Source organism: Porites lutea, chromosome 8 (assembly GCF_958299795.1).
Source record: "Porites lutea chromosome 8, jaPorLute2.1, whole genome shotgun sequence".
In the NCBI taxonomy this organism is placed as follows: domain Eukaryota; kingdom Metazoa; phylum Cnidaria; class Anthozoa; order Scleractinia; family Poritidae; genus Porites; species Porites lutea.
Genome location: NC_133208.1, coordinates 26,804,534 through 26,876,622, shown reverse-complemented (window position 1 = coordinate 26,876,622; position 72,089 = coordinate 26,804,534). Strand labels below are relative to the sequence as shown.

Genomic DNA, 72,089 nt, shown 5'->3' with positions numbered 1-72,089 from the left:
GCATGACGATTTTTCCTCACGAACGCGAACCATTTCCCGTGGAGAGCGTAGGGAGTGTTTTTCGCTTAGCAAGATTGGAAGTGTACTGTTAGAAGACACAGATAGAAAGGGAAAGTTCAAAAGAATACTCAGTTTTCTTTTTGTGGAAAAAGAAAAGCTTTCAGCAAGGAAAATTGACTTCAATGACTTCGACCAAGTTTTCTACACGGCAGAGCGCTTGTACTGTTTTGAAATGCAACCAAGACAGTACAGTTTGTAAAGAATTTTCAGTAAGTTTTTTACATAATATCCAAAGAAATTACGCTTTCAAAAGGGAATTTTCGTATTTATAAATGTTCATAGAAGAATTTTTTTTCCCACAAATCAGTCTGCAGGATATATTTTTTTCTGAAATAACCCATACCCCCCCCCCCCCCCCTCTAAAGTCAAATTGTCGGCCCCTAAGTTAGCACCATAATATGGCTGTTAGTAATTGATGCACTTCAAGACTGTTTCACGATTGGTGGACTTCGATGTCTCAACTGGACAGACTTCACCGAAACTTGACTGGAAAGCTTTTAAAGACCCTCTTGAGAGCAGTGAGTAAATTTAAGATATCCCTTGCATTAAAGCTTATACAATTTCTGATAATGCAGGAGTCACACAAAATAAAAGTGAGATTTTGAACACTGCATTCGTATGTATTTGACATTATCCCGGCTGATAGTTGCCTTAGAGCAGTGTCATGTCCTTGTACAACGTTTTAGACTTGAATGATGTCAGTTTGGCGGCTTCAGTACCCAAAAAGTGGGATGGAATTATTCAGTACAAATTGCGACAGCTCAGTTCATTACAGAGTGCCATGGATAGTTCTACAACATTGCGAGAGCCTTTTTATTACGACACGACACGATTTATTGCAAAATGCGACAGGTATTACACGGTGCGTTGAAACGCAAACGGCCAAATGGCCACAATACATCGATTCCATATTTTGTGATTATCTCATAATCAGTCACAATTCCACGGAACCCCCCTGAAAAGTACTTATTTTTAACTAACGCTTCTACTTGTCTAGCTTTCCTGTTAACTTTTTTAACCCCTGAGAATGACAAGCATCCAATTTCTCCTGATAAATATCATTGCTCAATCAAACATATAAAACGTGAGAATAAGAAAAAATATCACCAGATATAAAGCTCTTGACTATTCAAAAAGTTCTTCGCATCAGCACCATTCGCCACTTACAAACGAGAAGGGAACTGGTGCCAAAACGCATCCAGCAGTTGTTTCTGGGATCGTTACTAGGCACGCGCCGGTCAGAAGAAAAAGACGAAGTAGTACCAGTAACAGTCCCAGAAGTCTTTGCGAAAGTTGACTTGACCCAGGTTTCTTCTCGTTCCTAAATTGGCGTATAGGTAGTGTATAGAAAACAGTGTGGAGAATACACCTGCTGATATCAGGGTTAAAACGCACTTTTGTTCACGTTCTCCTTGTCAAGGAAACTAGTTCGTGTTAATTAGTCGAGCTCGCTTTAGAAGAGCGAGACTCTAAAAATGCAGGCGTTTCTTTTTCTTTTTTTTTTTTGTGTGGGACCTAAATTGTAGGCCAGGCGTTCCTAACGGAGACCGTGGAAACTGGGGATAAGAATCGTGACGACTTTCATTGTATACAAATGAGTCTCGTGATGAGCATGCGGTTTATTTTCGGCGATGACTGAAATGACGCATGTAAGGTTGGCAATGATGTAATTTTCCCCGAATCGAGGTCCTTGATTTTCGTGTAATTATGCACGACATGCACGCGTATTAAAAAGTAATTATCCCGTGTAGGATGAGAAAATATTATAGCAGAGAAATCCTGTTTTGTGGTGTATTGAGGCGTTACGTTTCTCAGAATATTGTCGCAATTACTGGAACTCTACAGTTAAATAGATTCACTTCGTTGTATGTATTTAATTGATAGATTTTCGCAGTTGTTAAGATGTGAAGCCGCTTTGTACTTTATAAATACTTGAGATATCAAGTATTTACTACTGGAAGCAACTTCAACTACCTTTCTAAGGCTTGATTTCCACTGTCGCGTAATTTTTACGTGCGTGCGTGGGTAAAATTTACGTTCGCAAATGAAATAGAGGCAATGTATGAAAGGTCGCACGTAAGCGTAAAAGTAGAAACTCGCTCAACTTCACGTTTAATCTCAACACTTTATATCTTGCTTCTATTTTATTTACGTGATTAAAATTTACGTGCGTTAACGTGCGGAGCCAAAAACGCGTCAGTGGAAATCCACCCCAACGTTACGTATGTGTCACGCATGTGTTTGTACGGACAGCTTTCCTCGAAAGCGTTCATTACCTTGGAGCAAGTGATTACTTCAGTGGTCGGAAAAAAAAAAAAAAAAGAATAATCTTTATGATCAAAACTTCAAGGTTTACTGGAAAATCAGGATCGAGGATCGGAGATTGGTTAGAAAAAATCGTGGATCGTGGTGATATGGGCCGCAGACTGTAGATAAATTTCACAGAACATAGCCCCGTTAGCTGTACCGAACACTAAATTCAAGTAAGCTACTTCGAGTCTGTCTGAGGCAGTGATTGTTTTGACGAGAAAGTGAAATTTTCCTGGAAAATGAAACGCTTTATCCCAGTGATACTGTGATAAAATGCATGCTGTGTACAGCTCTAAACATTGTACTCTGAGACTGTACGGAAATATTAAAAGCAGATAGTGTACTAAACTATATTTTATAAAAGGGACAACAAATTCAGCAGGAATACGCGCGAACAGAATTAACTGTCTGTTGTAAAAGGTTCTGCTAAGCTTACACATTTTTCCTGTGCTGAACATATACGGTACCGAGTCATATCTTGGTCCGCTGCGAAGAAGCTATATATTTTTATCTGACAGAGTCATGGGCCCCTGATACAGGGCCGTAGCTAGGTTTTTTGTAATGGGGGGCATTATCGCGAGTGCCGAACGCAAGAGACTTGTAAGAGGGTCGGGGGGGTACCCTGCCCCAGAAAATTTTCAATTTTGGAGGCTCAGAAACGCTATTTTAAGCACTTGTCATGAGATATGTCTACGAAAAATCGACCTCGAATATGAAAATGGCAAACAATTGCAAGTCACTCTAATCAAAACAACTAAGTCTAAAGAAAACAAATCCATTAACAGACTTGAATTGTCTGACTCAACAGGTCCGGGGGGCAGCTGCCCCCCTTGCCCCCCCCCGCTAGATATGGCTCGAATGAGCATTAAAAGTGATAAAACACGGCTATGTTTTAAACTAAGTTTTTCTCTAAAAATTACTCGAAAAATAGACAAACGTAAGACAGAGGTTTTTGAAGCTGTTTAATAATTCACACTTCGTGTTTTATTACGATTAAAATACTCTAAACAGCGCTTAACATTAGGAAAGAAGACTAAAAAAGACAATAACCAAATTCAAACAGGGAACGACAACTTTTGACTTCTTCTTCTAGCAAAGCTAAGATCACCCTGCACAGCCTCCTTTTGTCTTCTTCAGGAGGAGGAGAAAAAAAAGGCTCTACCTGAATCACGTCAAACCTTTGAAGTCACCGCAGCTCAAACTTCTGACCTAATCAATCTTTTGTCAAACAGGCTTATTCGAGTGCGAGTACCCGCTATTTGATAAAGCGATGGTCACAACCGAACCCGCTGTAGCAAGTGCTTGGCTATTAGACCTAAGCTATATCCTGGCAACATGCCGTGCATGCTCATGAAAGATCTTATTTGAATCATGTACGTAGAGTCTTTCTCAAGCATCTTTTTTCTCATCCCGCGAGCAGAGCCTCCTGTTGTCTTCTTGAGTGAGGAGGAGAAAAGGAGGCTCTGCCTGAATCACATCAAACCTATGAGGTCGCCACAGCTCAACTTCTGGGCTAGTCAATCTTGTTCTCTCTCGTCAAACCGGTTTTTCGAGTGCGAGCATCCGTTTCTTGATAAACCGATGGTCATTAACCGATCCCGCTGTAGCAACATGTCGCGCATGCTCAACAAAGATCTTACTCCATTCATGAGGAGTCTTTCTCTAGTACGCCAAAATTGAGCAAGCGAGAGAAAGGCTCTGTAGGATGAGCTAAAACTAGCTAACCTTGCAGACACAGATTACTGACGATCATAGGGCAATATATTCAAACTGAAACTGAATTAAATTTGAGGAAAAGAAAAGGAAATATATAATGAAAAACTGAAAACTTTCCTGCAGGCTGTCGCACAGGCTCCTCCAAATCCTGATCTGCCTGGAAAGGCATAAAAGGTAGAAAATTATAATTACTGAATAGCATACAGACACCTTGATTGCAAATCAGGGTCAGAGAGGTTTTACGGATCCGGGTAGTGCTTCTTACTGGATGGAAATTTGCTTTAACCGATCAGAAGCACTACCCAGATCTGGGTAGAAGGGAACTTCTACACTTGTTTCTCAGACGTCATTTCGCGCGCAAAACAGTGGTTGCGTCGCGAAATGTTTTTCATTATTAATTATTAAATATTAATTAAGAGGAAAGTCTTGATTGTCTTTCAAATGGCATGATCTTAATTTTAATACCTGTAACAATTTGAGTAAACTTTTTCACTGCTTGGACAGAAAAAAGTTCTACGAGAAACAACTTACAAGTACAGTGCATCTTGAGCAACCTGCTCATTCACTCTTAAGTTGCAATACAATTAAAGGGTTGGTTATCTCAACGAACTCTAACTTAGGCCGCGGTTTAAGAAATCATAGAATCTCCAGACAAATACTTTTCTAGTCTACACTATATGCTTTCATGAAATTGTTCCCATGGACGGTGTTTAGATAATAGCGTTGGCCAAATTTAAAATGCCTTAGAACGAGGTACTGGTGGAGTTGTTAAACATTGCCTAAACTCCGTTAAATAACTGACATAAGTATAGGTAATAGCATGATTTGTGGTGATATTTGACATAAATACCACGAGTGATATTTCGAAATTGTTATACATAATTACACGAGCCGTTAGGCGAGTGAAATTTGAGACAATTTTGAAATATCGCCAGTGGTAATTATGCCAAATATCGCGTACAAATCATGCTATTATTTGTTTATACTACTACCCGCAAAAGGTTTGTAATTTTCACATGTAGGTATTTCAAATTAAGCTGAAATACCACTGCTCTAAGCCAATCAGATTGCAGAAATTTCTCATGTACTAGTATAAACTAATTTTTCAACTGGTAAGAGATTTGAACAGTCGAAATGCTCAAGCTTAAAATAATAAGTTATACTTACCGCGCGGGGCATTTTGCGGGAGGGCAAAGTTAAGTGAAATTTACACAACAAACGCGTTCTGTCAGTGTGTGTCAAGGTGTTTCGAAATTCCACTTGCGCTAGGTCTTCGCCATCAACGAGACGAACTCGCAATTCAGTATTAAACGGAATATCGCCTTCTAATAACCTGTTTAAATGTAAGAGAGAAACATGCATGATACTAGTGCCGCGTAATCCTTGTAATCTTGAAACCAGAACTGTCCAGTCACCGTGGAGAATTCAACTATTAATGATGACTGTTCAGAGCGGTCTGTTCTTAAAAAGTAAGCACAGTGATGGATGTTCCACCATTTTGTACTGCTCTACCAAAACGACTCAAACTCTCATCACTACGCTGAACTATTGACGTCATTTTCTGGATATTGTAAACATCTTCCAAATTGGTCAACGCTAGCTGGTTGTCAAGAATTAGCCGTGGGATTTTAGCCAAGCAGAAAAAGGGAAATATTTTGAATAAATAATAAATGAGCTTACCTGAGATAAATGTTATTTACGTCCTCCTCATTAAATGGGCGTATTCTTCCTGACAAAAACACAAATGCTTTGTCGCCGTCCTCTCCAGGTATCATATCTTTCATCGAAATGCCATCAGCAAACGTTACGTCTCTTTTTTCAAGATCTTGTATTACCTCTTGTTTAAGGTGAGCAGAGCAACAAATAAGGGACAAAATGTTTGGAATATCTGGACGAAAGTAAGCGACGAAACTTGCTGCTCGGGGCTGCGTTCTAGTGAAGCGGGTAAGGTAACTTAAGATCCCCAGCCAATGAGCCCTGGAGTTCTCTTCAAGCCGCTCAAAAAGACACGAATATCTAGAACGAAATAATCGAAAAAATTAATGTCAACCAGGGTGGATGGATTTTTTAGGAACCTTGAAATGGTTAAGGTCGAATCTCAGACGATTCTACGTAAATCGCCGAGCCCAAGAAAAAGTTTCCAGTAGACTGAAAAGGAAAAACGTCCTTTTCGTACTTTTTGTGTTGATATTTTTGCTACCCACCTGAAAGGCAGGCAGAATGGTGTAGCTAATATCGCCTTGCATGGGTATTGTTTTTATAATTTGACCCAGGGATGCTTTCAAAGAAGTACCGGCATTTTTGTTAATTACTTGGACGCATTTCAAGAATCTAAAGGTGCGTTTAGGCCGACCCACCAACTGGATGCAACGAAGTGATCATCCAACTTCGTTGAATAGGGGCTTGAGTAGAAAGAGTGAATTGAACAGGTATTGCTTACTAAACAATAATCATGGCCTGGAAGGGTGTATTCGGGATCCGGGATTTGACCAAAATATATTTAACTTGAGATATGGCGAGCAGTACGATGTTCCCATCTCTGTTCCCTTGAATCAGACAGTCATAGTTTGGTCAGTCCTCTATTCTTGCGGTCACAGACAACGACTCCAGTCGTTCAAAGGCCCAAAGAAAATTGAGCAGGAAAAAGAAGCGAGGGAGTCGTGGCTGGGAAAGAGAGAGGGAAGGAATCCTCCCCTCTCCCTCTTCGTTTCTAGCAGTGGGGGAAGAAGGTAAAATACGGGGTCAAATAGGAAAAATATCGGCGAGCGAAGGGAGCCGAGCGGTGGCCTGAGGAGGGAGAAAAAACGCCACCCTTTCCCTTCCCCAGACCGGCCTCTCCGCTCGCTTCGCTCGCCGATTTGTTTTCTTTTTCCCCCCAATGCGGAGCTTGGTCCCAGATTACTTGGTTTCTTCCGCTCCTGCTCTTCCTCCGCTTCGTCATACTAAGGTATAATTCAAAATATCAATCGAAAGGCCAAATCTACATCTTACATTTATTTTCTTTCCAAAAAAAAAGCAAAAACAAAAAACGGGATTCGGGAAAGCCATTAAAAAGGTGCGGGATGCCAGATTTTCGTGGAAAAAGAGAGCGAATGCGGGATCAGCACCCCTCCCCACCCCTCCTCTCCAGACCATGACTGATGCAAACAAAGTTTAATTGAGCGTTAGCCCATTCAACATTGAGGCCATTGCACACTAGACTTGCTACAAGTCGACCTCTTGGCGAGCGGAGCGAGCATTGTTTGGCCTCGAAGCGGCCGACCGCGAGCGACGAAGTCGCGAGAGGTCGTCCCGCGCCATATGAAATCCGAAGAAGGACTTTTTTGAAAGTCTAATCGCACACCTGAACAAAAGAAATGTCTGACGATGTTAAATGCTAAAGATCTAGCAACAACAGCACTGTTCAACATGTTGTTCACACGGCTCCGAAAATGTTGCATTCAATAACGTTGAATGAGGTTTAATCAACATTTTGGATTAAAAAGGGTTCAACTGTCCATCGATCTCGTAAATACTAAAGATACTAATGATTTTTCTAAGCTTCTTTACCCAGAAAATCGTTGGACCTGGATCCTAACAAAACTCCCGTCAAACTGTGCAGGCTTCACCAGATCAGTGAGTTCAGTCCATTCCCTTTTTTCCTCCTCGCAATTCAGGAACAACACTCTCACATGGCATTTAGTGGGATCTGGTTTAAAGTCTTGCTGGTCTTGAAGAGAAACTGGCAGCTGAATCGTTACGGGCCTAAAGAACTGGACAACCTCAGAGCATTTAATTCGCACAATAGGTCCAAGAAATACACCTTCCTCTCCAAATTCTTCATTTGGAACTTCTTGCACCTGTACCATTTAAAAGAGTAATCATCAGCAGTTAATTTCATGTATTCTTTTAGGCCTTAAAATTGACTTAGGTTCCCCATAAGTTAAATAAAAACGTAATTCAAGTAACAAAAAGATCTCTCCAATATTCAGAAAACGATTTTTCAGTCAAGCCCTCTAGACTGGTCATTATTAGATCGTCATTTTTTAAAAAAGCGTATCACTTTAAAAAACCTTTATGATAACACTTTCTTTATAAATGGACCTTTTGAATCACACCAACCTTTAACTCCAGGGTAAACGGTGACTCGGGAGCAACAGCATTCTCGGGGACAGTAACCGTCACGCCTGGATAATCAGGATGAATGAATAAACCGCCAGTAGATGTGATGGTGTAAGGCGGAGAAGATTTGACACGGCAAACCACTGCATATGTTGAGCACTCATTTATGTCAGCTTGACCAACGGGGAATAAAAGGTCTGGTATATCCTTGTGAGAAGGGCGCTCATCTTCGATGTCTGTTACCGACAAAAAATACAAGTAAAATGTAACTATCATAATAATTATGCTCTTTTTTTACTTCCTTTGCCATCTAAAAAAGACTGACGCTATAGAAATCAAGACTGGACATAAGATTCAGATCGAGAGCGCAATCGGCACTTGATATGAACACTATCTCAAAAGAAAACAAAACAAAACAAAACAAACCCTTCAGCAATACGGATGACGTACACCGCCTCCCGCTTAGGGAAACAGGGTCTGCCAAACGGTTCTCTATAGTTGCCATAAGTCTACTACATTACCTTGGCGACAGCGTAAGTCCTTGGTTCCACTCACGTCTTGCCATTCATTGGTCTCTTTGTTGATCTGCCGTTTTATCACCACTTCGTAGCCCCGTAGTTCCGGTGCGCTGTGAGAGAGCGACAAATTCACCATGGTATTGAATTGCAGGCGTTGGCCATCGTGGGAAGATAGTTCAATAACATTGCTGACAATGGCCTCGTGTTCCTGTAGTGGGGGTGAGCAGACACTGGATTTCCATCTGTAGACCACTATTGACGTAGACTCAGACACAGCATTTGGAGGGAATATAAGATGGACAGCCCCTAAATTGAGGGCCCAGTGGCTACCTTCACTCGACACTTTTCCTCTGCAATGAGTCAAAATTTCAAAAAGTCGGTTGCTTTCAAAACATAGCTTACCGTAGTTCAATGTTCGAGTAAAATCTACAATAAAATGGAGAATATAATATGTGATTTTTTTGGAGGCATAGGGGACAGAGACTGGACAATAATGGATTTGTTGCACGTAGTGCGCGGGTCAATGCTAGTCTTCTTCTAAATGACGAGTTCAAGGCAAAAAAATCGTCCTACCAGAATATAAATATAATGTTAACTCAGTCTATTATTCACCACCAATTCTTAGCTGCTTTAATCCTCCAAAAATTAGGATAACTTACCCTTAGCGTAGAGCAAAGAAACCGGCTAAACAAAGTCTGTCGTTTTCGAATTTCAAACAGTTCTCCTTTGTGAAAAACAGAACATTTAACAAATTTTGACTCAGCAACGTTCAGTGAGATGCTTGTCCGCCATGTATAATTATGCTTACTATTTCGGTGAAAATAAGCACACTGAAAAGATCGTAATTGTTGTCCTAACAATTTTCGCAAACGCTAGAAATTCAAAACGCCGGATAAAATATAGACTTTTTGAACCTCTACGCAAAAGGTATGTTGTAGATGTTGAGTGCACACGGTGCACCCGCCCGCGCAAAATAATAATAAAAGACATTAAAAACATTAGGCGCGTCCACACGTATCCAAGCTCAAGCTGCGAGAGCAGACGCCTTTTTCGGTTCTTTGAAAAAGCATCTTTTTTCGTGGAATTAGTCTTCCGTCTACAGATATAACCCATATCAGAATTAAACACTCGCTAATACGCGACTTTTTAAAAAACGCTCTCCAGAGAGAGAAGGTCGATTTCTCTCAGGGGAAGGGTGAAAAAGAAAAAGCTATCGAAAACGAGACGTCACTGTATCTGATCTCGCGCGGAACAAGAATGTTTCTCTCTATTGAGGTAAAATGTTCAAGCTTGTTATAGGTATAGCGCTTCTTTTATCACCAGTTTCAGAAAACTGAAGCGTTAAACGACTCAGCAGAGGTCGACAAGTAATGCCTCGGAGGCACCTTTACACAAATGTACTTTGTGGTAACTTTTCGAAGGCATGGGTCTACTCCCTTATCGTCAAACGTTACAGCGTATCAGGTTAGCAATTTTACCGAAATGCAGAAGGCGTGGTGACTTAATTGAGACCTTCAAAATCATGAAAGGCTTGGTAGATTACAGTCAAAATATATTCAGGGTTCAGGAAAAATTCAGCATACTAAACGCGTAATCTCCCAGTCATTTCGCATCATTCCTTAAGATCAGCGCATGACTTCTTTAGAAATAGATTATCAAATATTGTAACCAGCCACCATAAGCAGTCCGATGTTTAGCAAGTATCAACGCCTCTAAGGCCGGTCTCAATCGTTTTAAAATCATCGAAACCTGATTCAAATGGTTTGTGGGAACTATCGGAACAAATCTTTAATGGCATTAGCGACAAAAGTTATCACGTGAATTATTTATTAGCTAATCACGATGTTGCGATGCAGCAAAATGTCTTGTTTTAATTTTTTTTCTTTTTGATATGTACTGTACATATATATGCCTTAAGTAGTCTTAGCTTTTTGCAATATTTATTTCGCTCAATTTTATAAGTGATTATCAATAATTTTGTAAATACTTTTTTATCATTTGAGGTATCTGAGGTGATGTAATAAAGTTATCAAATCTTATCTATTCACTGCCGTTGCCGTCATCGGTGGTTCCACTGAATTTTATTCAAACGGTACTTACCTTGTAATGACACTTCTGCTTTCGCCGACATAAGTATTGTCTTCAGCTTCAGTTTCATCTTCAGGCTCTAATACAACCTCTTTTTTAGCGGCTTTCACAGGTAACACTGTCTCAACCACTTCTTCCTCTTTGCCAGCTTTCGAAAGCATTCCAGTTTTAGCAGTTTGTTCGCACAAAGGCTTTTTCCTTTTTCCTTGCGGAACATAAGATGCAATGATCAGATAAATTAGGATAAACCTGAATATGTCTGTATGTCTACGTATACAGCATACCAGAAAGCTTCAGTTTTTATGCCGATACAAAAAACTGTTCTGTTTTATTAAAATCGGAATTCGACATCAATGGAACAAATAGCCTGCGTGCCGATACACGTGTCCTATTTTCTCTGTTGCACGCGGAAAAGTAAAATAAATGCAGCGTTCACACTTGGTGCCAAAGTACGCTACTCGCTGGGCACTAACGTGAACAAACTATTTTTTAAAGCACACCCACCCTAGAATTCAGGTACGGTTTCGGTGCCCGGGTACAGGGCACAAAAGTGGGCACCGGGCCCCTGTGTGCACACGGCTTTGTAATCATTGCAAAGCTCATGTTTTTTTTTTTTAAATTACGTCTGACAGTGGAGAAATGGAGTAACTATGTACACAGTTACATATCGAGTACTCACGGTGTGAACTCGACACCAGTTTGGGCTGGTACGAAGGCACTGATTCCTGGTAAATGTGGACAGCCCCTGAGAAATGAAACATAACGTTCGCATATCACGTAAAATGCTACAAATTTTGCTTGATCGGATTACTTTGGGTTTTTCGCTGTCGATACCTTTTAAAGATTTTAAATGCTATGGAAGGAGGGGGGGCGGGGACTCCCGATTTTAGTATTTCATGAACGTGGGGATTTTTGGCACATTCCAGACAATCTAAAGTTGTCATTCTCATGTTATTGATGAAACAGAAGAAGTTCTTGGGTGTCTCGAGTGTCTCTTTTTTGGGGGGGACGTTGATTTTTGTCCCCATTCGATCATCCTGTCACTTGAAATCTGGAGTAACCAGTAATACTGGCCCCTGTAGTGCTACCCTTCACCTCAATGAATAGCTCCTTACGGCCTGTGTCTAGTACACTAACATATGGTGGTGTGAAACCATCGAGAAATAGTAATAAAGGAACAGGGGAAGTGAGTCTTTCTGTAGGGACCGTCAACACAAAATAAACAAAGGATCCAAACAACAGAGTTCCCCCGGAGGGCCTTTATTGTTTGGTTGTATTGTTTCTTTTGTTGTACGTGTTCTATGCCTCGGTAACTACAGAAGAGCAGGGGAAATAGGGCGTTTTCACTCACGTGGCGAGAATCTATGCAAATTTATTTGAAAAAAGAAAGCGTTTACTCAAGAAAAGAGTTCAACTCCCACAGGACTGGTTTGGAACACCAACATGCTCGCCGTTTCATTGTTTTGGGACACCAATATGGCCGCAGTGACGTTATGTGAAAACGCTCTATAGAGTTGGTAGCAGAGGACGAGTTTGTTCTTCGTAATAGGCCCAGTAGAATGCCAGCAAGTTAGGGCGCAGAATGTTTTGTACCTGTCCAAAAACTGCTTAAGATAACAGTTGGAAAATCTTTCTAAAAACAATGGTACGATTATTGCCGAAATGACGTGAACATCCCAAAGGTAGGCCAGAAATTTCAACTGTCCAGCCTGAAAAAACACCCAAACTTAATTTGCTAAGGCAAGATTAGAAATCTTAAACTACAGTTAAATAAGACAACCTAACCTCTTTTACGTGGAATAAGACTAACATAGTGAAGCTCGTGCACGTGACCCAGCACAAGTCGGTTGCCACCAGTAACATCATACTCTGGGCAAATCATTACGTCATCGTGATGCGGCAGACTGCTGATCACGCGGATGCACGTTGTAAAACAGTTTGCCGCAGCGTGAAGAATCACGTGATCACCCCATGTTCCATCTGCCATCATGCTTGTGAGGTAGGTATTCCAAGATGGATATCCATCAACAAAGTGGAAGAGCTCTGTTCCATCCGGCTTTAACCAAAAGATACAGTGTATGAACTTAATAAAGCCCAACGTTTTTGTTAATAACATTTTATTACTTTCTCTACTCCAAAATTCAATGGTTAACTTTTCAAACTGACTTTGACTTCCAGACTCGTTAAGTAATCGCCGATATTAATCTCTGTCTTTTTTTCAAGGGGTGACGAAAAATTTTGGGTCGGGAGCCTTGAGAGACAGTTGAGTAGTTTAGTAGGGACAGGTTGCTTCAATTTTGGAACAAGAATCTCATTAAAAAGAGGGCGCGAATACATAAACGCGATGATGTCATGACAAGCATCTCATCAAGATTACGTCATTGTTGGAAGAAAAAAAAACGATAACAGTGAGAAGGAAAATTGAGTAAACAAATTTATCAATCTCACTCTATTTTGTGTAGGATTGCCCTTATTTCCTTCATCGACATGACTCAAGCAATGGAGGCTTTTCTTATTTTAGTCAACCAATCAAAACCTACGACATATGATGGCAGATTCATATAAATTGTCTCGATAATATAATAGGCGACCTAAGTTTTTAAACATTGCATTACTTTTTTAAAAATTAGTATTACCGTGTTACTCACTTTGAAATCTTGAGAGATGCCTATTCATGACGTAATCGGCGCCAAAGGTTTCTTGCCTTCTTTAGAGGGAATTTCTGTCCAAAAAGGAAGTAACCGATCCTTGCTAGTACCACAATACGTTGTAGTAGTAGTAATAACCTTTTCTGTCAAATACGGTAGGTAAAATGGTAAAGGGTTGGACCTCGGGGCGGAGCCTCCCCGTATAAAACCTTGGTGAGTACCCCAACCCCTGGGGGTTACGCAGCCTTAAATAACTAGAATCAAGAAGACTAAAAAAACACTATAAGTTACTAATACAAATAAACTAACCAGTGTAGGGTTGTCCCTCAGATATTGTACAATGGTTCCCCTTAACTGTGAGTGGGAGAGTTTAATTCCTTTTACGTGGTCAAGCTGCTCGGAAAGTGCAAAAAACATGCAGTTTCCCTTTCCTTGATTGTCAGAAATAACCAGGCCATTTTCAAGCGCCATCCTCTTCAAATTCACCGATAACTCAGTTTTGCCGGTCTCTTCCCATACCTCCAGTTGCCTCTTTCGAAGATCACTGAACATGAGCTTCTCTGGTAGTTCTGTTATTAAGAGACGGATAACTTAATCAGTATTATTTCCTTTGATTACGTCTGAAGTTTTCGGGCTGATTAAAAAAGCGATAGATGCTAACTGACGCCCAGTTTGATATAGTCTGTTCTAGGCTCCTAGTTAGTGGGGAGTACGAGTGAACAGAAAAGCGATGCAATAGAAAAAGGCGGCCATGCATAAGCTTCTTGTTTTGCTTGTTCGCATTTATAACTGAGAGCCTGGAACAGTATGCCTGGTTCTTGTAACACCGCTTCCTTCCAATGCACAAAAAAGTCTGTCAATGTACATGAGGGTTTATTTATAGTTTTTAACCATGGTTTACCACCTAGTCCAAAATTCGTAATTAATTTCCTTTTTTGTCGTTTAATTGTTTTAACGTAAGAGTGGATTCTTTTACAACATACGCCTATTAACCTGTTGGAATTGTTTACTGTTTTTTCTTAACTTCAAAATAACAAAAAAACGAATCCCCCTAACTTTGAAAGTGTATGGGAAACTATGAGGAGAACGCGAAGGTATATATGTATAACAAAACAGTTGCTCTCCAGTCTCTCCCTGGGCAGACTATATGCAGAATAATTTTAGGTATCACGATCTATCAAAATCCTGAACTATAAATTTTCTGAGGGCTTCGTATTGGCTAATTATAACAACGTTTTCTTAACAGTATAGAAGAAAAACAACAACAATCCATGGAAAAATTAGCGACGGCAGTGTACACACTCGGCTGAGGGGCGGAGACCCAACGACTATGTTTCCAAATACGTCAGAAGTGTGTTGAATGGTTTTCTCTATGCTTAAGAAGACTATTTGGTTAATTTAAAGCAAAGTTGCCCTAATAAACTATTTATCTGTTTGGATGTCTTACTGGAACTTTGGTCGCCTCGAAAGTTTTAGGTGCCTTTTTCGTCTCTTCCGAAATTGTTAGCTACCCTGATGGGTCCGGTCGAAAGTTCGCGAACATAACAGTACTTCTTGGTTGTCATCATTTTATATGAAAGGCTTTAACGCTGACGGTCTCTGCACAGAAATTTTCAGTAGACCTTTGTTTTCACAATAATTACAACAGCTTGGTAGTAAAATGTGAAAAAATACAACCTATGTCAGAATATCGTGAGTAAGTTAAAAGGAAAACGGAACGTGTATCTAGAAATGTTTAGCCTTCCTCGAGCTTAAGAAATTCCTAGGCAATATTTGCTCCTTCAAACAAAGAATTAATTTTGAAAAAAAAGAAAAGGGCTTGGGTGCCCCTGACTTGGGACCACTTGAAAAAAGTAGTGCCGTTTCAGCAAAGAGCAAGGTAAATATCGGGCTTAACTCTTAGTTCTCTAACACGTTTGTCTAAAAAACCACGTCTCCGAATTTAACCTTTTGTTTCGTTCAGTGTCAGCCGATGTTGAAGAAAATAAGATTTTATCACTTTTGAAACTTATTCACTGCCCAAGTAGAAATGTAGTTACCTTTGAAAGAGAACCATTTTTTCAGTCCAGGTAATGTCGGCGTCTCAAGACTATTTCGGCACTGGCTAGGTGTCCCTCCTTCCAGAATGCTTAGAAGGCACAGACAGCCCTCGTGAGTACAACAGACCTGACCGTGGTTAAAACACTCTTCCCTCTCTTGCATACATTCAGGACATGCGATACTGAATTAAGTCATACGCCAGGTTATTCCAACAGGGTAGCCCCCGTATTAGTGACTGCATTGCCTCTTCCAAAAACTCTCGCACAGCCACTGCCACGTCGTTACTTTCAGGAATTGGTGCTTTGTTTGCTTCAAGATAGTCTTGCTTTTTTTGCTTCTTTAAGATGATCTTTATGACTCTTTTCTTGCACAGAAGGATTAACTGATGAAAGGGCTCCTTCTCAATAAAAAACCGAGATGCTCCATCGAAAAAATGTGGCTTCTGCTTGAATCCACTCTCAGAGCACCATCTTGTTAATCGTGACACAAGCTGACAGAAAAGACCGCGAGGGACAAACCCTCCCAAAAAACGCAGGTACAGTGGGCACGGATCTGAAGGCGATGGCTCCACTTGACAAATGCGTCCAGGTGGCGTCTTAAGTTGACAGGGTACAAATTACGTTTTATCTTTGGGTGAGGGGGCAAACTTGACGATCAATCCGAACTGCTCCATCATGTTCAGTATATCTTCCTTGACTCTGTCTTCCTCACAAAACTTGGAAAATACGTAATCAACAAGTTCCATTTTGAGAGCACCTGTTGCTTCCATTTCCTTCCACAGTTTAGAATGCTTTGGATCCTACCAATAACGAATAGACCGAATTAAAGTTATTAAAATAAAAAAACATGATAAAGAATCATTTAAAATTAAAGAATCTTTATTTCTCTTTTGGGCCTCAAGAGCACAAAAGCTATTGGCTGGGCTTAGCACTCACTGGAATTTCAAGACATTTGCATAAGAAGTCGCCATCTGAACTGGACAAAAAAGGAAAATTATTCAATACTATGTTTTCAATTTTAACTGAAACTAAGTTGTTCGTTTCAGACGCGAATATGCAGCCGTTTGGTTTGTTTGGGGAATTAGCAAAAAGCAAAACTTTGAGTGTTCATTGCACGAAGATCACCATTCAACGTACACAGCGGTGACTTCACAAGCGGGAGAGCAATTGTGGTTTCTTCAGGGCCTATCAATTGTCAATGGGTTAACCTCAATGGTTATAGATTATGACAAAGGTAAACGTGAAAGTTATGTATAAGACCAGAAATATATAGAATAAACGTTAACAAATAGATTACAGATAAAATTTAGAACCTTAAGATTGTTGCTGCCTGCAGGTCTCTAAGGGGAGCGGAAAATGCACATGCGCTGGCTTTGCTTAACAAACATGACGTTTTAGTAGTCACGTGCGACACAACTTACAGAACCGGTTTTCGCCTCGGGAAATACACAAGAATATCACATCCGTGCATGATTCTTTGTTGCAGTGATGTTGTTTCTTACATTTTCATTGCTATGCTGAGAAAAGGATATTTTTATGGCCCGATCGAAATGCAAACCTTATAAGCACGCAGATCTCAGGAAGGCCATAAAAACTGTTGGCTCAGAAATTTCAAACGCACAGTCTCAACAGGAACGCGCATTCCACATTAGAAAACCAATCAGTTTCAACCATAAATCTTGTAGGCGTGGCTACTTTAAAGAACTCGTCGGGCTCCGGAGGAGGTCTCTCTCCATGCTCTCAATTTTTTCTCCCCGTAAGAGACCCTGCTATCAGGGAACTGAAGATAATACTTTAAAATATTTCCTAAAGGGAGCTACTCCTAACATGGAAGCGCGATCATACTGGGTATGAAATTAAGGTGTTCTGAGATGGGTAGAAATGCATCTTATTAATTATGTCCTTGCTTTGTATTTAAAAAAAACTTTTAAAACAGTGGATTCACCAAGCAACCTTTGTGGCATTACTAATGTTTAAAGCATTGGATCCCTACTGAAAGGGTTCCTAAGTCTACACTGAAGCAGTGGGGAAGAGAGAAGGGAGGCAGGGTGTGTGTAAATGGGAATGTTGTAGGCATAAAAACAACTAATAACGGATAAAACATAAGTAGTTAATTGTTAGAAATAGCACCGATATTGAGCGACCAACAAACTGGAATGCAGCTACGTCCAACACAAATATACAGTGCAAAATAAAATATAAAACGTCAAAAAGCACTGATCCTGAGCGACCAACAAACTGCAATGCAGCCACTGCCAACACAAATATACATTGCAAAATAAAATATTTAAGGTTAGAAAAAGCATTGATATGTCCTGAGATAACAGTAATGCAAATTTATCTTAAAATTATTATATTACTGCTATAGATTGTAAAAGTTGGGAAGCTGAAGCTCCTTGAATTGGAAAACGTAGAAAGGTAAAATTGGTCCGTCCTAAAAATATTAAGGATGGAATAAACCGCATTTGAAATAGCTTCCGAAGCCCTCGACACGTGGCTTAGTCACTTGAGTTTCTGCTAACAGCTCAAACCTACAACAAGGCGTGGCGCAAATTTCCAAAAAAACGTTATATGACCATTTTGCGTGTTTTTACCTCAGTAATATCCGTCGGCAGGTTCCTATTCATGTTTCCGTTCTTTTTTATTTAAAATCATAACCCACTTTGCAAAAATCGTTTAACATCTTTTAACTCACCCCAACCCCACCCCAAACGTTCCACTTTAGTGAGTGTACCACGGTGGGGCTAGGGAATTGCTTGAACTTTAGAGGATTAAACTAAACAGGGCTATGATTATGGACTTGAAGTTTTTCCTCCTTACCATGTCATTAAAGGAACGAATGGTGATGAGCTGTTTAAAAACCTCAATAAGCCATTGAGCTTGAAGTACTATGGTGTTGCGATGTCTGACAATCATGCCGAGGTCATGATAGAAATCCAACATCGTGCCAGCTTCATCCTCTTTTTCAATGAAACACACTTCCTGCACAATGTCTTGAAGTTGTTCGAGGTTTAAATAGTGCACTCCCTTGGAAACCAGAGTTTGGACAACTTTCTCGAAGTTGAACCACCTGGAAAGAAAATATAGACATACAGCGTAAAGTTATTGTTTAAGCCACAACTTAACTGTTTGTGAAAAAATCCAAGCTAATATAACAGGCCAAATAAGGTAGGAAGCCTATTAAGCGCATAAAGCCAAAATGAGGTTATGGATTTTGAAGTTTGGGTTAACGTAAAACATACTACGGCAAGCAGGGTAGGGTATTCCTTATTCTAGAGAATGACGTAACCTGAGCGGAAGAAAAGGAGTGGAAAACCATACTGTAAGACGGAGAATAAAAATGTCCTATTTAAAAATACCTCAGGGGGTGTTATTTCCGAATAAATGGCAAACAAGATTTCATCGGAACACAAACTCGGTTTGGATGAAAGTTTCATCTCAAAAGGTTCCTCAATCTCTTGCAAAATTAATTTTAAATGAGTGATTTCTTTTGTTGGTCTTTGAAAAAACACTGCAAATGGCAAAGAAGTTCCAATTCGTCAAGATGATCGGGTGCAGGTATGTTTGTTATCATATTTGTCGAAGGAATTACTCATTTTCTCTTAGGCAAAACATCTCGAATCTATGCCAGTCCATTTTCGTCTTCTTAACTGTGTACTACGATAAAATTTTCAAACACTGACTAGAATGCTCTTCGATGAGATTACGAGTTAGTTTCTTCATCGCGTTCGTTCACAAATAAACACAGTTTAAAATGTTGAAGGGCGAAGTCAACATCCAAGTCCTCAAGGTTGATAGACGTCTTATAACTTTATTTAAGCCTTTTTTCCGAAATGAGCATTTTCTTTGAAATTTTGGTCCGTGTAGCAAGTTGCGGACTGCAAATTGACCAATCGCATGGCGAAAACAGACTCAGCCACATGATAAGCAATAATATGCACCAAGCCCCAAACGTTGTTCAAACGCTGGATAGCACTATCCACCTAATAAAGCACTATCCAGGGATAAATATTGGGGAAAACGATTGTACTATCCAGTGGATAGCGCTATCCACCTTTTAAACAACTAGGGCCTGACCCGCAGTTACCAATTCAGCGTTTCTCTTTCAACTTACCGTACTGGTATCTCCTCACCCGTGTATGGCTCCTGCCTCAAAACTTCAATCAATCGTTTCTGAAGTGCGATTACTCCCTCATCAGATGATCCTTGAGTATTATCGACGGAGAAGAAAGGGCGAATCACGTGACAATCGAAGTCTTTCCCAACTATCTCCCCCTGAATCTGCAATTCAATCTCCTTGACATCCTGATGTGGTTCATCCGCATGTGTGCCCACAATGAATACTGGAGGGTGAACATAGGGCAGGTTTTTCCCTTCATTCCCTTCTGGTTGTAATAGATGCATATTACTGATGGAAACTAGCCACGATAATAAATTTTCCATATTCGTTTCCTTATTTGGATTAGTGAGATGAATTTTCAAAGTTCCTTGTCGGAAACACGGCTGAGCAGTTTTCTTTAATCCTTTGCTGAGATCATACACCAACATATAAACTGCTCGTGTCGATAAAAAAACTGGGTACGACGCATAGTAAAGATGTTGACCAGCGAAGTCCCAGACATCAAGGGTGATATCATGTTTAGTGGATGTGGTATCACTCTGATGATTTAAACCTTTTAGAAGTTCAACAAGATGATCTGTAAATTCCTTCGGAGGCAAAGTGGGGTCGATGTTTAATTCAGTTGGGACGCCCGTTTTTGCATCTTCTTTGTCTTTGCCGGATGTTCCCTAAAAAATTGTTTAAAGCGTTTAATAAACTGGTTAACAAGCTCTTTTTCAAATGCATTAACCCTTTCACTGCCAAATATGACCAAAGGCAAATTCGACAAAAATCCCAAATTTCATTTTGTAAAATTTTTTAAAACAAATAACACCACATGAAAGTACTTCCAAAGAGATTTCATTTGAATGGTCGCACCATTGCATTTTGTCCACAGACGTAAAAGTTAGAACCACCTCACAAACTCCATCATCCACTCTGGCAGTGAAAGAGTTAAAATATGTATGTTGGAGAGTTATGCAAGCCACTGTATTTTCATTCAATGCAGGTCTTCCAGAAGAAAAGGACCTTCCATACACGACTGATTTCAACATCGATGTCTGCACGGTTTTACCACCGGTGCCGTAACTGTATTCTCATGCGCTCTTTTTACTGATAGAAGCAATCTAACTCAGTGGTTAGAGCATCCGATTAGTGTACGTAAGGTCGTGGGTTCAATTCCCATCTAGAACTCAGATTTTTTTCTGTGTTTTTCTCTCCACACATATCATTTCATTCATTATTCAGAAGCAATCTTACCAATTTTTGTACATGACCATATAATTCGAGGTACTGCACTTCGAGGGATCGCGCGAGAAAAAGCAAGAACTGGAAGATAAAACGAGCACTGGAAATCCTAAGATTCCTTAGAACGGCAGACGAAGGGTAAAACCTAAATGAGGGTTACACAATCTAGTCTCATTGATAGTACTGAAATATATGTACAGAACATCTTGAAAAAGAATAGGGAGAATATTTTTTATAACCTGCAGATCAGGGACCATTTACAAGCAGGGAGGGCAACCCTGGTGCAAGGCATACCCAAGGAATAGGGTCAAAATACAGCTGTCTGTGGCGTAGGCTAAGCGGAACCCAGCTTAATTTCAGTTTCTTTTGTTGGCCGCCTTTTATCACTGACAAACACGTACTTCTGTATATTAACACTACCCTTCTCTTCCTAAAACCAATTAACTTAAATTATCAGTATAGATAGAACCAAATTGTCAGCTAGTCTAGTGACTTGAGACTTCAATTGAGAGGCCTTGAGATCAGATTTACAACCCGACGTGTTGCGTGAAGTCATCATCTCAGTTTAAATCCTCAAAATCTAAAAGCCGTGTAGTACGCTGTAACAGCTTGAAGAAGAAATAAACTGTTGTTACACCTTTTCCAGTCTCGTCTTTGGACCTTCAAAATCGGTCAACTGTACTGTGTGTTCTTGTTGTTGTTGCTGTTGTTGTTGTGTTTCTCTTGCCCATTTGACTGAAACGTGCTTATTCGAGTATGGTTTGAAAGATCTAATTCTCCTGCACAGATTAGGTACCACAGTTGTCTATGACCGTTAAAACGGATAACGTCACAGGTGGTATGAGGGACGTGGATCCAACCGGGCGGCTACGGGCGCTTCATGTGTGAACGGGTTAAAAACAAACAAAAAGTTGTCCCTGGTAGGCGAGTGCTTTTTTCTAGCAGAACGTTAATACCGTGAAACTAGGGCGCTCAGCTAGGGCTACCCTAGCCTTAGGCTAACCCAATCTGTATTGTAAACATGTCGTAAGAAGTAATGGGCCAGTGCTACTCTAGGATTATCCTCCCTACTTGTAAATAGGCCCTTAATAAGAACAGATCTACAATCTTGCCAAGAGGGGCGTGGAAATCTTCATCGCCCCACTGCTGTTTCGCCCTTGTGTACTGACGTGTTAGAGGGAGATCTTGATAAAAGGAAGCCTTATAACATAATTAAACCTTATCCAGAACAGGGGTAACAAGTTCATACTGTCTAGAAAATCGGATAAAAACGAAAACTGGATTAGCAAAAACGCCAAAATTTCCTTCTTTCCTCCTTCCCTCCCTAAAGACACATCTAAGTGATGTTATTTTCCTATTGATTCTGGAAAGATTGGTGAAATTAAAATTAAAACCCAATGCATCTGAATCCTTTATATTATTAGTAAGGCTACAACCAAAGAAACTCTTAAACTGACCTGATTTATTTGTGAGTTAAGCACTGCTTGTTTTAACACTTGAGGTACTCCAGGAGCGTCAAAACCAAACTACAAGGGTAGTAAATATAATAAATCAAAACAAAGTACTTTTATAACTGTAAATTTTCTTTTTTATTTACACATATAAAAGATCCAATAATAATCCAGAAGGGCTTTGATGTTTGCTGTGTTAGTTCACCGCAGCTCCTTTGCACTTGCCAGCGAATTTTGATTATGTGGTATGTTAGCCTTCTCAGCAGGCTTCACTGTCCTGTTTCAGAAAACAAGCGTGAGAATAGGGAGAGAACGCTGAGGGAACCGTTACATTAGGAGTTGCCTGAGGAGGAGGTTAGGGCTATGTTACAGTACGAGAAATTCTATTTGCATGCTTTTATTGTTTGTTTGTTTCAATTTTGGGTTGCTGTTCGATCACCTACCTGACCCATTTCAGTCTCTTTGTTTGTGTCTAGAATTTGATCCAGCTTTGCTTCTTCTTCATCGTCGTCCTTGTCCTTGTCCTCGTCATCTTCGTCTATATTGGTGTCTTCATAATCGTTTTCCTCACCTTCTTCTTTGTCCTCGTCATCTTTTTGCATGTTTCTAGCCACCATCTTTGCAAGATTGGAAGCGAACTGAGACACACCTAGCTTTTCATCCGTGCGTTTCCAGTTCTTTACTTGATCGATATAGACTTCGAATTTGGATCGGTCAACTTCAATTCCGTCAGTACTGTCTTCGCCAGGGTCAAATGGCAGACCTAAGAAGGACTTCTTCAAACTTGTCTTTCCCGCACGATCTTGACCTATCAGCATGATTCGGGCTCTGTACACATTCACTTTTCCTGTCTTCAAAGCATTTTCATAAGCAATCTGCGCTCTTGGTCCTCGTGCTATGATCTCGCTTGGAACTAAAAAATAAAACATTTTCAATACATTTTCAGTCAAAGTGATAAAAATTTATATATCCCCTACGCCTTGACCTGGATTCGTTTGGGTTGTCACAGTGACGTCATTGCGAGAAAAGGTTTAGCCAAACATAAAAGAAAGGAGGATAAAGCGATGTTCAGCGACGCTGTCTTCTTGCTATTCTATTCGATTCAATATCGAACTTCCCCAAATTAATAATCTGCAGATCTGCGAGCAAAATTCCTGAAAGCAACTGAACAGCTCTTAAATAAATAGAACAATATAGAGATAAAGTATGAAAAGGGGGTTAAGCGGAATACGACAAATATCGTGCAAGGAAAAATTTCTCGAGAAGTCTAGAGGAAAAAACCTCCAGTATTAGTATTAGTATTAATATTAGTATTAGTATTAGTATAAGTGTTAGTATTAAAATCACTTGAAAGTTGCACACAAAGGGGTATCTTAAGTGGCAAAAAAGAGAACCCAAGGTTACGCCTTTTCTCAGGAATATTTGTCAAAAATTTTCGACTGAAAGCATTCCTTGCCATTTTTTCCCTGAAGAGGGTTTCACTTCTGTCAGTCCCTTTGTCCCTGTGCACTCTCCCTAGGAGATTATTTTAGTAATTAACAAAGGTTTAAGGGTGGCTCCGTCATTAATACAGGCACATTGAGCTATGACGAACTTTTCGTAATACGTTTTTCGTTTTTAACGCGATGGCTCCGAAACTTTGCAAAAAAAAAAAAAAAAACAGATACCCTTTTGCAATGATATGATTAAGTGCTTTTTGAAGGTATTCTTTAGCCTTGGTATACTGACCAACAGATTCAAACACAGTTCCTCGTTTTACGTAAGCTGATGCTTCTCCTTGTTTCTCACCTCTTTCTTCTTTGATCGTCAGTGCTTTTTGAAAGTATTCTTCAGCCTTGGTATGTTGACCAACAGATTGAAACACAGTTCCTAGATTTCCGTAATCTGATGCTTCTCCTTCTTTGTCACCGATTTCTTTCCTGATTTCCAATGCTTTTTGAAGATATTCTTCAGCCTTGGAATATTGACCAACAAATTGAAACATAGTTCCTAGATTTCCGTAAGCTGATGCTTCTCTTTTTTTGTCACCGATTTCTTTACTGACCACTATTGCTTTTTGAAGGTATTCTTCAGCCTTGGTATATTGACCAACAGATCTAAACACAGTTCCTAGATTTCCGTAATCTGATGCTTCTCCTTTTTTGTCACCGATTTCTTTCCTGATCACAAGTGCTTTTTGAAGGTATTCTTCAGCCTTGGTATACTGACCAACAGATCTAAACACAGCTCCTAGATTTCCGTAAGCTGATGCTTCTCCTTTTTTGTCACCGATTTCTTTCCTGATCACTAGCGCTTTTTGAAGGTATTCTTCAGCCTTAGTATATTGACCAACAGATTGAAACACAGTTCCTAGATTTCCGTAAGCTGATGCTTTTCCTTTTTTGCCACCGATTTCTTTACTGACCTCTATTGCTTTTTGAAAGTATTCTTCAGCCTTGGTATATTGACCAACAGATCTATTTACAGTTCCTAGATTTCCGTAAGCTGAAGCTTCTCCTTTCCTGTCACCGATTTCTTTCATGATTCCTAGTACTTTTTGAAGGTATTCTTTAGCCTTGGTATATTGACCAACAGATCTAAACAGAGTTCCTAGATTTCCGTAATCTAATGCTTCTCCTTCTTTGTCACCGATTTCTTTCCTGATCACAAGTGCTTTTTGAAGGTATTCTTCAGCCTTGGTATACTGACCAACAGATCTAAACACAGCTCCTAGATTTCCGTAAGCTGATGCTTCTCCTTTTTTGTCACCGATTTCTATCCTGATCACTAGCGCTCTATGAAGGTTTTCTTCAGCCTTGGTATATTGACCAACAGATTGAAACACAGCTCCTAGATTTTCGTAAGCTGAAGCTTCTCCTTCTCTGTCACCGATTTCTTTTATGATTACTAGTGCTTTATAAAGGTATTCTTCAGCCTTGGTATATTGACCAGCAGAAAGAAAGACAGTTCCTAGATTTCCGTAATCTGATGCTTCTCCTTCTTTGTCACCGATTTCTTTCCTGATTACCAGTGCTTTTTGAAGGTATTTTTCAGCCTTGGTATATTGACCAGCAGAAAGAAACACAGTTCCTAGATTTTTGTAAGCTGATGCTTCTCCTTCTTTGTCACCGATTTCTTTCCTGATCACAAGTGCTTTTAGAAGGTATTCTTCAGCCTTGGTATATTGACCAACAGATCTAAACACAGCTCCTAGTTTTCCGTAATCTGATGCTTCTTCTTTTTTGTCACCGATTTCTCTACTGATCACTAGTGCTTTTTGAAGGTCTTCTTCAGCCATGGTATATTGACCAACAGATTGAAACACAGTTCCCAGATTTCCTTAATCTGATGCTTCTCCTTATATGTAACAGATTTCGTTCGTGATGACTAATGCTTTTTGAAGGTTTTCTTCAGCCTTGGAAAGTTGCAACGACTGCACCAATATGCAGGGTCTGTAGAATCTCCGAGATGTTGTCCATGATACTTTTTTCTTAACCTTGAAAAAAATATATTCTAAGAGTAAAGAAAGTGGAAACAAGATTCTTTTAAGAATCTTGCTTTCTTAACGTCTTGTTAACTGAGCAGTTAAACTTCTTAGACAACATATTCAAGCTTTCATGTAATATATCAAGCATGAGACGCAGTGTTTCATCACCAGTTGAAATACTGAGAAGATAGTTGAAAATACGACGCGCAGCGGGGTATTTTTGACGAACTTCGAGGTGTTTCATCTGGTGATGAAACAGTGTGTCGAATGCTTGATATTTCTTCTCAAACAAAATTATTCTAGAGGGAGTATTTAAAGACGCAAAAATGAGCAGTTTTTCATCTGAAAGATTTCCAAACACTCATTAAACATTAATTTCCTTTATATTTTCTTTATGAATTATTAATGAGTTTGAGAATTAAGATTTACTGGGGTAGGTCACGATTATAAGAGTTGGACTATCATTTCTTTGGCCTATTCTATACTTTTTAAATCTGCAAGTTCAGAATACTTAAAGAAATAGTTTTACAGAGTATTTTGTAGCCTAATGTTTACCATCATACACCTTACTGTTAAAAATTCTGGAAAATAAAACTATTTCAGTCGCAAGATTTGAAAATCGGCGAACCCAGGTTCTCTCTTACTCCTGATTCATTACCCAAAGGCACTCTGATATCTTTACTCACCCAGTCTAACTTTTGTTTCTATTTTTGCCATTACATCTTATATAGTCCTTTATATAATTTTTGCCAGCTCCTTAATTTTTAGAATTGAATTTTTGCTCGCTGTTTACCTTAAATGGAACTTGTAGAGCAACACTGGATTTGATGTCTCAAAATAGTCTTACTTACAGCTGGCTGTTTTCTAAATATAAAAGAGCCATGTATATTTCAGGATAGCTCTTTGTTACATTATGTACTTTGTCCCATTTCTAGTTCTGACACATTCGTCTTCTCTAGGACTTAAAAAATATTAAAGCGAAATGGTTTGGTATTTCATTGGTGTTATAAAATAAAAAAAAAACAGTACATGGCCGCTTGGGGATACGAAGTATCTTTCCTTGTGCTGAAGAAGAAGTTTTGTATCTCCGCTTGGACAAGTAATATCCTCTATTTATTATTCATTCAAAATATAGGTTCTAATCCCCCAGCTAATTCGCCATAACCATTTGGAGCTCTTCAGTCCGGCGGCTTAGCTAGAAATTTTAAGTGAGTTGTGCACTTTTAGATACAAGTATGAAGTTTGGCACACAGATGGTAGCTACCAATACAAACATTTTCAGTCATAGTGCCAACTCAGAATTGCGTCGGTTTCCATAGAAACCACAATTTATTAAAACTCTTACAAATTTGATGAATTTAATTCATTTAATTATTTTTCCTAGTTTATCAAGACATGGTATCATTTCATTCAATCATCCAACCTGTTTACCACGTACATCTTGCTTATAACACGCCATTTAACCTTAACTATGCGCCATGGCAACCGTAAGCAAAGGAAAACTAAAACTACAACGACTGAATAAAATTAATGTGCCTTCATTTTGTTCGATTATTATATGTAATACGTTATCAAATTTGATAACCATGTGACGTCACAACATGGTGGCCATTTCAGAAGTCGGGAATTTTCGTACTCATCTTTCTTTATCCGAGATTTTGTCCGATCTTATTCAGTGTAGCTTCACATGTTTCAAAATGGCAGATGTGTATCACGCGTATTGAAGTAAATTTCCCTCTCAAAGTGAAGCGTCCATCAGATTTTTGTTCCGAGATCAGGTATGTTTTTCCACTTCGTTGTTAAATTTAATGTACTTGTCGATTTTTGTGAGAGTTGCAAAAAATCTGGCGTTATATCCAAGGTTTATGCTTTCGATTCAGCATGTTTCTATTGTTGTGCACAATCTCTGAAAAAAGTGCATCAGGTATTTTTATTCGCAATGCGCTTTCAATAATGTCGGCCATATTTGATTGATGTCTTCCTCAAGGTGCTGAGATGGTAGACGATGCCCGTAGAAGCAAAATTTCAAAGTTATGTCGCCTTTGGGGCAAGATCGCGTCTTCAAATACCTCCATACGACTCCGCACTTCAGTAACGCAAAATTTATTTACACGTGAAACATGCATTAAACTCGAAAATCCGTTTCTTTGGCAATTCTTGACCAAAAACTTTCATTTTGGTATCACTGGAAAGGTCAAGAAATGCAGTTTTTATAAAACAATTTGATTCTGACGCGCCGTATAAAGGAAAATTGTTTTAAGGCTTGAAATGACAGGAAGTGACTGCACGCTGAAATTTTTCGAAACGGCTTAACACTTATCATTTTCCAAAATTATTGTAAGTCAAATTCGCTTCGTCAAGCAACAGCCAAAGTTCTAGCATAAAGCTAAACTATTATAGTAGACATTACGAAAAGTTTTCGCCGAGTTCGAATTAAATTGCAACAGATATGACTCTTAGTACTATTCGACTCCGCACTTCAGTAACGCAAAATATATTTACACGTGAAACATACATTATTTTGCATATGCAAATTTTCAGTTTTCCGCTACAACGACTTTCGCTACCTGTACAGTAAAAAATTTCAACAGTTATTTGTATATGCTAATCAATGGGAGGCACACTCATTGTCTGCATGTTCCGTTTTTGTTTCATTGACAGATCTATGGACAACAACCATCATCGACATTATCTCCTCGTGACACGAGGAAGAAAGCAGAATGAACTTCGAAAAACCAAACTTCTGTAGACGATGTTACAAATAAAACCTCTATCCTTAACAGAATAACCATTGTCTTCCATCTCTGTGTCTCTTTAATTTGAACATTTCAGTAGAAACAAATTACGTATGAGTTTGATGATTTGTTTGAAATACACGAAGCTTTCCGCAGAAGTCTTATTTGGAGAAATGCGTCTCAAATACAATTTCACCAGTTTTACAATCTACTGCGAGATGTCTGTTATAAAAAATTGCCATGTAATGAGTTGCTGTCTCGGCAGTACTCCTTTCTATTTCTGAAAACATCTCGACATCGTCCGCCATATTGAATTCAAGAACGCTTTCCCCCAAATTAGGTCACGTGGACGAAAATTTGAACAGCGATTGGCTCGTGGTTTGTGGTTGTTTTGGTCGAGGTTATCAAATTTGATAACGATCCTGGACTGTTAAGGTGATTTTCTAGTTTTGCCACCGTGCATCCCTCACTGCGCATAACAAGATGGCCACCAGGAAAATAGCTTCTGCAGAAACTTGATTAAAATGACGTCGATCGAAGGGAAACGTTATTGGACGTTTCCAAGGCGGTTTCTTTCTGGCTCAGATGAGTCTCAAAGTGTTGGAAATGTCCCTCACGTAAGCAGTACGCGTGTTGCTGAGTTAAACTTCCGGTCCTCACCGAGGCCTTCGATAGTGGATGTTGTGCTGAACCACTACTTTCATGACATTTAAGCTTCATCTTTATCACATTGTCCTAATTGCTTTATCTCGATGTAAATTCCATAAAATAGAATTTTTCAATGCTTTCTTCCACCTTCCACGTACATGCCGCTTTGAAACTCGCCCCAATCCTCCCTCAAAAATCGCAAGAAATAAAGGTGGTGCGCACTATCTGCAAAAACAAGCACGGTTACCCTAATTTTTCTTCATTATTTTAATAATATTCTTCCTTTTAATGGCAATTCTATGACCAGTGGAGAAGGAAGCTGTATCACACACTGTTAGGGCATGGGAGACAAGGAGAAAAGAAGTTATGTTTCATTAGAGTTAAGCCCCGTTGGTGCGTTCCCTTTGCGTTCCGTGTGCATTCCCTTTATTAATATGCCAATGACGTCACCCATTGTTATAACCCAGAGAAAAAGTGCGTTCCTCCATACTAATTAAGTGCCTAGTCGGTGTCTAGCTAGCTAGGTAAAAATGCGTTCCTCCATCTAATAACTGTCTTCCTGCATACTAATTCGGTATAGGTTTACTAATGAGCGAATACTACAATAGGCACAATAGGCTTGCATAGGCTTGCCCGGTAAGTAACTTGAGCCCGGTTTTCCTGAACGTCTATTAACAGGAAAATAGGAGCGAACACCTAGCAACGCGAGAAACGGCTTACTATATCTTATTTAGCGCTACAAACTCAGATATATAAACAAAACACATACACAAAGTAGAACTGAAAACCCTCTATTTCAATTTTGTCTGACGTTTTCTCCTATCTTTCTCGAGGAAATGAAAAACTATTACAGTGTCAGTGTTTCACACACCGTTAGTCAGTTAATTATGCGAGTTCGCAAGCCTAAAGTTGAATACAAATTAGCTCTGCAGTAAAAACCCAAGGGAGAATCTTGACGTATTAGTATAAACACAATTAATAACTTAACAAGGATCAACTGAAACTCGCGCCTAATAATTGCTAGCAATAGAACCAGACACGAGATACCGTTTTAAAAACCAGTAACAAAAAGAGTCAAATACACAGCGATTTGAAAGGAAAAGGAATGAAAATGGATCCTTTGACTGACTATTACAAATCCGTTTGCTCCGTTCTATTTCGAGCAATAATAAAAAGTCCTTCCGTGTCTACACAATTTCCCTATGGCCTCTAAGCCAAGAGTTCGACTTTCTATGTTCTTTCGGTTAGCGAATTGTCTTGTTGTTTGTAGTTGTTCTTTCAGCATTTGCTTTAAAAGAGGCTTCATTTCTCCGTGATCTTGACAGTTCGCACACCGTCAGAAAGGCCAAACACAGGCCCGAAAGGCCATAACTAAGCCAGAAAGGCCAAAACCAGGCCAAAAGGGACAAAAGGAGACAAACGGGCCATTTTCTGAGTCATGTGTCATTTTTTTTTATTAAAGGAAAGGCAAAGGGAACACACCAACGGGGCTTAATTTTAATGAAACATGACTACTACGAACTAGATGTAACCAAAGGGTTTTGGAAAGAGTGTGGGTAGGATATTTCCTGTCTCATAGGACACTCAAAATTCCTTCAAGTATAAATAAGCCTGTGTCATGCTCAAGATAGTGGGGAAAACGTAGCGAAAAAAAGGGCTAAATTTCGAAGCATGGTTGACTAGTGAACATTTTCTACTGAATCAAGTTCTTCCCCGTGCAAATAAACAGACGTATTCTTGACCGTGTAAGTTTGATGCTATGGATTAGTTACCGGAATTTTTCTTTTCATCATGCGATCCGGTTTCGTCCTGTTGAACGCATCACGACGAGATTTTTGCCTCTTAGCAAACGACTTGATAATAGGGAAGCTTAATGCCATTTCCATGTCAAAACATTTCCCCTGCAGGTCAACTGCTAAATATACTTTTCCCGTCTCATAAAATGAAGTTGTCTTGTTCAAAAATAAGGTATCTAGCACATGCAAGAGTAGTGCCGTTTCCAGTTAACAGGACACTGAGGGTTTTCAGTTGTTTCCTTCTGGCAAATAAGCCATTGAAACGAGTCAAATGCTTGAGGCAGCGACCTGTTTCCTTCGTTTTCAAATTAACCTATTTCTTACTTCATTTTTTTTAAACCGACGGTTTTCTCTTTTATATGAATAGCATAGTTTCTTTTTTAGCTAAACCAAGTCGCATGCATATTTAGAATGAGAAAGCACAAACTCTTGCCATCCCAACCGACTCAACGAAGAGAAAAGAGAGAGAAAGCCTGTGCAGATAAATTCCGAAATATGGCCAGCATTTATATATATGAAGAGACGAAAATGACAATAAAAATTCGCATCCAAATTTAAACATCTGTATTGTTGTACCTGTATTTTGAAATAAAACGTCTTCCCCAGCACCCGCATCTTTCTCCTCTCTAACACGAAATTGATCCTCTTCTTTCTTCTTTTCTTCTTTATCGGGCATTCCTCATCAAAGAACATGCATCGAAATATCAAGTTCTCAGGGTCAGCTACCTTTTACAACATCCAACAACACATCTCTCAGGCATTTTCCACGGTATATTTTCCACGATCGAGAAAGATACAACCAACAAATCACTTGGCTTGAGAGGAATAAGAGTTCTTGAACCTAAGCCACTGCTCCAGTCCAACCGATAGGAGACTAATGCAAATGTGGAACAAAATGGCGCAAGTCTCGAAGACTTAACAAAATAAAAAAAAATCGCTTTTGATCGGAATCAAAAGAACTGTTCAGGAAATATCATTTCTTGATGTGTAGACTGGATGGGAAAATAAAAAAAAATTCGTTATGGGCACTTTAAACCTGAAAAATGAGAAGAAGAAAACAAGCTTCGCGGGGGATCTCGGGTTTGAAAATTCTGTTCGCTGCTAACTAGCTGGAATTGGAAAATTGAGCTTGGCACTATATCAGGAAATGACCAGCCTGTGAATGTAAATATTCCTACAATGTTTGGCGCTTGTATCAAAAACCGCATAATGTTCTAGCTAAGCCGCCGGACTATTACAATATTTGGAGGGCGCAAGCAATATATACCAATCGACTCGACGGGGTAAAATATGATGTATTATTATATAGACACGAGTGTTTTACTGGAAAATATACCACTCGTAAAATTCATAAAAACTACATCCGAGACCCGAGTGGTTTATTTTCCATAATCTCACACGTGAGTTTATCGATAACGTAATTTCGGTAATTTTCCTTCGAAATTTGTAGGGGTCTTGCGTCTTTTGAATTTTACTTACACATTTTTCAAAGTTTTGCTTATATTTTGTCATTGTAGAGCCCTATTCAGCTCTGTAGTCAGTGTTATTTCTCAAGATTATTGTGACCAATGTCTTACATTGCTGTACTGTAAATCTGAGCCATCACAATTACTTTTTGGCGAATAAAAATCTATTATTTTATCGATGTCTTTTTGTCTATATGATAATTTATTCTCTCGTTGCAAAAACAATATTTTACTCGTTCGTAAAATATTGTTGGTAAACAGTTATTGAATTCGGCTTTCGTAAGATGAAAAGAAGTATGCATATCTTGGAGGATGTTATCCACTTCGGTCGATAACATCCTCCTCCATCTGCCGAATTCTTCACATCCTACTGAGCCTCATTCAGTAATTGCTAATGAGTACTTAAGGTCTTAAAACATATTTCAATTAATAGTCTGTTTGTAACTTTGTGGGTGGATGCGTCTCAAAATACATTTTAGATACAACTCAAAACAGTGTTAAAGTACCCTATTTAAAAGTGTTTAAATACGGTCAGCATTTACGCTCTTAGAACATATTTCAAATAGTTTATTTGAACTATGTTTGTAACTTTTTGAGTGGATGCGTCTCAAAATACATTTTAGATACAACTCAAAACAGTGTTAAAGTACCCTATTTAAAAGTATTTAAAATACAGTCAACATTTAATCCCTTAAAATATATTTCAAATAGTCTATTTGAACTCTGTTTCTAACAGTGTTAGTGGTTCTATGCCCAAATATATTTTAAATACCCTATTTTAATCATATTTATAAAAAAAAATACATAAATTGATGAGAGAGGTTTACCTTTTGATGAACTACAATTTAACTACACTTAAGATATATTTCAAACAAGGGCGAAAATTTGAAATTTTTTGTCAAAGAGGATTAAAATACAGGAAAATAGTGTTCAAATACTGAAAATACATTTTAAGTACTTAAAAATCAGTTTCAAAATACATATGGTTTGGTAAAGGAAGTGTTGAATTAAGGTAAAAAAAAACACTGCAAAAACCGTGAACGATCAATCTTGCTCAACGTCAGATTCAAAAAGATCTTGATCAGTACAAAAGTCAGAATAGATCAAAACTGAAAACGTAACGTTACAGTCAAGAAGACTTTTGCAGTGACTGATCAAACAACGTGAAATAGAGTTTAGTTGCGATATTTCGACTGGCCAATACCATTCTTCATCAGGGTTATTGAGATATCACGAATTTACAGAAATATATATGAAGTAAAATAATGACCGGAAATATACCACGTCATATTATGTCATTTCGCAACTAAACTCTATTTCACGTTGTTTGATTAGTCCCTGCAAAGTCTTCTTGACTGTAACGTTTTCAATTGCTCAATATTCATAATTTCATTTACACTTTTCCGAGTATATTGCGAACCAATTTAATCACCAGCTCCCAGCTGGCTTGCTGTATCACCCGTAAATGTAATAATCAACCATAAAAGTAACACTAACCATAAATGCAAGAAAAGTCAACCATAAATGTAATACCCAACATACATGTAGTAAAAACCAACCATTAATGTAATATATTGTAGCGGAGCTCTCGCGCGCGCGAAGCGCGCCTGCGGAGCACCGTGGGTAAGAAAATTTGGTGAACTATCCATCCGAGAAAATTTGGTTATGACGTAGCGTACGCCTACCCGTACACACACTTCATGTAAGCTGATGTCAAATGTCACATTAGATCTTGGAGAAATTAACACTTTCTAGGAAAGCACTAGATAACATCGACCTAAACCAGATGAGTCATCGATATGTCAGCGGCGTCTTACAAAATGACTGAAATGATCCCGTCGACTTCCGCTCACTTGATCGATCGCAGCGAAGATGTTATATTTGAGTTAGTTTGAGTTATAAAACGGTCAATACTGTCGTTTCCAGTTTATATCACTAAAAAAATGTTAAATCTGTAATAGCTTCACCGGTATTCCTTTGAACGATAAGGCTTATGGTCTTCCCAAGGAACGCTGGTTTCGGTCGATGTTATTTGGTGTCAACACGTCACTAAATCCTATCTAACATCGACCGAAACCTAACCGGAACTCGGCTGCGGCTACGAAAAAACCGAAATAAGATAAATCCGGCGAGAGTGCGAATCCCATCCCAGTTTTATTGCTGTAATTTGAGTCTCAAACAGTAGTTTTCCAGCTTTTCGACTTTCACCTAAGAAAGTTTAAGAAGTTCATAATAAAAAAAGTTCTACTTCCACAATCACATGCCAACAATTGGCGCCAAATCTAAAATTTTCCAACTGAGAATACTCTGTGAATGACAATGGCGGGAGCAGAATCAAGCGATACAACGTGGTTATCTCTATTTTAAGTCGCATACGATCCATATTCAGGATATATATTAAAGCCTTGGAGCTTATTCTAAAAACGGTATGAAATTGCCATTGCTACCCGTTTAGCCGTTTTATGATATTTAATTTAACTGAAACAGACAAGAGGATTTTCCAGAAGTGGTAAGCACTTTGTACAAGTGTCCTCCGGCTAATTTGTATTTTCCACACTTTTACAGTATAAAAATCACGTTTGTCGACCATCTTTATTCTTCAAGTTCACAGTAACTACAGGTCTAACTAATAGATTTTAGATCTTTTTGTTGCTTGAATTCTGGGGGGTGGGGGGGGGGGGGGGGGGGGGCTACTCCAGATTTCAAGTGACCGGGATCGAAGGATTTTGGAGGGGTTAAAATTTTCGATTTCGGGATTTTTTTGGGTAGTAAAATTCTGGCAAGTATTTTTTTTGATAGCTTGATTTATAGCCAAATCCGTTGTATCGCGCTGCGAGTTTGCAAACTTCGAATGGGTTTTTCTGTTTCGTCAATCATTTGAGTGGGGGGCGGAGTTAATGCAAATCACAATGCAAAGCACTCGCCTAGCTTGGCCTGCAAAAGCAAAACTGAGACTGACTCGAGATAGCGAAGGAAATCGCAATGATGAGTGGACTTTTTGTCGAGGACAAGAGACAATTCAAGAATAAGAATGATCAGAAAATCTTCGAAGAAAACTAGTCGATTATTGCTCGAAACAGGGCGATCACAAGCAACGAACCTTAACACACAGTAACAAACAAAGTTCATCGAAATGTGCCAATCACAAGTAAAGATGTGTTTCCTAAGAGGTCCGCTAAGATGATTGACGGAACAGAAAAACCCAAAATTCCTTTGAACTTTGCCAAACGCGCAGCGCGATACAAAGAATTTGGCTAAGTAGGGGTTTAGGGGGGTATTCAAAACTAATCTTTCTATTTTTCGTGTTATATCATTTTGTGCTTCCTGGAAATTTTTATTATGGCTCGGAAATTCGGCATGGGATTTTTTTGGGGATAAATTTTGGTCCAGCGATTTTTTGGGTTTTGAGTTTTACCCCCATTCGATCATCCCTGTCACTTGAAATCCGAAGTACAGGTGAGTTCATGCGTGAAAAATTTATGGAGCATCTTAGAACTTTTTCTGATAGCTGAAACTGACAGAGCTTTGTGTAACGTTGTGATGTTTTCCTTTTCCACTGGATGTACAAAATGAAACGCAGCTGCTAGCAAGATTCTTAAGTCATTCATGTCTGGTTTATTTGTTGGTTTTTTGGTTGAGAAATGCCCCGCTTGTTAAAGTCATCGGAAATCCGATTTCGGATTGATCAGTTTTACTCACTTCCCCTTGCTTAATGCGTATTATAAAGAGGGTTCAAAAAAGTCTCAAGCGATTCTGATGGCCTTCAGGAGCATCTTGACTGGTAAGCCTGAGTTGTTATTGTATTTGATGTGCTTTTCTTTGTGGTTTCCTTAAGTCGACCGTAGTTTCTGCGCCTAGTTTATGCACAAGACAATGATCTGACCTACAATCAGGTTTGACATAAGCTTACAGATTTTTAAAAAGTCTTAACATTTTCTGACCACAAATACAAAAAAAAAAAGGTTCCGAAGAGTACAATGTATTTAGTTATGATTTTGGCTGTAAAAAGGAGGCTCTGAGCGATATTCTTGCCTCACGGTTCAAAACTTATCTTCGTGAATGAAAATTGTTGTCTCTGTACATGTTTCACCGAGTTATATTTATTTTACTGATTGTTAGTGGTCTCTTTCTCTATTTAATCGCTGCGCAAGTTGTTTTCAGTCGAACATACAGCTATTTCGAGAAAGGTTGTCGGAAAAATTGCACACGACAATCCCGAAAGGTATTGTGGGTGGTTTTGAGTTCGCTGTTCTTCAAAGAAGTTTGAAAGAATAGCACAAGAGGCCGTGGACGTATGTTCGCGCGTCCTAAAGGAAAGTAATAAAAGAAATTTTGACAGCTACAGTGTCAGGAACAGTATATTGATCATATCCCATATTACCTTTCGGGATTGTCGTGTGGACATTTTTGCCGACAACCTTTCTCGAAATAGTTGTATAAGAAAACATCGCATGCAGGAGTTTACTCAAAATGCGGTGCGTAAATATCAAACGCTTTTAAAGATACCACTTAACAAAACCATAAATAAAGGGAAATAAAACCTAAACATATTAAGTTCTCTATCATGTTGAAGCCTAACTCTATTAATGTTCATTTAAACGGCTCCGACAGCTTGGACCGCAAATTTGGTGCTTGACAAATGTAAGAACTCGTCCGGCTGGCCGTATAGGTGATTTTGGGAATTTTTTAATCGTTTTCACTAACAGCCCATAATTATTACCCTGCTTATCACATAGGAGCAGATTTTCCCGACTTAACAGTGCCAGTATCATGGAAAATTCTCTTCATGAAAACGTTTCATAATGTAGTCAATTCTATAATTTTTTGCTCAAAGGAAGCGCGAGCTTCGATCGTCCTGGATATTGAATGAGCGCAATTTGTCGTGCAAAATTGTAAAAAAACTGCAGAATTATAGGGCAAGGAAGAACAACTTTTGTTCGAGGTCTGTGTGATAAAAAACAGGCACACAGGCATAGTATACTATTTTCCTCAGACCTTATGTATTAAAAGCACTGATAAAAAGTATATTTAAGAGACTGGTTTACGCACCACCAGATTTGTCGCCAAGATTTACTTGTAAAGTAAACCTGTAGAACACAAATCTTTATCGAAACACGAAAAGACCGGCCTGATTTCTTTTTATTTTGGCCTTTCTTTTAGACAGAGGAATGCAATGAGTAAATTGGCTGCAACCGAGGACTATCGTGTGTTGCATCCGTAGTCTCTCCAACAGAGTGGTTGGAGAGACTATGAATTAACCTTATAAAATAAAGGTAGTGTAGGTGAATGACTGGGTTTATGTTCCTTTGTTCGGGAAGAATTTGTTTTCTAGGCCTAATCTACTGTGATCGAAGAAGATTGCTATTTTTCGGTGTACACAATTTATAAGACTATAAACTCGATGTAAAATTTGTTTCACTCTTGGAGTGTCAATTTATTTTTCTCTAATTCCCTCAAAAGTCTCATGAATGTACCTTAAAGTTAACTGATTAATGTTTATTGTTTTATTTAAATTATTAATTTATTAACGTGAGCTTCGCTTTTAGCCCTGGCTAAATCTATATATTAAACCATAAATGTAATGTCATTTTAACTATAAATGTAGTAAGAATAGAAAACAAAAAATTTCAGCACGCTCATTGGCTGAGAGCACGTCAATTTATCCCAAACAGTGCAGAAAGTTGAAATTTTTTCAGTGCAAAAAGTTGAAATTGATTGCAGAAAGTTGAAATTAAATTGGTTGTCAGCCTCAGGTGAGTTAAGGGACTGTCAGTAGAATAATCGACAACTCCTTTATGCTTTTTTTTTTCGGTGAGGATGAAGAATGTGCAAATGGCAGACGTAAATCACAAGCCATGTACACCATAAAACAATTCTGATTTCAGCTTTATTCAAGCGGCATTTTGACCCACACTCCAAGAAAGAAACAAAAGCCAAATAGCAAGTAAAGAAAGCAGCGTGATTGAAGTGTTGCGGAAAATCTTTTTTAAAACCTTGTTTTGTTTGTTTGTACTTCAGCCGGCTTCGCGTTTGGAAGGCAAATACTAGCTGAACATACTCTTCTCCTTTTTACAACCAACAGGACAACTAAGGTTTCCTTAGAACTTCTCCTTTTTCATTTACGGTCAAAAAACTGCTTTAAAAAAGCTTTGGTTATTTTAGACACGAGGATATACATCGTCTCAAATTTAAATTAAATAATAACTTAAATAATTATGCCCGCCGATAAACGAGACAAAAAAGATGCAATAACCCAAACTCGCCTGAGATGCAACTCCTGAAAGGTAGTAAGTGACTAAGGTGAAAAAAGTTTTAGTTTTCTCCGTTACTCTGCTGTGAAAGCCTGTATAAAAGGTCTTAAAAAAAATTGTCACCGATGTAAACACAGTTGCGACGCTTTCTTCAACCAAAACTCAAATAAACAAAACATCACATGCAACAAAGGAATCTTGTTAGCAATTGTATTTCTTTCCATGGCGGCAGAGGAAAAACACGAAGAGTTAAAAACGCAAAAAGACAAAAGGCTTCATTTTTCGATAAACAAATTTCTAACTCCTGCGTTTTTATCCATCAATATTGACCTGTCAAAATTTTGACCAATCTTAGTCGAGGTTGTCATTTGTACGCGGTGAAATGTAAAAAAGTAAAAGTGCAAGTGAAAATTTGCATGTATATTATTAACAAGTAATCACATGATTTCTCTCCTGCAATTTCAGTTAGGATAAATCAGCACTCGTAAACTTTTCAAAGACCAGTAATTGCACGAGCCCGTATTTTGTTAGTCTTTGAAAAAATTTACTTGTGCTGATTTATCCCAAATCGCACTCGAAATCATGCGATTACCTATATTTATGGCACGAGTGGTGTTTCACGGAAGTTAAAATTGATCGAGCAATTTCATATGGCTAACAATAATTTTGCCCGGTTGTTATAGCTACTTTGCATGTGTTTTTATTTCACGCTTCCTCGCTTTTCCAAAGAAGCTTCGGTATAAGCTGTCAATGTTTTCCTTGTTGACCTGTCAGAAACTTCATTACTTAATCTTTTGTTCTGTCACTTGTGATTGCCAAGAGATTGACATCATGAAGATAGCTCCCTAGGTCCCCTAGTGTATTTAATGTTTGATATGCGTTGCGTTTTCCATAGGGCGAACACCTTCTCAACTATCCCAACCAAACAGGTTAGTTATCAAATTTTTATATGTATTTTTTTTCTATGGATAACGAGCCCGAGGTACCGAGGGAAGACTCTGTCTTACATATCACATCCATTCTAATACGCATGTATAATACGAGTTCAACACGACTGCTGAACAAGGCAAACAACTGTTATTTATTTTCGTTTTTAATTTATTTTTCAAACACCTTGCCATCAGTTTTAAAGGAAAGAACCTGAAAACTAGGCTGCAGGCCCCAAATTCAGGGACTTAAAAAGCTCAGTATCAGTGGAAAGTCGCAATGCTTCAAATATGAAGAATTTACGAACAGATTGAAATAGATGTTTCTTTAACTATATCCTTTCTTTGGTCCGTGTCCTCTACTAGCAAGAGGTTAATCAATAAACACCTTAATGTAACATTCCCCTTTTGCGAATAGTTCCACCGTATCCAACTATGTCTTTCTGGTCTCAGACTACATCGGTCCGTTATGAAAGTGTTCTGAATACGTAGACTGTGACTGTAAATGTGAGGAGGTAAAGTAAAGTATATAAAGTATGTGTAAGATATGGATAGCGTACAATGGCAATATAATACGTATTGATTAGAGCACTGCACCGGTATCGCAGAGGTCAGGATTCGAATCTCGGCAGGCCTGGCTTTCTTTGGGCAACTGCATAAGTTGCGTCTTTAACAGCGATGATCTCCACATTTAACTCTTTAATGTTCAACACGCGGTCAAATCAAAGAAATCTGTCAGGATCTTTTTTCAAGTCATAATTAAACAGTGAAAAAAAATGAGTTCGACAAACGTCTGTCCTTGGCTGCAGAGTTCGTGTGCAGTGGTGCGCTGACAAAGCAAGCCCGAAGTTCTAAACGATCGACCAAACAATACCTGGGCATCCAATTGAGACTACCGTGGAACATCGATGCAACGAAGGACTAGTAAAACGTGTTCGGTTTATTAAGGTTACAGTAATTGGCCAGTTTCCTTCTCCTTGGATGAAGCCTTGCAAATCGGCGGATTATTTCATCGCTCGATTTCAACTTTGAAGTTTTTTTATTTTTATTAAAGATCTATTTACTATATGACAAAGAATCTAACCGATTTTCGTAAAACGGTGGAAACCGGTGTGGATCCGCGCCTGATTTGGTTAAACTTAAGGCAATTGATTCTCTTTGCTTAAATGCAAAGGCAGCGCATATCACGCTGCTATAGGATATAAAATACTGATTATTCAGGTTGAGGGTTACTCAGGTGTAAATCGCAAAAAAACTTGATAGATTTAATATCCTACTCCAACCTAAAATATAAATATTGGTAAGCCAATTTATAACATTTATATACGTTATGATTTAGTACCGCTCAGGGTCTACTCGCAGCTCTTTACTTAGCATTTGTAACCTTCAGTAATAAACAAAAGAAGCCCTCATTCGAAGTCCTGGTTCGAATCCTAGCTCGAAGCCGTGCTCAAGTTCCCTCTCTATATTTTGTCATACTCAAGTTTATCCCACAGAAACAGCTGAATTCTGCGCGATAACTGAAAGCTGTCCGGGAAATATTGTCTGCGTTCTACATTCGCTTTACTTTTTAGAACAGACGAATCTGCCAACTCTTTTACAAACGTTTTTTTTCCGCAATTATTTAAGAATTGGTTTATACTTTCCAGGTTACTGATTCAGGAAATAACAAATAATCTCTACAAATCGTGGTTTCCATCATCTCATACATATTTGCTTTTATACTTTAAATTAAAGCAAAGTAATTCTTAACGAACCTAAAAAGGATAAGCTCTTTTCAAGCAATTATGTAGTTCTTGCCTTTTTAGGTCAGAAAAAAATTATCCCTTTCCTGAACTAGTCGAAGATAAGCCAAACTACTTACCTCCGGCGAGTGAGTTTTGTCACGCCTGACGTGCTAGCAAACCATCCCAGGCTGTTTCGCTCTGAAAGATCAGTAAAATCAAGCAGTCCCTTGTTGAATATCGATGTCGAGTTAGTTTGTTGACACTTTTAACAGCGAAAATTACTAAAGACTCGCATGCCGTCACGATAAAGAAAAGTTATTAAACATAACTGAAACTAAAGACAAATTATGTCGCTTGCTACCGCTTAACACACGAAGCGGAACCTATAAGATCTCGGGGAATGCAAGAAAGACGAAACCATCTTGAAACCATCTTGCTCCCATATTAAATAGTATATCAAACTGATATAGGTAACACAAACAGGGTTCATAATGTTGACATACAATGTATCCTAAACTGCCAGGAAAAGAGAGATACAAGAGATCAAAGTTGGTCATGAAAAGAACAGAAAGAATCAACCAACTGCATAACCGACAAAACGTTATACGTTGCATGACTAAATTAAAAAAAGTAGGGAGAAAGCCCGTCACTTTTTGTTGCTCAACCTGTAAAATGGATGAACTTAAAAGATTCACCGACTCAGTCAGTGAGAACAAATAACGTTTTTTGTAACTTCCGACACTTTAAGTTCAAAATATCGCTATGAAACCGTAAACCCAGACAAGGTTATATCCAACTCGCCAAACTACGTCAAACTAAGCGGGTAATGCTTTGCAATGCTTTAAAGTAGCCACTGTCTTTGCAATCAAGGGAAAGTTCTCAAAATCTTTTGTAAATGTAGAGTCTGTCAGTATTTAGAAATCGCAACGAAAGAAATCTTAATTTTGGCTACCACTGATCATCAACAAGAAATCGCTTTGCTTTCCGAGAAGAAGGAAAGATCAAACAGTCTGTCTTGTTGGCGTCTCAAAAACAGAAACTCACGTCTGAATATTCGAATGGCTTAAACTAGGAAATGTAAATCGCTCGATCAACGAACTCACCAAGAAATCTGCCTCACTAGAAGTACCGAAAGGAAAGTGAAAACTGAAAACGCTGAAACTGTCCCCCACTCCAAGGAATAAAGCCCTGTATGTTAATGAAACACCCTAGCCCTTGATATAACATACATGACGTGTCGCGACGCAGCATGTCTACTGATAGCCTGCAATGTATTTTGGGTGGGCGAAAGCTTGTTCATGCTCGTATTGTGGTAGCCGTCATCTTTGATTTTATGACAGTAGAGCAAAATTGGGGAGAGTAGAAATAGTAACCCTTAGAGTAGTTGTGAGGGCAAAATTAGGAAAGGGGGAGGGGGAGGGGAGAAAAAGATACGTTAATTTAAAAATTGTAAAACTGACGCTGTTATCATAAGAATCTTAACCGACGTCTCGGCAATGCTGCCTTCTTCAGGGTATACAAGACTAAATACCGTTAGAAGTTCGTTAAATTAAGCTCACGTGATTGATGGCATACTCGCGCGCGTGCCACATGAAATAGCGCGCTACGACGCGCGAGTAAGCAAAAAAAAAAAGGGGGAGGGGGGGTGATTCACGTGCAACTTAAGTCTTGGTTAAGGCCTCTAGGGCCTACAGTCCCATATTTGAATATCAACCTCATCTCCTGCTTCTTACGGTATTCCTGATTGGTTAGGCCTGCCGTCAATACCGCAACCCTCATGTCCTCCAGTGTATGATTTGGTTGGTTGAAGTGGGCAGGTACAGGAAGGTCATTCCTCCCGTTGATGATATCTCAGCGGTGTTCTCGAAAACGGTCCGCTAACCTGCGCCCAGTCTCCCCAATGTACACTATCGATGGACACGTGGTGCACGACAAGCAATAAACCACGTGTTCAGTGATGCAGGAAAAATGTCCCGTGATGTAAACATGCCCTTTGGGTGTTGCAATTGTGGATGATGAATTAACATGGGGACATGTGCGGCAAACGGTCCTGTTACAAGGGAAAGTACCTGGTGATTGGTGTGGAAGGTTTCGAGGTAGGCTGTTTCTGACTAGCAGATCCTTCAGATTCTTGGCACGCCTGAAAGCCTTCAGTGGTGGTTTATTAAAGATCTTGCTTGTCCTGCTATCCTCGCGAAGGATCCGGAAATTCCGTGAGATTGTTTTCTCGACCACAAGGTTAGTGGGGTGGAAGGTAGTGACAAAAGGTAGTCTATCCTTAGCGATGTTGTTAACAGCGTCACTCTTCAAAATTTCACCCCTTGATTTGGTCGATGCTCGTTCTCTTCCCCTTTTAATGAGGTCATTCGGATATCCGCGTGCAGCGGAAAAGGTCTCCATTTTTGCTGCCTCAATGTCGAAGTCAGTGTCTTCGCTACAGATCTTACGCAGTCTGAGAAACTGACTATAAGGTATGGATGACTTGCAATTGTAAGGATGGGATGAACTGAAGTTGAGGTAAGAGTGGCTATCCGTGGCTTTGTAATGTATAGAAGTGGCTATGCGATTAGCTTGAGGCTTCATGCAGATATCCAGGAAAGGAAGTTTGTCCGTTGAGACCGACCACGTATATTCAAGGTTAGGGTGAAACGAGGAAGCAAACTCGAGGAACTGACGGAGGTCCTCTTCACTACATGAAGAAGCGCCGGCCACATCATCCATGTACCGCTTGTATAAGTCTGGTTTTATACCGGTATAACTGGAAAGCATGCGTTCCTCCACATGGCCAACAAAAAGACAGGCATAATTCGGCCCTAGTCGACTACCCATGGCCACTCCACCTGTTTGTTTGTAATATTTACCATTGAATTCAAAAGAGTTAAGTGTCAGTACTAGTTCAGCCATGCGTAGGAGAGTATACGTGGTTCAAGGATCTCTCTCTTGTCAAGATAGCCATTGCAGTGCACGGAGACCTCCTTCATTCGGTATAACCGTATACAGCGACTTAATGTCCATAGTAAAAATTAAACGCTGTCCGTCAACGTCCCGGAATCGGAAGGAGTCAAGGATGTTCAGCATGTGTGTGGTGTCTTTCACATAGCTGTCTAGGCTCCGCACAAAAGGCGCCGTCACATGATCAAGATAGAGGGCTAGAAGTTCAGTAGGGCACGAACACGCGGAAACTATAGGTCTACCGGGATTGCCAGGCTTGTGGATCTTGGGTAACAAGTAGAATTTGGAGGTACGTGGGTGTTCTACAATGAGATTAGTAGCGGATGGAGGAAGCTGGTTGTTCCGTATAGCAGTTTCAATAAATGACTTGACCTCCTGTTGAGAGCTTTGTATGGCATCACTAGGAATCTTCTCGTAAAACCTATGGTCTGCCAGTTGTCTGTTGGCTTCAGCTATGTTGGCTTCTGTCCTCCACACAACAAAAGCTCCTCCTTTATCAGCCTGTCTGATCACCACGTCGGTTCTATTTTTCAACTTGCGTAATGCTTGTAGTTCGTCATAGGATAAGTTGTACCGTGTCAATCTGTGCTCCAAGTCAATTTGATTAACTTCCCTACGACATTTATCAATGTAATGATCAACGGCAGTAAATTGTCCGGGTGGTGGGGTCCGGTCGGGTAGTCCGGTAGGGATTCCTTGCCCAGGTTTATTGGTACTCCCTTATATAGCCTACACAGTACGGGGATGTGCCGCGGGATAGGGTATGGTTTTTGAACTGGGTATATAATTTCGTGTGAGTATGTCAACAGGGTATTTCCTGTACGATTAATTTGATTTGCTACATGAATTTGTTTGTTCTCCAAGTTAACAAAAGCAATGACTATAACGTGAATTTGCTCTCTTGCGATCGCCAATAACTGGCCTTAAAAGAAGACGGCGTTCATTTCGACCTTTGTCCTAAACAGGGTTATAAAAATGGAGGGTGTTATCCTAAACAGAGTATCTATTTTAGGAATTTTTTGCCCTAAAAAGGGTCAGGGTTTTAAGCCTTCAGGGACTCACCTATACCCAAATATTGGTCGAGTACCCACTCAGGGGTTCCTCGGTTTAGTGACTACGGTGATAGCTGGTGATCGCCCCCGATACTGGCTGCCTTGATTTTTCTTTCTTTAAACTCGGTTCCCGGCCAAACGGAAACAACCCTTTAGGGCTCCTGCCAAAGCCCATAATAAGCTGTGTCAGTTTATAAACTGCAGCCAAATTGCAGCCACAGTAATAACTGAAAGAGTAATGAACAGAGGACATAAACGTCATGCTGACAAGGTACTAGGAGGAGGGGAAGAAAGTTAAAAGAAAGCGTTTTCCTGCTCTTCAGTAATGATAATTTCCTTTCTTTTCAAGGCCGACTGGTTTGCTTGCTATCCAGATAATGCAGGTGTTTTTAAAATATTAAATAGCAACACAACCGTAGCGACAAACAACTCTGATTAAGTGGTGCAGGAATTGAACTCTCAGTTGTAGACCTGGATTAGCCTGCGAGTAAGCTCTCCGGGGCGCTCTGGCGGCGGGGTGGGAAAAGGAAGGAGGGCTTCAACAACAGGTACGTCTCTGGAATTTGAATATCTGCATCGAAAACGTGGATGCCAAATGCTGATTGGCGCAGATGACATTAGTAACGACGTCATTACCCTTGGCACATAGTTTTCAATGTTTTTTTTTTTTTTTTTTTACATTCGCGCTTTTTTACGCTTCGCACTGATTGACGGAAATCTGACAGCTCGGAAATATATTTCAACAAATTTGCTCAATATTTCGGTTTGACTTGGATATGGCGTTAAAAAAGCGACATAAAAAGTGATGTTATGTCCACCATCAAAGAAAACACAACGTCACATGAGAACGAATAGGACTGAACGTGACTACTTCCGGTGCTAAGTTTCCCGCTCTGACACTGCGAGGTTGGTTACACTGATATCGGACAGGTTTCTGTGCCACAGTTTGGTGCAGTGTAAACAGGTGTTCATACTATACTGGATAGCTTTTCATGTTAACATGAAAAACTCTCCGTTATAGTGTCGACATGGCCAAAAAATATTTTACCAGTGTCACATATTAGCAGTAAAGCTGAATACCTTAACACTTGAATAAAGTTTTTATTATGGTTTACACTATCTTTATCATTATTTTTATATCAAGCCATTTTTTCGGTAAGAATGGCGCTGAAAACCTTGCATTGCGTGACCAAGGGCTCTGCGTGGCGGCGCGCTTGTTTGCTGAGGAGATAAACACAGAGTCGGATTTGGTTGGAGAAAATTTGGCCACCAAAGGTGACGAACTATATTTTCAAGATCTGCCAATATATAATAAACTAAATATCTCTTCAGCAAAGGTGGGGGAAAAAACCGCCACCCACTAAGACAAGAAAGAGAAACAGACTAGGAATTAATTCGCAGGTAGGCGGAAGGGGAGGTGGTGGAAAATGCTGAAAATTGGTTGAAACCAGCGATGTGAACAACGTGATGGTGAGCGATCGAAAGGGGGCGAGCACATGGAAAAGCGCCCCTAAGAATGATAAAGTCCGGAACGCCCTAAATTCTGATTGGCTGGAAATAAGATAGGCTTGGAACCTGCCGCCTTGGCCTGCAAACCATTATCAAATGCCTTGTCACAAAATCCCATTATGATGTCGACATAACGGTGTCTTTTTACATGAGGGCTAATTACGTATTTAATGAAACACTAACTTACTAACCGGATGACTGACGAACAGACCAACTAACCGGATGGAAGGACAACCCAACTGATCGATTTATGACTAACTAAATGACTGACGGAATGGATGACCAACTGACTGACTGACTGACTGATTGAAGGACTGACTGACTACTTGAACGTCTAACCTGACTGAATGACTTACTGATAAACTGAGGACAACTGACGGACTGACTGACTGACTAATCGAATGACTTGCTGGCCAACTTTGTAGTTGACTGGATGATTGACTGATTTACTAACTGACTGACTGCTGACTGACTGACTGACTGACTGACTGACTGACTGACTGACTGACGAGCTAATCGAATGACTTTCTGGCTAATTATAACTGACTAATTGTTTGGATGACTCACTGACTGACCGACTAACTAATCAAACTAATTAAATGTCTTACTGGCTAACTGATAAATTGTCTGGATGACTGACTGACTTACTAACTGACTGACTGACTAACTAATCGAATGTCTTACTGGCTAACTGACTAATTGTTTAAAGGACTGACTGACTGAATTACTAACTAACTGACTGACTGACTAATCGAATGTCTTACTGGCTAACTGACTAATTGTTTGGATGACTGATTTACAGTTACTAACTAACTGACTAACTAATCAAACGACTTACTGGCTAATTGACTAACAATTTGATGACAGAATGACTTACTAACTAACTAACTAACTGACTAACTGGCTAACTGACTAATTGTTTGGATGACTGACTGACTTACCAAATAATTGAATGACTTATTGACTACTTGACTAACTAATTGACTGACTGACTAACTAATCGAACAACGTACTGACTAACTGATTAAAAGAATGGATGACTAACTGACTTACTGGAAGATTGAATGACCAGCCTGACTAAATCTTTAACTAACTGACTTACTGAAAGACAATGAACTGAAAAACTGTGGGACTGACTGGAGGACTAACTGAATGACAGATAAACTGTTAAAACAGCGGAATGACTGATGGACTCAAGAACTGAGTAACTGAAAAACTGACTAAGGAACTTACTGAAAAATATCTGTAAAAGGGCGCTTTCCAAAAGTCAGATCAGAACTGCCCGGCTGGACCCTTGCCAGACCAATCATTTTAACAATAAAATAGGCTTTTTCTAAGAGTTTTTGCTGAAAAACCATCTCTTTCGTGGATACTAGCTATTTTGGATTTGACTGAGCTGGCTGGAAAGTTTAAATAAAAAAATGAAATTCTCATTATAACGGGAATATTACCTTGAGCAGACAGAATCACTTAGAGTGAACTTGACATATGAGTTAACCAACTATGCGAAAAATTAATTACCTACATTCGTACCTGAATTTATCACCGAGTTTAAAACAATCGCCTATGGTAATCAAAAAACTGCGAGGATCACATCCACATTGATTTTTTAAAAAAAACCCAACCTACTAAGCACAGAAGTGGGCAACTGACACCCTTACTGAACAAATTAAGGTGTTGTTGTTATTTTAATTCAGAGTTGCTTCTGAAGATGTATGTTGTAGCATACGAAACGTCAGGTTCAAGAAGGATATAATTTTTTCCAGCAATGGGGTTTTCCACATGTTTGTAACCGCAGTTTGCTTGTTATTTCTTACACGAGGTGTAATCTGTTTTTATGAACGTGAAGTTCGTGCTCGTATCCCAGCACAAGCTTTTTACTGCAGGTGATTACGTCATAGTGACGTGGAGGATTGTTGATCAAGTGGATGCATGTTTCAAAGCGGTTTGCAGCACCAATGAGAATCACGTGATCACCCCATGTATTATCTGTCACGAAGCTTGTGAGGTTGGCATTCCAAAATAAAAATCCATCATCAAAATGGACGAGGCTGAAACACAGGGAATAACCATGTTACTAAAAAAAAGCAACCGTTTTTATATAATTCTTTTGCTCTCTCATGAGGCACAAACACAAAGTGGTGCTTATCACGGGCAGTAATTTAAACACACTTTTATAATTATAGCTAGAGTGTTTTTAACACAAACCACTCGCTAGCCTGTTCCAGGCCTCCAGATTGTAAGGACAGTGCAGCGAGACGTGAGCAGGAAAAAAAGCGAGGGGGTGGGTTAGGGGGTTCCCTCCTCTCTCCCTCTCCCTCTCTTGCTCCTTATATTTTCCCGCTCTCTCACTTCGCGCCGCACTGCACTATTTGAACACCTGGAACAGGCTAACCACTCACCTGGAACAGGTTAACCGCTCGCTGTCACTACTTACATTGAGGTCACTTGACCTAACAATGAAACTGTATTCCGCCTAAAGTCTGTAAGCGGGCAATTGGGAGCTTGAGCAACGGCAAAGGCAGCGAAAACTTCTGTTTAAAAGTGAATTCGCGCTTATTCAAACTTCATTAATCTTGTCCCTTTTCATTTAATTCTGTCAAATATTGGGGAATTTTTAAGGAGTTAATTCTGAAGATCTAATATGAGAAAAAGAAAAAGAAAATTGTTGTCTTGTATTCACGTCCTCTATAAAACGTGAAACCAGACGGTTTCACGTTGTAGTCGTGCAACAACGGCAAAGAAATGTACAAAAACTCAAAGCGTGGTCCACGTGCAAAGTTGTTGCTTTGCTAATCTAAACCTAAATTATTGCTTTTTTGCCGTTCTCGTTGCCGTCCTGTCGTCGTTGCTTAAGCTCCTTAATATTGCAAACTCTGATCAGCGGTCAACAGAACACTTTTACTCGCGACATTTTCCGCGTCCTTGTTTTAATATTTGATCTTATTAAAGCCAAGTTCTATCTTTGATTCCGCCCCAGGAAACACAAGTGATCAGTTTACGCAATAACGACGGCGTCACCAATGAAAACATAGAAAAAACAAGTTGTGCTGTGAAAATAATTCTTTCACGATCAAGGTTTAAAAGCCTTGAATAACTAGTGTCAAGAACTGAGATCAAGGCAAATAATCACCAACATATTTCACTGACCAGCGAAGTCGTTGTCTCAAAAATAGTTTGTGACGCTGCCTTCCTTTTCCTCGTGGGTTAGTTGCTTTGATGAGGTCACATATTTTGAAAGCAGAATAAACAGTTTTTTGATCCTCCATCGTCAGAAACCACGAAGTCTCTTTACAAAGATGATTCAAATTCATTTAGTGCTCAGTTTTGCTGGTCTGTTCAGTTTTTTCCAGTTCCTTCTGCCGAAGTCGGAAAATAGTACGAAACTCCTCTGTAAAAGAAAGTACAACAAGAGTGTGTAAGTTTCTTTTGATTGTACAACTAATGGCACATAACAGTATGGTTGAACAAAATGAAAAGCCAAGTCAGAGAAACCACTGCAGTCTCCTCCATTTTTCTTCCCCCTGTCACCCCACCCAGATTATGACGGCTTTGCAGCCAAGCAGAAGAGAGCCAAAGAGGGAACCGAGTAAGGGAAAGAAAGGCCCGGCGAAAAGGCATTAGACTCTTCCACCTTTGCACAGCTTGATTCAATATTATCCAATCAACATCATTTCAAGTCAAGCAGTTGTTCTTCCTTCTCTCCCCCTCTACCCCGATCGTCTTTTCAAATCTCCTCTCCCCAACCTGAGACTAAGGTTAGCGGGCATAGTCGCTCACTCCTCGCTGAATAATTTTTTCCCCTAAAAGAAATTGAGAAAACGTACCTCGTGATAAAAGACAATAAAATTTACTAGTTGATGTAGTCAAGAAGTTAGACATAGAGAATACCGTATGAAGAGTGCGCACGCACAATTTACACACACTGTAACCCAGAAAGATCTGTTTTAGCCGTAAAACTGGGGCCAGCTGGGGCCGTTTCGGTGAGCAAAATACAGTTGTTTTTTTTTTGGGGGGGGGGGGGGGGGGGTCTAATGTGGCACTTAATCAGGGTAAATACGGTCCGGTTACCTAGGGCTGATTTGGACCCAAGGGCTGAAATCCTGGCCTGGAATAGGTTTTTAATGGGGCTGTTTTGGCTTAAAATGTGCTCAACTGGTTCTAAGAGAGGCTGAATCAGGTTTTGGCCTGCAGAGCTAAATTGGCACTTTGGGGCTGAAACGGATCTTTTAATTTTCAATGCACGCCTTGGAAATGAGTTGGTTCAGTCATACCAGAAAACCAACGAGCAAGCTTTGTGACCGAGTGAAATTTCTGATACGGATCAAACCTTCGAAAAAAAAATCTCTTTCAAAACAAACCGACCCTTGTGCAACGACTGAGGCGGGAAAGCGGAAGACATGAACAAGGCGGACAAAAAGAGCCAAGAAACCCATCCAATCAACCTTTAATTGGATTGGCTGATTTTTTATTTACATAAGAAACATATCTTATTGGTAAAAACTTCTTATCACAGTTCAAGAAGGAACTTTTAAGTGAGCATGTGAGAAGTACATACGAAAAATAAAGCTATTTATCTAACTTGCGATCAAACTATCTTTTTCGCTTTCGCTAGAATTTTAGTAATAGACCACATAACACGAAATGAGAGTGAATGAAACGTTCAACTCATGAAATTCCAGGTCAAAGCATTCAAGAGCATGAACCATTGCAAACCTTTAACAGGCCTCCTTTAACTTTTCAATATCCGGCTGCAGTAATTCTATAATGCAAAGAAAATAGTAAAATACCTTTTTCACTGACAACAAAACTCTTGGGCTAAATCTTTACGTTTTACGTCGGACAGTGCTTTATGCAAAACACGGTAAGTCGCATCTGAGGCGTCCCTTTCTTTCCAAGCCATCAGCAAATCGTATGCTTTTTCAGAAAGTTTATCATTGTTTTTGTCATGTTCTGTTATTTGTGCTTTATCGAACTGTAGCCGACGACCAAGCTTTTTCCACTTGTCACTGATTTTTTCTGACAGACCTTCCAGTTCATCGGGTGATGGACTGCCATATTTGATTTCTGTGAAAAGAAAAACGATCGAGATACTAAGCGATCGATCCCTCCATCTTCAGACCGACCAAGAGAGAATAATGAGGAAGTGGAGAAATCTTAAGGAATTGGCCGAGATATGTGAATTCCAATTAAGTTTATTTTTAGAGTCGAAGTCTAATTCCTCGGACGTCCTCAGATTTTATTCGATTGTTTGAAATGTCATTAAGTCCACGCGTTACCGCCTCAAAGCAAAAAATGCCGAATTTTTAAATGGCGACTGCTTCATTCTCTCCTGACAACACTGAATAAACGTTTTCGACTCCAGAAACCAACTTCCGATTAATTCAAGCGTATAATTGGTCTAAAAATAACTTTGGTGAAATTCACATCAGCCCCAAGGGCGAGACTGGGCGTCTCCCTCTCTCTTCAATTATTCTTTCTTGAACGCACGGAATTCGCCACTTTGAGGTTGCGCGGGAGACCGGGTCGAGATGGTTTCAAAGTGCATTGTGGGACTTTTTTTGGGGTACGCATTTTCAACATGGCGGCAAATTTGTCCCCCAAAATAGTCCCACAATGCACTTTGACAATCATCTCGACCCGGTCTCCCGCGCAACCTCAAAATGACGAATACGGCATGCACACAAATGAGACATTCAGAACAAACGAAGAGCAATACGGACACTACCCAATAGAAGAACGTTTCCACTGCTGGTCTTCTTCATACGGTGGTAATTATTGATTGTGCGGGATTATTAGTAAGCTAGCGGATGGCTGTTAGTGATTAGTTCGATGTCTCAACGTATAGACTTCACTTACCGTCTAAACCGAAAATTGACTGGCAAGCCTCTAAAGACCCTCTAAAGTGTTGAGAGCAGCCAATAGATTTGAGATATCCCTTGCATTAAAGCTTACCTGTTCTGATAATGCCGGAGTCACAAGCTAACCTTGTAGACACAGTTTATTGAGGATCAAAGGGCAATATCTTATAAAACCTAAACTGAATAAAATTTGAGGAAAAGAAGTGGAAAAACTGAAAACTTACCAGGCTGTCGCCCAAGCTTCCTCAAATTCTGATCTGCCTGAAGAGGCATAAAAGGTAGAAAATTATAATTATTTAATAATAAACGAAGGCCTTGATTGCGAATAGGGGTCAGGAAGACTCGTTATCACAAGGAACTAAGAGGTTTTACAGACCTGGGTAGTGCTTCTTATTGGATGGAAATCTGCTTCAACCAATCAGAAGCACTACCCAGATCTAGGCAGTGACGCGTCATCAGTATGGAATTTCTGACGCTCGTTTCTCTGACGTCATTTCGCGGGGAAACCAGTGGTGGCATCGCGAAATGTCGTCTGTTTTCTCAAAATACCCACTGGAAATGTTAGTATTTTTAATATTAATTAAGAGGAAAGTCTTAATTGTCTTTCAAATTTTAATACGTACAACAATTTGAGTAAACTTTCTCCTTGCTTGGACAAGAAACAACTTACAAGTACAGTGCATCTTGAGCGATCTGCTAGTTTACTCTACAGTTGCAACACAAAGGGTTGGCTATTTAAACGAAGGCTTACTTAAGCCGTGGTTTAAGAAATCATGGAATCTCCAAATAAATGCTTCCTAGTCATGCTTTCATGAAATTGTTCACGAGAAACGGTGTTTAGACAATAGCATTTGGCAAACTGAAAATGATTTAGAACGTGGTACTGGTGGGTTTACTAAACATTGGGTAAACTGCGTTTAAATAACTGACTCAGAATTTTTCAACTGATAGGAGATTTAAACAGATGAAATGCTCAAGCTTAGAATGATAAGTTACACTTACCGCGCGGAGCATTTTGCGGGAGGGCAAAGTTAAGTGAAATTTACACAACAGACGCGTTCTGTCTGTCTGTTTCAAGGTGTTTCGAAATTCCACTTGTGCCAAGTCTTCGCCATCAACGAGACAAACTCGCAATTCAGTCTTAAACGGAATATCGTCTTCTAATAACCTGTTTAAATGTAAGAGAGAAACATGCATGATGCAGTGCCGTGTAATCCCTCGCTTACTATTAGACAGAACAGTTCAGTCACCTGAGAGAATTTAACTATTAATCACGACTGTTCAGATCGGTCTGTTCTTAAAAAGTATGCACAGTGATGGATGTTCCGCCATTTTGTACTGATCTACCAAAAGAACTCAAACTCTTATCAGGGTTTCTCGGCTGCAGTCCATTTTATTGGCATTACGCTGCACTATTGACGTAATTTTCTGGATATCGTTATCATCTTCCAAATGTGGTCAACGGTAGCTGGTTTTCAAGAATTAGCTGCGGGATTTTGAGCCAAGCAGAAACGGGGAAATATTTTGAATAAATAATAAATGAGCTTACCTAAGATAAATGTTATTTACGTCCTCCTCATCAAATGGGCGTATTCCTCCTGACAAAAACACAAATGCTTTGTCACCGTCCTCTCCAGGTATCATATCTTTCATCGAACTGCCATCAGCAAACGTTACGTCCTTTTTTTCAAGATCTTGTATCACCTCTTGTTTCAGGTGAGCAGAGCAACAAATAAGGAATAAAATGTTTGGAATGTCTGGACGAAAGTAAGCGACGAAACTTGCTGCTCGGGGCTGGGTTCTAGTGAAGCGGGTAAAGTAACTTAAGATCCACGGTCCATAAGCTCTGGAGTTTTCTTCACGCCGCTCAAAATGATAAGCATATCTAGAGCCAAAAAATGAAGACTGTTATGGATTTTTCGAACTTTGGATTATTCTTCGTGAATCGCCAAACCCAAGAAAACGTTTCCAGTAGAAAACGTTCTTTCGTACTTTTTGAGTTGATCAGCTGTTCAAGCTTTTTACATTTATTGTAAATCTTATGAAGAAATTATTTGATCGATTACACTTAAGACATGGCGTGGGAGTCAGGGCTGGGAAAGAAAGAGGGAAGAAACCCGTCCATCTCCCTCTTGGTTTCTTCCTCTCCTGTTTTTCCCTCCGCTTCATCATACTAAGGTATAATTCAAAATATCAATCGAGAGGGCCAATCTACATCTTACACTTATTCGCTTTTGCAACAATTAGACCTTTTTACCTTGTGTATTTTCGAGGAAAAAAAACGGGATTCGGGAAAGCGATGAAAAAAGTGAGGGATGCGAGATCAGTATCCCCTCAAACACCACCAACCCCCCCCCCCCCCCCCCTTTCCAGACCATGAAATCATGAACGATGCTAACAAATTTTAATTGAGTGTTTGCCTATTCAACATTGAGGCCATCACACATCTGAAGAAAAGAAATGCCTGACGACGTTTAATGCTGCGTTTGAACGTTCAAACCAGATCTGGCAACATCAGCACCATTCAACACGGTGTTCAAACAGCTCCAAAAATGTTGCACCCAGTAACGCTGACTGAAGTTTAATCAACATTTTGTATTAGAAAGGATTCAACTGTACCTCTATCTGGTAAGTACTAAAGATACTAATGATTTTTCTAAGCTTCTTTACCCAGAAAATCGTTGGACTTGGATCCTAACAAACTTCGCATCAAACTGTGTCGGTTCTACCAGATCAGTGAGTTCAGTCCATTCCGGTTTTTCCTCCTCGCAATTCAGGAACAACACTCTCACACGACATTTAGTAGGATCTGGTTTAAAGTCCTGTCGGTCTCGAAGAGAAACTGGCAGCTGAATCGTTACAGGTCTAAAGAACTGGACAACCTCAAAGCATTTAAGTCGCAGAATAGGTCCAAGAAATACACCTTCCTCTTTAAATTCTTCATTTGGAACTTCGTGCACCTGAACCATTTAAAAGAGAAATCATCAGCAGTTAATTTCATGTATTCTTTTAGACCTTAAAATTGACGCAGGTTCCCCATAAGTTGAATAAAAACGTAATTCAAGTAATATTTCCAATATCTCGAATATTTCGTAGACGATTTTTCAGTCAAGGCCCTTGAGACTGGCCAATATTAGATCATGAAACCGCTGCCCTTTGAAAAGCCTTGGGGCTGATTTTATTTGCCTGCATACCAATACTGTCTTATATAATTAACCATGAGGCCGAAAGCCGAATGGGCTATTGACTCGAGGCCATGAGGTCGAGAGGGATAACTGTTTTAGTAAATTAGTTGGTCAAAAATATCGAGACAAAACAACTTAAGCTAGAAAAACGTAATTCAGCCGCCATTGTTTGGGTTTTCAAAGCCCGCGCTTTTCGCTGGCTCAACCAATCAGAACGCAGCATTGATAACAGACCACTAATTGGATTTTACTATTAAAAAATAGACCTTTTTAATCACACCAACCTTTAACTTCAGGGTAAACGCTGACTCGGGTGCAACAGCATTCTCAGGGATTGTAACCGTCACGCCCGGATAATCAGGATGACTAAAAAAACCGCCAGTCGATGTGATGGTGTAAGTTGGAGAAGATTTGAGACGGCAAACCACTGCATATGTTGAGCACTCATATATATCAGCTTGAGCAACGGGAAAGAAAAGGTCTGGTATATCCTTGTGAGACGGGTGCTCATCCTCGATATCTGTTACCAATAAAAAATACAAGTAAAATGTAACTATCATATGCACTTTCTTTGACTTCCTTTGCCATCTAAAAAAGACTGACGTTATAGAAATCAAGACTGGAATCAAGCTTTAGATCGAGAGCGCAAGCGCAACTGTAACACGTAATAACACTATCTTAAAAAGAAACATAGCAAACCCTTCAGAAACACGGAGACGTACACCGCATCCTGCTTAGAGAAACAGCGTCTGCCAAACGGTTATCTATAGTTGCCATGAATCTACTACATAGAGAATATTTCTATACCTTGGCGACAGCGTAAGTCCTTGGTTCCACTCACGTCTTCCCATTCATTGGTCTCCTTGTTGATCTGCCTTTTTATCACCACTTCGTAGCCCCGTAGGTCCGGTGCGCAGTGAGAAAGCGACAAAGTCATCAGGGCACTAAAAATCGGGCGTTGGCCATCATGGGAAGATAGTTCAATAACATTGCTGACAATGGCCTCGTGTTCCTGTAGTGGGGGGGAGCAGACACTGGATTTCCATCTGTAGACCACTATTGACGTAGGCTCAGAGACAGCATTTGGAGGGAATATAAGATGGACAGCCCCTGTTTTGAGAGCCAAGCGGGTACCTTCACTGGTCACTATTTCTCTGCAATGAGCCAAAATTTTGATAGTAGGTTGTTTTCAAAACACAGCTTTCACTAGCTCAATGTTCGAGTAAAATCTACAATAAATGAAGAACATAATTTGTAAGGCTTTTTGGGGGATAGGGGACAGAAACTCAGTGGACAATAATGTTTTTTTTTTTTTTTATCACGCAATGCAGGGATCAATGTTAGTCTTCTTCTTTGTGACGAGTTCAAGGCAAAAAAATCGTCGTACTAAAATATAAATATAATATCCTGTTAACTATATTATTCAACATCAACTCTTAGCTGCTTTTATCCTCTAAAATTAGGATACCCTACCCTTAGTTGAGCAAAGTCTGTCGTTGTCGAATTTCAAACGATTCTCTACTAAAAAAAAAAAAATTAGTAAGTTTCGACTGCGACGTTCGGTCGGATTCTTGTCCGCGACGTATATTTATACCGTGAGCGAAACACTTTTCAAAGGGGGTCTTCGATGTGACAAGTCAGATCATCTTTTAAATAAAAAAATAAGCATAATGAAAAGAACGTACCTTATTCTAGGAAATTAACAATACACTTTATTAACGCGTTTTTTGTTTAATGTATCATAACTAACGTCAATTTAAATTCAATGCACGCTATTTTACATTATTGTTATTTTAAAGCACCTTTATGGAATCAGTATTACTGTGAGTGTTCCATCTAACAAAGTTCTTGTTGTAGTTGTTTTTACTAAAAACGTTGGTTAGGTAGTCAGTCTCGTGTTGTAGGCTGTCAGGTGAGTCGCAAACTAGTTTCGCTCGTCTTGTCAAAGTCCGTATAGTTGTAGCCTTTTCTTGTGAGAGGTAGGATTGAACGATGACTGGTCTAGTTATCGATCGGTATGTGATTTCACGTCAAAAGACACTAGTCTGTGGTCGTCAGACTGGGAACGACTATTTACAGATAACCGACACATTACGCACCAATTACATTACGAGTCTTCATAGCCAATAACATCACGACTTAACTGACAGACGACCAATAACATCTCGGCGTAATCGACCAATCAGGTCAATAACCAGAGTATAATACTATCAACTGACGTGATACAACTCACTTTGACTCTGAACAGGTTGTCGAAACGCCAGTCACTATCAAACCTTGAGATATATGTATGTTGAGATTTTGTAAGTGCAGCAAATTTGTGTTGAATAAAGTAAGATGCTCATCGAAAAATTCGCGTTTATTTAATGCATGTAAACCTAACTTTTAAAAACTTCGCGTTATTTAGTGCAACTTAAATTTTTTTCGCCTTGTCAACGTGCATTGTTTATTTCCTAGGATAAGGTAATTGTACCCCTAACAAGTTTCAAACACGCTGGAAATTCAAAAGGCCGCGTAAAATATAGACTTCTTGCCCTTTACGCAAAACTTTTGTTGAAGATGTAAAGTGCACACGGTGCATGCAACCCGTGCAAAAAATAAAAGACATTAAAAATTTTAGGCCCCGTCCACACGTATCCAAGCCTGCGAGAGCAGACGCCTTCTTCGGCTCGTTGAAAAAGCATCTTCTTTCGTGGAATCAGTCTTCCGTCTACAGATTTGATTACTCATATGAGAATTGGACACTCACTAACACCCAACTTTTTAAATAACGCCGCTCTCCAGAGAGAAAAGGTCGATTTCCCCGACCACTGGTGTGAAAGAATGAAAAAGGAAAACTATCGAAAACAAGACGTCACGGTATCTGATCTCGCGCCGGAATAAAAGTGTTTCACCGCCACTTTCTTTTTTTTTTTTAACAAGTGTGGCATATCTTAGTTCATTTCTCTCTTTTTGGGTAAAATGTTGAAGCTTGTTATTTCTGATTACGAGTTTATCGGTAGGGTTTCTTTTATCACAAGTTTCGAAAATCGAAGCGTTAAACGACTCAGCAACGCCTCGCTAGTACCTTTACACAAATGTAATTTTAATTATAAGTAACTTTTCGCTGCCGTTGCCGTCATCAGAGGTTTTATTGAATTTTTATTCAAACGGTACTCACCTTGTAATGACACTTCTGCTTTCGCCGACATTAGTATTTTCTTCAACTTCAGTTTCATCTTTAGGATCTACTAAAACCTCTTCTTTAGCGGCTTTCATAGGTAATAGCATCTCAAACATTTCTTCCCCTTCGCCAGCATTCGAACGCATTCCAGTTTCAGCAGTTTGTTCGAACGAAGGCTTCTTCTTTCCTCCTAGCGAAACATAAGATGCAATGATAAAATAAATTTGGATAAACCTGAAGATGTCTGTATGACTACGTACACAGCATATCAGCGCTGAGTTGCTCAAAGCATGGTTAGCTTTAACCATTGGTTAAGCAGTATCAAAACCAACACGTTGTCAAGGTATTAAACACTGGTTAAAGCTAAACATGCTTCGAGCAACTGAGCCCAGAACGCTATTTATGCCGACACAAGGAAAACTGTTCTGCTTTATTAAAAGCGGATCGAATGTCCTATTTCCTTTGTTGCAAGCGGAAAGGTAAGAAATGAAAAATAACGTTCGCAAATTACGTTGAATGGTACAAATTTTGCTTGATCGGATTATAATTATGCTTACTGTTACGGTGAGCGAAACACTTTTCAAAGGGGGTCTTCGATGCGACTAGTCAGATCATCTTTTGTTGTAGATGTAGCGTGCACAGGATGCACTCAACCCGGGGGAAAAAATTAAAGACATTAAAAACATTAGGCCCCGTCCACAAGTATCGAAGCCTGTGAGAGCAGACGCCTTTTTCGGCTCTTTAAAAAAAGCATATTTTTTCTGGAATTAGTCTTCCGTCCACGTGCAGATATAACTCATATCAGAATTAAACACTCACTAAAACGCAACTTTCTGTAAATCGCTCTCCAGAGAGGGACATTAGTATCGTCTTCAAGTTCAGTTTCATCTTCAGGCTCTACTACAACCTCTTGTTTAGCGGCTCTCACAGGTAAGACCGTCTTGACCACTTCTTCCTCTTCGTCAGCATACGAAAGCATTCCAGTTTGAGCAAATTGTTCGAACAAAGGCGTATTCTTTCCTCCTTGCCGAACATAAGCTGCAGTGATAAGATAAATTAGGATAAACCTGAAGATGTCTGTATATCTACGTATACAGTATACCAGAAAGCTTTTTATGCTGACACAAAAAACTGTTCTGTTTTATTAAAAGCGGAGTTCGACATCAATGGAAAAAATAGCCTGCGTGCCGGAAAATGTGTCTTTTTTCCCTTGTTGCACGCAGAAAAGTAAGGCACTTGGTGCGCGATACGGTACTTGCTGGGCACTAATGTGAACACACTCTTTTTTCAAGTACCTTGTACACTGGCACGAAAGTGGGCACCGGGTCCCTGTGTACACACCGTACTTGTTAGTTCTGTAGCAGGTCCCCCCCCCCCCCCTTGAGAACTGGGTGCCAAAGAAGGAGATGCTTCATTTAAATAACTCAGCTTGCATTTGCTCAAGTGGGGTAGTAAACCTAAACCGTATATTGCTGGCATATTCCAAATGTGGTAAGCGCCGGTTGGTTTTGAAGAATTAGCAAGGGGATTGGAAACAATTGGAACTACGGCGAAATATTTTAAATGAATAATAACGAAAAACAATACCCAAGGCTGGTGAATTGTGCAAATTGACCAAATTTGGAGGATGTGAGCAATATACCATCGACTTCATGATATATTGGTTTGGAAATGAGGTTGATCGATGGTATACTTGCCTGGAAAGGAGGCTGCATGAGCAATATACCATCGATCAACCTTGTTTCCAGGCGCGGCCGCCTACCTACTCCCAAGACCGGATGCAAGAGACTTTTCATGCACGGTTTTGCGCGGTTTCTGCCAAGTCCTTCTAAAGACCCATCGGCAAAAGACATGCCAAGAAATAGGCCTAAGTTTAGAAGAAAGTTTAGGAGAAGGAAAAATTTGCTAAGAACTTAGATATATTTTGAATGAACAATAAAACAATTACTGAATTCGACTTTCATATGGTGTGGAGAATTATGCAAATCCCTGAGGCCGTTATCCACCTAAAACCCTCCTCGATCTGTATAATTCCTCACATCATACTTAACCTCATTTACCAATTGCTAAATAGTCAATTCGAGGCAGTTTCTTTGCTGGAAAACAAATCACATCTTGCTAAGTTATCTGGGGACAGTTATTTGCCTAAATTAACCGCTAACCACACGAGGCAGTTTTTAAAAACCAATAATCGTTATTCTACTCGACGACTGACTGTAAAACTTAAAGAAATACAAATTACTACATGTAATAGGCTCTCACTTAATATCGCCCCAATGACATTAAAAGAAAGATAACGGCGAAAAACAGTCGCAAAAAAGTATTAATTTTTTCTCAAGTATACATTTTAATTAGCCTGAATTTCAGACGATTACTTCAGTTTTCTCTCTGTTGCTGAAAGGAGAGAAAACGACCCGAAGTAATCGTCTGAAATTCAGGCTACATTTTAACTTGCCTCCCATGCAGAAAGCTATCGGGTAGAATATTTACATTCTGTTACAACTTTTGCTCATAAATGTTCTCTTTAGCCTTGTCAAAAAGCATTTTCCCTTCCTCTTGTAAACGACAATAAACAGAGGTCATCAGTGGGTGGAAGGGGAGGGGGGGGGGGGGGGCTGTAGAAATACTGATAACGTTTTTGTTGAGAGAAAGGATGGCATCTTCATATAAAGTAAAAATAATTTTAACTACATGTGTTTGTTTCAAATATTTCCTGAACAAAGCTAATTTTCAAGGAGTGTCCCAAAAAATTAAATATCGGCAAAAACAGTTTTCCCCACTAATGCTCAGCGCAGGTTTTTCTTAGCAGTTAAACAAATGCCACAATGAATAGTTTTATCCGAAACTATTAACAACTAACTACACAAAGAATGAGAGAAGTTTAGTTTGGCCATTTTCAATTTTGCTTGAGCCACATTAAAAACAAAGACAAAAAATAATGGCACTACAGCCCAACTATTGGACTAATCAATCTTGTTCTCTCTCATCAAACCGGAGTTTTCGAGTGCGAGCGTCCGTTTATTGATGAACCAATGGTCATAACCCGAGCCCGCCTAACGAGCCCGCTGAAGCAACATGCCGCGCATGCTCAACAGAGATGTTACTCGATTCAGAAGAGTCTTTCTGTAGTACGCCAAAATTGAGCAAGCGGTCGGGAGAAAGGCTCTGCAGGATGAGCTTAGCCGACAAGCTAACATTGCAGACAAAGTTTGTTGAGGATGATAGGGCAATATCTTAAAACCTAAACTGAATGAAATGAGAAACTGAAAACTTACCAGGCTGTCGCGCAAGCTCCCTCAAATCCCGATCTGCCTGGAAAGGCATAAAAGGTCGAAAATTATAATTATTTAACAGCATAAAGACCGTGACCTTTGATTGTGAATCAGGGTCAGAGAGACTCTGTTATCACCAGCAACTAAGATGTTTTACAGATCTAGGTAGTGCTTCTTTATATTGGATGGAAATTTGCTTCAACTAAGAGCCATAATGGCTCTTGCTTCAACCAATCAGAAGCACTACCCAGGTCTGAGTAGAAAAACTTAGAATAGAATTTTCTCAGAGGTCATTTCGCGGGGAAACCACTGGTGCTGTCGCGAAATGTCGGCTCTCACGCTACCTAATGAAAATGTTAATATTTTCATTATTAATTTTATAACAAGAAAGTGTTGATTGTATTTCAAAAGGCATTATTTTTAATACCTTTGAATAAACTCTCTCATTGCTCGGACAAGCAAAAATTCTACAAGAAACAACTTAAAACTACAGTGTATCTTGAGCAATCTCCTCGTTCACTCTTAAGTTGCAATACAAAGGGTTTGTTATTAAACGAAGTCTAACTTAGGCCGGGTTAAAGAAATCATGGAATCTCCAGACAATTGCTTTTCTAGTCTACACTATATGCTTTTATGAAACTGTTCACGATAAATAGTGTTTGGATATAATAGCGTTTGACAAATTGAAAATGGCTTAGAACGTGGTACTCGTGGATTTGTTAAGCATTGGCTAAACTCCTGTAAATAACTGGCCCAGAAGTTTTCAACTGATAGGAGATTTAAACAGATGAAATGCTCAAGCTTAAAATGATAGGGGGCGTCGATAAAACCCGGAACATTCCAGAACATCCCGGAACATGAAAAAACTAAAATATTTTTAATGAAAAAAAAAATATAATAAAATAATAATAATAAAATAATTTTTGTAAAAATTAATATGAACGTAAAATAACCAAAAAAAAAACAAACGAAAAATAGTGAAATAATCAAGAAAAGGAAACTGGTATCCAGGACTAGAAAACAATATTTTGTCGCAACAAATTAAAATTTGTTGGGCGAGTGAGGGTTCATGCAAATGGCAGTAATGATTGAAGGCTTGCTTCTAAATTCAAAATATATTAAAATGGGTCGCGAGGAGGGGGTTTTCAAGCTTTCCTCACACAACCACCTCTTGTAATTGTTTGCCATGAGTTAATCATTTGGCGGTTATCCATTTACGGTTCTGCGATGGTCTGAAATGTCAGTGCAGTATTTCATGTCAAGCCAAGTCGGTAAGTAACTCATGTCAAGCCAACATATAGTCTCCTTGTATATAGCCGACATTTGCTTACTTGCGGTGCTTTGCTTCACTTGAGGTTGACATGAATTACTTACAGACTAGGCGGCTCTGTAAATTTAAGAAGAGTATAGGGGCTCCTGTCTTTGGATTTTAGCGGACAATACTCAAATTCGTAGTAGTTTCTATACTGTTTACAGTCAGCATGATATTTCAGACGTCTCCTCGAGTCGCAAGAGGAGTTTGCGGGGAGACGACTAAAATTCAGGCTAACTGATAACAGTTAGAAACTACCGCTGCGCTACCACTGCCACTGCAGCTATTCTGCGGCGAATGTGAATGTTTGATTTAATTATCCAAGTCCAAAGCGACGAGCTTCTAAGCTCTTCTTACGGTCGCAAAGCCGTAAATTGATAACCGTTAAACCGCATGGCAAACATTTACAAGAGGTGGCTGTGTGAGGAAAGCTTGAAAACCCCCTCCTCGCGACCCATTTTAATATATTTTGAATTTAGAAGCAAGCCTTCACTCATTACTGTCATTTGAATGGACCCTCACTCGCCCAAAAAATTCATTGCGACAAAATATTGTTTTCTCATACTCGGAGATGATACCAGTTTCTTTTTCTTTCTTTGTTTCTTTATTTTTCGTTTTTATGTCATGTTATGTTATGTTATGTTATTTATTTTTGTTATTATAAATTTTTGCAAAAATTGTTTTCTATCTATTGTTCTTTTTATTATTATTATTATTATTATTATTATTATTATTTATTAGTATTATTATTATTTTTATTTAATTAATTAATTATTTTTTCATTAAAAATATTTTAGTTTTTTCATGTTCCGGGATGTTCCGGGATGTTCCGGGATGTTCCGGAATGTTCCGGAATGTTCCGGGATGTTCCATGTTCCGGGTTTTATCGACGCCCAATGATAGGTTATACTTACCGCGCGGGACATTTTGCGGGAGGGCAAAGTTAAGTGTAATTTACACAACAGACCCGTTCTGTCTGTTTGTATCAAGGTGTTTCGAAATTCCACTCGTGCTACGTCTTCGTCATCAACGAGACGAACTCGCAATTCAGTCTTAAACGGAATATCATCTTCTAATAACCTGTTTAAATGTAAGAGAGAACATGCATAATGTAGTGCCGCGTAATCCTTCGCTTACCATCAGACAGAACAGTTCAGTCACCGGAGAGAATTAATCTATTAATCAAGACTGTTCAGATAGGTCTGTTCTTACAAAGAATGCACATGCAGTGATGGATGTTCCGCCATTTTGTACTGCTCGACCAAAGAAACTCAAACTATTATCAGGGCTTCTCGGCTGCCGTCCATTTCGTTTGGCATTACGCTGCATTATTGACGTCGTTTTCTGGATATCGTAAACGTCTTACAAATTTGTTCAGCGCTAGGTTGTCAAGAATTCACCGCAGGGTTTCAGCCAAGCAGAAACAGAGAAACATTTTACACAAGCTTACCTGAGATAAATGTTATTTACTTCCTCCTCGTCATATGGGCGTATTCCTCCTGACAAAAACACAAATGCGTTGTCCTCTCCAGGTATCATATCTTTAATCGAACTGTCAACAGCAAACGTTACGTCTGTTTTTTCAAGATCTTGTATCACCTCTTGTTTAAGGTGAGCAGAGCAACAAATAAGGACCAAAATGTTTGGAATGTCTGGACGAAAGTAAGCGGCGAAACTTGCTAGTCGGGGTTGCTTTCTAGTGGAGCGGGTAAAGTAACTTAACATCCCGAGTCCAAGGGCTCTGCTGTAAGTCCAAAAAGATTTGCGACGGCAAACCACTGCATATGTTGAGCATTCATAGATATCAGCTTGAGCAATGGGAAAGAAAAGGGCTGGTATATCCTTATGAGACGGGCTCTCATCTCCTATAACGGTTACCGATAGAAAAAAACAAGTAAAACGTAATTATCATATGCACTTTCTTTGACTTTCTTTGCCATCTACAAAAGACTGACGTTATAGAAATCAAGACTGGAAAAAACAACAAACCTCAGATCGAGAGCGCAAGCACTTAATAACACTATCTTAAAACAAAAAACAAAGCAAACCCTTCAACAATACTGATGACGTACACTGCCTCCCGCTTAGGGAAACAGGGTCTGCCAAACGGTTCTCTATAGTTGCCATGAATCTACTACATGGAGAACATTTCTATACCTTGGCGACAGTGTATGTTCTTGGTTCCACTCACGTCTTCCCATTCATTGGTCTCCTTGTTGATCTGCCGTTTTATCACCACTTCGTAGCCGCGTAGTTCCGGTGCGCTGTGAGAAAGCGACAAAGTCACCATGGTATCGAATTGAAGGCGTTGGCCATCGTGAGAAGATAGTTCAATAACATTGCTGACAATGGCCTCGTGTTCCTGCAGCGGGGGTGAGCAGACACTGGATTTCCATCTGTAGACCACTATTGACGTAGGCTCAGACACAGCATTTGGATGGAATATAAGATGGACTGCCCCTAGTTTGAGGGCCCAGCGGGTACCTTCACTCGTCACTATTTTTCTGCAATGAGCCAAAATTTTAATAGTCGGCTGTTTTCAAAACACAGCTTCCACTAGTTCAAGGTTCGAGTAAAATCTACAATAAATGGAGAATACAACAAGTAAAGATTTTGGGGGCATAGGGGACAGAGAGTGGACAATAATGTTTTTTTTTTTTCACGCAGTGCAGGGGTCAATGCTAGTCTTCTTCTTTATGACGATTTGAAGACAAAAAAAATCGTCGTACTAGAATATAAATAAAATACAATGTTAACCATATTATTTAACATCAACTCTTAGCTGCTTTTCTCCTTCAAAATTAGGATATCCTACTCTTAGCGTTGAGCAAAGAAACTAAAAAAAGTCTGTCGTTGTCGGATTTCAAACAATATTCTATTGAAAAAACAGAACCTTTAGTAAATTTTGACTGCGACGTTCAATCGGATGCTCGTCTACGATGTATAATTATGCTACTGTTACGGTGAGCGAAACACTTTTCCAAGGGGTATTCGATGCATGTGACTAGTCAGACAATTGTTTTAAATACAAAATTAAGCATTGTGAAAAGAACGTAATTGTAATCCTAATGGGTCTCGCCCACGCTGGAAATTCAAAACGCAGGGTAAAATATAGACTTTTTGCCTTTTACGCAAAACTTGTGTTGTAGATGTAGAGTGCACACGATGCACTCAACCCGTGCAAAAAATAAAAGACATTAAAAACATTAGGGCCCCTCCAAATGTATCCAAGCCTGCGAGAGCAGACGCCTTTTTCGGCTCTTTGAAAAAAGCATCTTTTTTCGTGGAATTAGTCTTCCGTCTACAGATATAACTCATATAAGAATTAAGCACTCACTAAAACGCAGCTTGTAAAATAACGCTCTCCGGAGAGGAAAGGTCGATTTTCCTCACTTTTGTGGAAGGATGAAAGAGGAAAACTATCGAAAACGAGACGTCAAGGTATTTGATCTCGCGCGGAACAAGAATGTTACACTGCCACTTTCCTTTTTTTAGCAAGCGTAGCATATCTACGTTAATTTCTCTCTTTTTGGGTGAAATGTTCAAGCTTGTTATTTCTGCCTACGAGTTTATCGTTAGGGGTTCTTTTATCACCAGTTTCGAAAATCGAAGCGGTTAAACGACTCACCAGAGGTCGACAAACAACGCCTAGGAGGTACCTTTACCCAAATGAAATATGTAAGTAACTTTTCACTGCCGTTGCCGCCATCGGAGGTTCCACTAAACTCAAACGGTACTTACCTTTTGATGACAATTCTGTTTTCGCCGACATACGTATTGTCTTCAACTTCAGTTTCATCTTCAAGCTCTACTACAACCTCCTCTTTACCGGCTTTCACAGGTAACACTGTCTTGACCCCTTCTTTACCTTTGCCAGCATTCGAAAGTATTCCAGTTTCAGCAGTTTTTTCGAACGAAGGCGTACTCTTTCCTCCTTGCGGAACATAAGATGCAATGATAAGGCAAATTAGGATAAACCTGAAGATGTCTGCATGTCTACCTATACGGTATACCAGAAAGCTTTTTACGCCGACACCAAAAAACTGTTTAGTTTTATTAAAAGCGGAGTTCGACACCAAAGGAACAAATAGCCTGCATGCCGGCAGTGTCCTATTTCCTTTGTTGCACGCGGGGAAAGGTGAGAAATAAAACAGAACGTTCGTGTATCACGTTGAATGAATTGCTTGATCCGATTATAATTATGCTTACTATATCACTACGAGCGGAACACTTTCCAAAGGAGGTCTTCGATGTGACTAGTCAGATCATCTTTCAAATAAAAAAAAATAAGGATACTGAAAAGAACGTAATTGTACTCCTAACAAGTTTTACAAGTTCTGGAAGTTCAAAACGCCGGGTAAAATATAGACTTTTTTCCCTTTTACGCAAAACTTATGTCGTTGATGTAGACTGCTCACGGTGCACTCAACCCGGTGCTGCAATGTCTCTGAAAGACATTAAAAACATTTGGCCCAGTCCACACGTATCTAAGCCTGCGAGAGCAGGCGCCTTTTTTGGTTCTTTGAAAACAGCATCTTTTTTGGTGGAATTAGTCTTCCGTCTACACATATAATTCATATCAGAATATAAACACTCACTAAAAGGCGACTCTTTGAAAACCGATCTCCAGCTATGGAAGTTAGTATTGTCTTCAAGTTCAGTTTCATCTTCAGGATCTACTACCACAAAAGGGGACACGTCAGCTTTCCAAGACATTCCAATGTTAGATATTTGTTCCCCCAACGAAATCATTCTTCTTGACGAACCATAAGCTGCAATGATAAGATAAAACTGATAACCTTGAAGATGTTTGTATGTCAACGTATACAGTATACCATAAAGCTTCAGTTTTTATACCGACACATAAAAACGGAAATTCGACATCAATGGAACAAATAGCCTGCGTGTCGGCAGACTTCGTGTCCTATTTCCTTTCATGCACGCGGAAAAGTAAGGGAGCCTCCATACTTGGTGCCCGGACACGGTGCCCGAGTACGGTACTCGCTGGGAACTAATGTGAACACACTCATTTTTCAAGCATACCCACGCTAGAATTCGGGCACGGTGCCGGTGCCCAAGTACAAGGTCGAGACCTTGTACTCGGGCACAAAAGTGGGCACCAGGTCCCTGTGTGCACACCTTTTTTGTTAGTTCTATGGCAGTGAGACCACGGCTTGGTGATCGTTGCAAAGCTCATGTTTTTTTTTTTAAAAAATGGCGTCTGAAAGGGGGAAATGAAGTAACTATGTGCACACTTACATATCGGGTACCCACTGGCTCGACGCGGCGACACCATTGCGAGCTCGGACAAAGCCAATGATTCCTCGGCAGAGTGGACAGCCGCTAAGAAGTAAAACAGTTCGTCGCATATCATGTTGAATGGTACAAATTTTGCTTTATCGAATTACTTTTGGTTTTTCGCTGTCGATACTATGGGAAGGTGGGGGAGGGGAAAGGGGGGGGACTCCAGATTTCAAGTGACTGAAGGATTTTTGGGGGTTAAAATTTTCGATTCCGGGATTTTTTTGGTTAGTATATCATCTACGTGGGGATTTTTTGCGTATTCAAAACAATTTGAAGTTGCCATTCTTATGTTATTGATGAAACAGAAGATGTTCTTGGGTGTCCCGAGTGTTGTTTGGGTTTTGTAGGAAACCCTAGGGATTTGTTTTTTTTTTTTTTTGGGGGGGGGGGTTTGATTTTGTCCTCATTCGAGAAATGGAGTAACTATGTACACAGTTGCATATCGGGCACTCACGGAGTGGAGATGACACCATTTTGAGCGGGTACGAAGCCACTGATTCCTGGACAGTGTGGACAGCCCCTGAGAAATGAAACAGAACGTTCGCATATCACGTACAGTCGACTCCCGATAATTCGAACCTTCACGGGAAATCGAAAAAAGTTCGAGTTTTCGGGAGTTCGAGTTACTGATCAGGAATTCGAAGAAAATAGCGGGAGTAAGGAAAAAAACAGTTTTTAATCACCCATTTAATTGTAGAAAGGTTATGAGATAATTGAAAGATCAGAAAAGATACTTCTAGATTAAACATTGGAACATAACGTAAAAAAACATTGCCTAAATAGAGCATACAATTTACTGTTTTGAGAAGTAAAGCTGTTTCACGTTAGATTTGTGACAAACAACATTAGCTTCCACTGGTAAACAATGCCTAGAATATGTCAATGAGAAATTCAAAATTCAAAGTTTCGGGCTTAAACATGGTTCGAGTTATCGAGTGTAACAATATATAGAAATGATCTGAGGGGAAACAGGGTGTCCCGAGTGTTCTTTAGGTTTTTTTGGAAACCCTAGGGACTTTTTTTTTGGGGGGGGGGGTTGGTTTTTGTCCCCATTCGAGGAATGGAGTAACTATGTACACAGTTGCATATCGGGTACTCACGGAGTGAAGGTGACACCTTTTTGGGCCGGTAGCGAGGCACTAATTCCCGGCGGGCAGTGTGGACAGCCCCTGAGAAATGAAATAGAACGTTCGCATATCACGTATAATACTGCAAATTTTGCTTGATCGGATTACTTTGGGTTTTTCGCCGTCGATACCTTTAAAAGATCTTAAATGCTACGGGGGGTACTCAGGATTTCAAGTGACGGGGGTGGTTGAAGGATTTTTGGGGGTTGTTTGCTGTTTCATGTTTTTTTGGACTTTTTTTGGATTTTTTTGCTGTTTCACGTTAGATTTGTGACAAACAACATCAGCCTCCACTGGTAAACAATGCCTAGAACACGTTAACGGGAAATTCAAAATTCAGAGTTTCCGACGCCAGTACACTGGTTTTCTCCGACTTTTTAAGGGCTCAAACATGGTTCTAGTTATCGAGAGTAACGTTATATAGAAATGATCTGAGGGGAAACGAAAATTACTTCGAGTTAGCGGGAGGTTCTAGTTACTGGGGGTAAAATTACAGTACTGAATGTATGACGGAAATCCAGCGGAAATCGATTTTGGTTCGAGTTAGCGCGAGGTTCGAGCTAGCGAGGGTTCGAGTTATCGAGAGTCAACTATATAATGCTACAAATTTTGTTTGATCGGATTACTTTAGGTTTTTCGCTGTCGATACCTTTTAAAGATTTTAAATGCTATAGTGGGGGGCGGGGGGGGGGGGGGGGACTCCGGATTTCAAGTGACGGGGCTGATTGAAGGATTCTTTGGGGTTTGAAATTTTCGATCCGGGATTTTTTTGGTTAGTATTTTATTGACGTGGGGATTTTTTGCGTATTCAAAACAATCTGAAGTTGCCATTCTTATGTAATACGCCGATTCAGGAAAAAACCGGAAGTTGCATGGAAGCGAGGCCTAAGGGCCCTTCGGCCTTTGCGGCGCCTGGCGGTAAAAACAAATGGTTGTCAAAAAAAGTTTCAAGACCTAGCAAGTAAATATTGAAGTGGTCAAATTGACACCCGAAAAAAGAACGGGAGCTTAAAAATTTGCAGGTTAAAAGTAAACCAGGTAAAATTCTGATAAAAATGTAGAAGAATAAACCAAGGCGGTAACACGAAAGTCCTTTACGAAAGTTAAGTTTAAGGTGAAATGATTTTATAACTTTACAAACCGACCGATAGATACGATAAATTCATTTGTTTCCCGGACCACAGAGACAAGAACCTTAATGTTATGTCTGAAAATAGAGATAAAGGTTATGATCCTGATCCAGGCAAAGGCTTCACCAGGCCCATCTCCAGAGTCACTGACCGATACCCTAGGTCACCGTAAGGATTGCGGCAAGATTACTGAAAAAATCTCTCCCTACTCATGCAATTGCGGAAGTGTTGTACATGATCTTGATCATGAAGTATCTAAACCTGTTGATAACGACGTTGTTTACGTTAGGCCATGGCTTTTTGTTGTTCCTCCTACAAAAAATATTGTGTCAAATATAAAGCACGTAGGACTGTTAACCCAGTTGGAAAACCCAAACTTATGACTAGCCGCGTATATAGAGAATACTTCATGGAAAGTGCTGGCGTACGGTATTTACGCACGAGTTGTTGACGTATCAGAAATCGAACGAGTGAGCGCAGCGAACGAGTAAGATTTCTGATACAAAAACAACGAGTGCGTAAATACCGTACAAAGCACTTTCCATGTGGTATTGTGTTTATTATATACATACTGAGACATTCATCATTTTGGAGGCCGTTTTATTTTAAATCTTTCAAAAATGCTAAAATTTGCCGCTACACACTTACCGCAAAATGACAACGAAAACGAAGTATCAGCTTTTCAGTAAAAAGGTTTGTTAAAAACATAAATTACGGTGATGATATGAGGTAATCCAAGAACTATAAGTAATCTTAACTGTTTGTTCTCAATGCACAATAGAAAATGAGTGAATTTAAGTAAAATGGCCGGTTTCAATATAGGCTTAAGCTTAAATGAAAGGCAAAGTAGCTCCGACAGAAAGCACAACAAAAGCTTACGTCTCGTTCTGTTTATCCCTTTCCGCTGTTGTTTTGCCGGCTCTCTACCG

At 39.6% G+C, this 72,089-nt stretch overlaps 1 pseudogene; it reads right to left on the bottom strand.

Moving 5' to 3' along the window:
* Positions 1-12,564: 12,564 nt before the first annotated feature.
* LOC140946662 (uncharacterized) lies at positions 12,565-31,599 on the bottom strand (annotated as a pseudogene).
* Between the last annotated feature and the right edge of the window lie 40,490 nt (positions 31,600-72,089).